The sequence below is a fragment of the Ovis canadensis genome, chromosome 3 (assembly GCF_042477335.2).
Source record: "Ovis canadensis isolate MfBH-ARS-UI-01 breed Bighorn chromosome 3, ARS-UI_OviCan_v2, whole genome shotgun sequence".
Classification (NCBI taxonomy): Eukaryota; Metazoa; Chordata; class Mammalia; order Artiodactyla; family Bovidae; genus Ovis; species Ovis canadensis.
The window spans coordinates 186821216-186891228 of record NC_091247.1 but is presented as its reverse complement, the minus strand read 5'-3'; the positions used below and the strand labels follow the sequence as shown (position 1 = coordinate 186891228).

At 50.5% G+C, this 70013-nt stretch overlaps 2 protein-coding genes across 4 annotated transcripts in view; both read left to right on the top strand.

The window, feature by feature from the left end:
* C1QTNF6 (C1q and TNF related 6) overlaps window positions 1-1710 on the top strand; it is a 7320-nt gene extending 5610 nt beyond the window's left edge. Inside the window, exon 3 of the mRNA XM_069581187.1 lies at window positions 1-1710. This exon is cut by the window's left edge and continues 569 nt beyond it. The gene's annotated coding sequence lies outside the window, so the exon portion shown is untranslated.
* A 50289-nt stretch (window positions 1711-51999) lies between these two features.
* Window positions 52000-69198, top strand: IL2RB (interleukin 2 receptor subunit beta). 3 transcript variants are annotated; one of them, XM_069585352.1, is made up of 10 exons: window positions 52000-52163; window positions 55529-55649; window positions 55982-56198; window positions 57000-57102; window positions 57659-57764; window positions 59426-59574; window positions 60709-60874; window positions 61418-61538; window positions 62863-62947; window positions 66351-69198. In XM_069585352.1, the coding sequence occupies exons 2-10, from the start codon at window positions 55562-55564 to the stop codon at window positions 67104-67106; spliced, it is 1791 nt and encodes a 596-aa protein (XP_069441453.1). In that variant the 5' UTR covers window positions 52000-52163; window positions 55529-55561; the 3' UTR covers window positions 67107-69198. The 3 variants fall into 3 exon arrangements, with proteins under 3 accessions (XP_069441453.1, XP_069441452.1, XP_069441454.1); XM_069585351.1 differs by having other exon boundaries at window positions 60709-60943; XM_069585353.1 differs by having other exon boundaries at window positions 52034-52163; window positions 57598-57764; window positions 60709-60943.
* The last annotated feature ends 815 nt before the right edge of the window (window positions 69199-70013 follow it).

The following is a 70013-nucleotide window of genomic DNA, read 5'->3' as shown; positions in this document are numbered from 1 at the left end:
GCCCTGGGGTGGCTGTGGGCAGGTCTGTCTCCTGTGGGGGCCCCAGTTTGCCCATCTGTAAAATGGGCCCCTGACCTGGCATTCTGGGCAGCCTTCCTCCTCCTTTTTTCCCCTCCATCACCCCTCCTAGTCTGTTCCTGCCTCTCTCCTCTTGAACATTTTAAGAAATCTCCTAACCTACATCTTCTAGAACTTTCCCAACCTTGTAGACCAGCCATTTTCAAACTTGAATGTGATACAAATCACCGGGGCATTGTGCTGAAATGCAGAGTCTGATTCAGCAGGTGTGGAGTGGGCCCAGGATTCAGCATTTCTAGTACATTCCTGAGTGATGCCGGTGCTGCTGATCTCTGGGACCCCACTTGAGTAACCAGGTCCTACAGCTTTCACAACATTTTGGTACTTTCCAAACATTTTGAAATCTTCCAAACATTCTGGAATCTTCCCAACATCCTTAAATTTCATCCTTCTAGGATACTTCCTCCTCTTGTCTCTTGCAACCTCTTCCTTCTCTCTGAACTCCTTTCTGCCCCCCACATGCACACCCATAGTGCATTTATTCAGTCGCTGAACATTCACTGAGCACCCTCTCTGTGCCCGGCTCTGGGAAGGCTGAGGCGAAGCAGACACAGGCTCTGCTTTCGGTAAGCACCCAGTCCAGCCGGGGAGGGGAGACACAGAGGATCCTGAAAACAGCCCCAGAGAACTTCTTGGGGCTCTGATCATGTACATCTGTGTTCTGGGTGTTCAGGCACTGTGGCCCTTCATTACCCACCACTCCCCAAGGCTGACAGGTTAGGATACCAAGGTGAAATGGGTACCCTCTGCCTGTCCTTTCTTTTCTGCCCCATGCCCATCTTTAAAACAAACCTTGGTCAGGGACAGGTGCTATCAGGAGAGGACTCAGGGGTTTGGAGGCATTTTGGGGTAAGGCATCCCCTGAAGAAGGAAGCCCAGACAAGCTGCCTACACAGCTGGGAGGGCTCCTACCCCTCACCACCCTCAGGGCGTGCCCTCCCTGCCCTGCTCCCTGGTGCTGTCAGGGCCGTGCACAGCCCTCTCTGCCAACGCTGCTTGGGCCTCCGTCCTCCCAGGCTCCCAGCCACTGTCAGACACTGATGTTTCTCTCCAGGTGCTCTGACCTCCTTGGCGCCCCCCACCAGCCCATGCCCCTGGCCCTCCACACTCTGCCTCTGGCTGCTGCTGCAGTTACAAATGCCACTCCCGGCAATGAGCCAGGAAGGAGGTCACCGGGCTTTGGACCCCTCAGCAGGTCTGGGGAACTGAAGCCAGTCATGTTCCAGGTCAGTCCGGGGACGCTCCTCTGAGCCATGATGCTGAGGGAGGCACTGGGAGAGGCTGAGGCCAATTGAGGGACATCAGGACTTCTGTCCTTTCCCTCCTCCCAGGGTGGGTCAGCCTGGAGGCCCCCAGCCTTCCCCTTCCCCAGCCCCAGGTGGCCAGACTCTCTTCCTGGAGGGAGACCCATTGGTGCTTGTGCGGACTTGGGGGCAGAGGTGACCCCGGTGCTGGTCTCTGGTGCTTACTCCTAGCAAAGGGAGCCATGGCCACATGGCTGGGGCGTGGCAGCAGGGCCTGACCTGGTGCCGTGAAGGCCAGTCCCGTGCAGCCCCAACCTCCCCAACCTGACTTCACTCCTGCCCTGCTTGACCAGTGTGATTAAAGGTTTTATGTTTTCTTGGCAACTCAGGTTGGTTGTTTCTGCTCTGTTTTGTTGCCCACTTTGGGAGGCCAGTGCGTTCCATTCTGCTACGCCCAGGTTCAGAGCTCCAGAGGGACCAAGGCAGTCCAGGGATCTGCTACACGTGCTCCCCAGCCACAGAGAAGCCAGCGCCCCCGGTCACTCACCCAGCCTGTGAGCCTTGGAGGCAGTGGATCCAGCTGAGTCTGCTGTGCCACTCCCTGGCTGTGGCCTTGGGAAAGTCCCCATGTCTCTGAGCCTCAGTTTCCTTGTCTGGTAAAATGGGAATGCTGATTGTCCCTCTTATGGAGGTGGCCATAAGAATTAGAAGAAAGGTTGCCTAGTGAGAGCAAAGTTCATCCTTGGAGCCACAACTACTGAGCACCTACTATGGGCTGGGTACCCCATTAAGCTTGGAGGCTTCAGTGGAGGGAAGCACAATCCATCACCTCCCAGTGGAGAACACCCATGGAGTTTATGTTCTAGTGAGGCCCTTGGACGTGCAGAACAAACCACAGATCCTCACTTGGGACTTCGGTCTCACATTCTCTGTGTAACGTTTACTGCAGAATCACTGGATATTCTCAGGAGGAAAGTGCTTCACATTGTACAGAGGGCAGTCTTTGTGGGTTCTGACTTCTGAGTTAGCACAGCAGCCACACACATAAAGACGCTTAAAGCTGTCTGTGTTGACTCCCCTTATTGGCTTGATGGCAGTGTCCTGTGCTGCCTGCGTGCCTATTGCTGTGTTCAGTGGTTCTCTCGGTATCACGTGGAAGAGGATGCTATAAAGACAAGCCCACTATAACTGTGCCAGGATTCCCAGGATTCACCTGAGCCTGTGGCCACCCAGGCAGAGGGAGACACAAACCTTTGCTTTCCTGGAGCCCATCTGGCCTCTTAAGGCAGTTTCCCATCACAGCTGAAGTGCTCACAGTTCTCACACAAAAGGTCCTAACAGAGCTGCTCAGGGGAGCAAGGCCACTGCTTGCTCTTTTTTATTTTTTGGTCATGCCCCATGGCCTATGGGATTTTAGTTCTCCAACCAGGAATTGAACACATGCCCCCTGAACTTGAAGCACGGAATCTTAACCACTGGACAACCAGGGAAGTTCCCCCACTCCATCCTTTTAGCTAAGGCTCTGTTGAAGCAGCATCAGCCTCACCAGCACCCCCACTTCAACCCTGGTGGTAAAGGTCACCCCCAGTGCCAGGCAGGAGCCTTCCGTCATGGACATCATGAGGACCTGGTTTGTTGATTGTTGTTGCTTAGTTGCTAAGTTGTGTCTGATTCTGTGATCTCATGGACTGTAGCTCACCAAGCTCCTCTGGCCACGGAATTTCCCAGGCAAGAATACTGGAGTGGGTTGCCATTTCCTTATCCAGGGGATCTTCTAGACCCAGGGATCAAACCCTTGTCTCTTCTTGGCAGGCAGATTCTTTACCTCTGAACTACCTGGGAAGTGGTTTGCTGATTACTGAGACAGAAAAGCTTTTGTCATTGCTTGCCAAGTACCTGCAGGACTGAAATTTGTCCTTTGCAAACAGAAGCCAAAGGTCACAGACATTTCCAGGCCACATGAGTTCAAAGCTCCAAGACCAGCATTACCTCCATTGCATCATCAGAGTCACTGCAAACGTGTCCATGTGTGCTTCAGAGGTGGCCTCTGGTCTGTCTGTGCCAGTTGTTCCCGTGGGATCCCAGTTCTTGACTTGCAGGCATCAGTGGTGGTTAAAAGCCACTCTATCTTTGTTATGGAGACTCTCCCAACAGATAAGGTTTTGGTGGGGATTGGGCAAGGGCCCTGGAAAAGTGGAGGCCTCCCCAGCCTGCTGACAGGTCTGTGGTGACATCTCCAGGGCATCAGCAATGCGTAGTCCCAGTGACCCCAGGGAGCTGGTGAAATGCCTGTCACCCCACCCTGGGGGCCATCCCCTTCCCATCCTGAGTGAGGACCAGATGTGATGGTGTTTGTGTGTTAGCAGTGGCAGCCACATGGGTCCTTGAAAAGCGGAGAATGTTTGTTAGATGAATGATTTTTACCTAGCAAAAGGCAAGAGGAGCTGCGGGAAGCAAGAACCGGAGTCCTGGGCCAGGGAATAAAATCATGCGACTCCCTGCTCCCTCCCCTCCTGCCAGCTCCGAGGGCCTGTCCCAGTAGCCTCATGCTGCCACGTGTGCGTCTGGAGGCAGGGAAAAACACAGGCAGAAACTCAGCAAGACCAGAGACAGATGTCAAGAACATTATGGGTGGGGCCAAACTGGGGAGAGCTGCTGCCAGCGGGCAGCTGCGGGAGCCAAAAGGGAAGGAGAGGGATTTCCATGACATGAGTCAAGAGTGCACGGAGCTAAGCCAGCGTGGCTGGGAGCAGCTGGTCTGTGGACCCAGGAGGACAGCAGGCTGGGGAGGCCAGGAACCAGGCTCAGTGCTGCAGCACCGAGTCAGGATAAGGTGTGAGGTCGCCTGCAGGCAGTGGCGTGGGCGGGAGGAAGTAGTAATTGGGGTGGAGGCACGATGGAGGAAACAGGCGCCCCACTGTAGGGCAGCAGCAGGGCGGGTGGGCGGTCGGTGGTGGCTGACCTTCCTCTGGCTGACTGCTCTTCACCACTGTGGGCAGTGAATTGATGCCACGAACTCAGATGTACACAGAATAGATCTTGCTTCATTTCTTCACGACTAAGCTTAATTTCCATTCTGCTGAAGTTGAAGAAATGTGATTTTGGCCAGCTGGGGTTCTTCTCTTACCACACTTCCTAGGGAGCTGCATTGAGAGCTGCATCCTGGCAGTGGGAGGGTCACCTGGAAGGGCACACCCACAGGACATCTATTAAGTGTGTCAGTACCCCTCTCATCCCCACACCTGCTAAACCACACCTGTTACTGCAAAGCCTCCTGTGTCCTCATTCCTCTTGGGACAGCCAGGTCCTCTCTGCATGCATGCTTATCTCACAAATTCTGTATCCCTCAGAGGTCTGAGCCTAGCTAGCCCTATCTGGCTAGATGCACCATCTGACCGTTTCTTCCCTGGTGTCTCAGCCACCTCCCCAGGGTTCTGCTCAGTGAGAGGGGAATGGCTCCTCTGAGTCTCAGATGCCCCAGACCTGCTGGAAGTCTTCCCTGTAGCCCTCGCCACCAGGCTCAGCTGGGAAAGAGGGGCCAGGATCTAGGTTCACCAGGAGCCTCAACCTTGACACTCCTTGCCTCCCCTCGGCCTGCCTCTCCCCCCCACCCCGGGGCACCTTGGGCATTGCAATAGAGGGGACTGTGTGTCCAGTTAGAGTATCTTCTCCCAAAGCTCTTAAGTGGGAACACAGGCTCTTTCCTTCTTATTTTGAACCATCAATATCAGTTAAGTTGCTCAGTCATGTCCGACTCTTTGTGACCCCATAGACTGCAGCACACCAGGCCTCTCTGTCTATCACCAACTCAGAGTTTACTCAAACTCATGTCCATCGAGTCAGTGATGCTATCCAACCATCTCGTTCTCCGTCGTCCCCTTCTCCTCTTGCCTTCAGTTTTTCCCAGCATCAGGATCTTTTCAAATGAGTCAGTTCTTCACATCAGGTGGCCAAAGTATTGGAGTTTCAGCTTCAACATCAGTCCTTCCAATGAACACTCAGGACTGATCTCCTTTGGGATGGACTGGTTGGATCTCCTTGCAGTCCAAGGGACTCTCAAGAGTCTTCTCCAACACCACAGTTCAAAAGCATCAGTTCTTCAGTGCTCAGCTTTCTTTATAGTCCAACTCTCAGATGCATACAAGACTACTGGAAAAACCATAGCCTTGATTAGACGGACCTTTGTTGGCAAAGTAATGTCTCTGCTTTTTAATAAACTGTCGAGGTTTGTCATAACTTTTCTTCCAAGGAGTAAGCGTCTTTTTATTTCATGGGTGCAGTCACCATCTGCAGTGATTTTGGAGCCCCCCCAAATAAAGTCTGACACTGTTTCCACTGTTTCCCCATCTATTTGCCATGAAGTGATGGGACCAGATACCATGATCTGAGTTTTCTGAATGTTGAGCTTTAAACCAACTTTTTCACTCTCCTCTCTCACTTTCATCAAGAGGCTCTTTAGTTCCTCTTCACTTTCTGCCATAAGGGTGGTGTCATTTGCATATCTGAGGTGACTGATATTTCTCCCAGCAATCTTGATTCCAGCTTGTCCTTCATTTTGAAACAAGACTCTGGAAAAGCCTCCTTTCCTCTCTGCTTTTTGTTACATACCCTTTCTGTATTTGTTAGGATGATCTTGGGTGCAAGAAACACATATTGAACATAGAGCTTTGAAAAAGGAAAAAAATGACCCTAAATCCCGAGGTGAGGTAGCTCTGGAGCTGGTTAGTTCATCAGCTCAGCAGCATCACTAAGGACCCTGACCTGTTCCATATTTCCACTTAGGCCATTCAGTGCAACAGATTTGTTCTCAAGCCAGCTTCCCTCAGGGCCACAACTAACCCAGCCTCTGGGAAGGAGACAGGATGATGGGAAGCAAAATTTACCAGTGAACCCTAAGGGTCTAGGGTGAACCACAAGGGTCTAGGCTAAACCCCCAAGTAAGATCAGAAAGGTTGTGGCAGGTGAGAAGTGGTCAAGAGCACAGCTGGTTCATTTCTCATCAAAGGTCTCCGGCCACATCATTGTCTTGCTGAAAGTTTCACTTTTATTTAGGTTTGAAGGATTCGTTAACAAGAGAAACCACTTATTACCACTTATGTGTGTAATACACACATAAACAATTTCTATGTTTCATAGATTATTTTACTTAATTTCAACATACAGGCATTAAAAGAAAAGAAACAATAGAGAAAAGTAACAGCATATATATCACCAAACTGGGCCAGCCTACATCCAGACTTGAACAACGCTGTGAGGTCCCTCCTTAACAGCAATTTGGAGTCCACATTGGGAAAGGGGCCCTGGTGGTGCATCCACCCATAGGTGAGATTTCAAATTGCAGTTTCTGGGGCTCCTGCTTATAATCCCAGGCCACAAGCTGATATCATCATCAGTTTTGCATGTAAAAAATGAAGCTCTGGTTCTACTTTAACCTTTTTACAATGCTGCTTGTTTCACCTTGTGAGTTACAGGATTTGCTTAGACCCCGAGGGGTTGGCCAGACTTCCAGGGACTCAAGAATTCCAAGTTCCATTCCCTTTTTTGTGATATCTAAAGTGTCACTTGACTTGCTATGCGGAATCCAGGCAGTGTTTGGGCAGGTGAGAAGGAGGTCAGAGGCCTGCTCTCCTGCTTCTGAAGACTTTCTCCATTTTAATTTCCCTTCCAATCATTAGACATGAGTATCTTCCTCAGCCAGAGTATCTTGGTTCTAGGGAGGCTGCTCAGACTTGGAGACAGCTTTGGCCCTGAGTGATCCCCGATCATAGCACTCATTAGTTATCAGCCCTGACCACTGAGCTACAAGGTCCTGGGGCACTGGGGCTATAGCAGCAGTGAAATAGCATCAGCTCCAGGAGTCCTCCCCAACCCTACCTCAAAAGAGTTGAGCTTCCCTGAGTTTAACTGAGCCTGCTGGAGACACTGCCTGGGTTTGATTCTAACCAGGTAAAGGAGAGCAGGTTATCTGACATATTAGATCTTCAGTTTCCTCATCTGGAAAATGGGGGTAATAATAACAGCTTTAGAACTTCCTTGGTGATCCAGTGGTTGAGACTCCATGCTTCCAATGCTGGGGGCCCAGGTTCAATCTCTAGTCAGGGAACTAGATCCCACATGCTGCAACTAAAGATCCTGCATGCTGCAACAAAGATCGAAGATCCCGTGTGCTACAACTAAGACCCAGTACAGCCAAAGAAATATTTAAAAAATAATAATAATAACAGCATCCACCCCAGAAGGCTGTTGTGAGGGTTTAAAGGTGTAAGTGTATGTAAAATCCTGACACACCATTGGCTCTCCATTAGTGTTAAATGTTATTTGAAGGGAGACATTTTATCATATTCATTTTACAGAAGAAACTGTGGCTGGATAATTTCCTCAATGTGTCTGTTCATTCATTCAACACTTAGGGCTTCACTGCCTATGATGGGCCCTGTGCTGTGCTGGGTAGAGGGCCAAAGCAATGAGCAAAAGCCCACATGGACTCAGCTCTCATGGGGCTTCTGGTCTAGCTGGGAGGGTAGACATCATACAGATGTCGACTTTAAAATAATTCACAACCTAAAAGTTGAGTTATTGTTGTTCAGTCACTATGTCGTGTCTGACTCTGTGACCCCGCTGACTGCAGCACGCCGGGTTCCTCTGTTCTCCACTATCTCCCAGAGTTTGTTCAAATTCGTGTGCATTGAATCAGTGATTGTAGGGGAAGAGCAAATTAGGCAAGATGGTATGGTCAGGCTCTCTCACCCCATAGCCTCTTGCTTTGGCTTTATGTTTTGTAAACAATGACTGTGTAACCGCTGAGATCACTTATGGCACTGTGCATGTGCCTCGCGAGGTACTCACTTGGTCACGACCTGCTTGGTGTCACACACCTGTAAGAGCTTCACCAGGAAAGCCCTGGCTGCTAAGTTGCTTCAGTCGTGTCCGACTCTGTGCAACCCCATAGACGGCAGCTCACCGTCTACACTGGGGTGGCATCACGGTTGTGTTATTTGAGGTTACGTCATGGCTATGTTTGGAGAAGGCAATGGCACCCCACTCCAGCATTCTTGCCTGGAAAATCCCATGGACAGAGGAGCCTGTAGGCTACAGTTCATGAGGTCACTAAGGGTCAGACACGACTGAGCGACTTCACTTTCACTTTTCACTTTCATGCGTTGGAGAAGGCAATGGCAACCTACTCCAGTGTTCTTGCCTGGAGAATCCCAGGGGCGGGGGAGCCTGGTGAGCTGCCGTCTATGGGGTTGCACAGAGTCGGACACGACTGAAGAGACTTAGCAGCAGCAGCAGCATGGCTATGTTATTGCTACACAAATGTGGCTGCTGCTACAGCTGCAGCATCAGCCAAGAGAGAGGCTGTGTTATGGCTGCTGAGCCAGCCAGGACTGAGTAAACGTGTCTGCAGTTCCTATGGCTCCTCGAGTCTCCTTCCAGCCTCTTAGCTTGCGCCTTGCCTACCCTGGGTCAGTGAACAGCGCACACAGCGTGAACAGTGAGATAATGGCATCCTGAACAGGATTAGCAACACAGTGACACTATCTAACCATCTCATCTTCTGCTGCCTGCTTCTCCTTTTGCCTTTAGTCTTTCCCAGCATCAGGGTCTTTTCCAAATGAGTCAGCTCTTCACATTAGTTGGTCAAAGTTGAGAGTTATGTTTTATTTGGTGGGAATTTTTCAAATTCCTGCCGAATAAAACACAACTGGAAGCCTGGAAGATTGCATCTCATGCGACCCTGAGAGAACTGCCCTAAGGACATGGGGGAGGAGCCAGGTTATATAGAAGCTTTGCAAGAGGGGGCAAGCAGTCTGAACATCAAAAGATTATTGATAATTAAAACCAGATATTCCAAGTTAAGGAAGTTAGTGCCTTTCTGTGTACAGGAAGATGCAAGAGTCTGGACTCACTGAAATCACTCCTTCAGTATGTTCCTCAGCCATCCGGGGCCCGGAAGTATGGCAAAACCAATACAATGTTGTAAAGCAAAAAGCAAACAAACAAACAAACTGAGCTTTCTTTCTTTGGGGCTCACCATTGGGAGTGGCAACAGTTGATAGACAGCAGGTATTCTTCTCCTCCTGAGTCCCTCCTGACTCCCTCCCTTGGAGTCCACCTGCTCACATGGGAGGGCTGCAGTAACTGATGACTGTGACATCCTTGTTTACTGATATTGCAGAAAATATCCCATTTCTTATAGATCATCACACTAGGATCTCTAATTAGGGTCAGTGCTCTCAAAGTAATAATGGAAGAAGCCAATTTGGAAGGTTTGGGGGGGGGGTGGTGATCAGAGATGGTCTCTCTGAGGAAGAGGTGGTTCAGCCAAGCCTCAGATGGGGAGAGGGGGAACCAGCACTACAGGCAGAGGAACCCCCATGGGCAAAAGCCTGGAGGTGGGAAACTGCTCAGCATGTCCTGGAAACTGAACAAAGGCTAGGAGGCAAGAAGGAGCAGGTTGGCATTGTCGTGGCAGACTGAGCACAGGTTGGAAAGGAATTTCCAGACACAGAGCATTTCAGAAGGGAGTGAGTTTAATAAGAGCAGGGAACAGAGATAATGAAGGTTCTGCAGATGCAGCAGGCCAGGGAGCACTTATAAGACACTGTTAGAACAGCGGGCTGGCTCAGCGGGCTGTGTTTTTGCGGGCTAGTGGCCAATTTTTATAGCCTCAAGGCAAAGAAAATTCCTGCTAGAAGGGTGACATTAGGTGACTGATTAGGGTGGGACTTCCCAGGTGGCTCAGTGTTAAAGACTCTGTCTGCCAATGCAGGAGACACAGGAGATATGGGCTCTATCTCTGGGTCAGGAAGATCCTCTGGAGTAGGAAATGGCAACCCACTGCAGTACTCTTACCTGGAGAATCCCATGGACAGAGGAGCCTGGAAGGCTCTAGTTCATGGAGCTCCAAAGAGTTGGACATGACAGAGCATGCACACCCAATTTTAGGGTGCTATAGGGTAGGTACTGGGCTGGGCATTTTTGCCTAATATGGGGTCAGGAAGCTTGCTGATTCTGATCAGTTCAGTTCAGTTCAGTCGTTCAGTCATGTCTGACTCTTTGCAACCCCATGAATCACAGCACGCCAGGCCTCCCTGTCCATCACCAACTCCTGGAGTTCACTCAGGCTCATGTCCATCGAGTCAGTGATGCCACCCAGGCATCTTATTCTGTGTTATCCCCTTCTCCTCCTGCCCCCAATTCCTCCCAGCATCAGGGTCTTTTCCAATGAGTCAACTCTTTGCATGAGGTGGCCAAACTATTGGAGTTTCAGCTTTAGCATCAGTCCTTCCAATGAACACCCAAGACTGATCTCCCTTAGAATGGACTGGTTGGATCTCTTTGCAGTCCAAGGGACTCTCAAGAGTCTTCTCCAACACCACAGTTCAAAAGCATCAATTCTTTGATGCTCAGCTTTCTTCACCGTCCAACTCTCACATCCATACATGACTACTGGAAAAACCATAGCCTTGACTAGAAGGACCTTTGTTGGCAAAATAATGTCTCTGCTTTTTAATATGCTATCTAGGTTGGTCATAACTTTCCTTCCAAGGAGTAATCAGGGGGGCTTTTGGCAATGGTTACAAAGGGGCTCAGTCAGTTCCAGGTATGACCTTCATTCTGGGCTCCTCTTCTGTGGCCTTGGTACACTGTTTCACTGAAACAGTGACAGATTTTATTTTGGGGAGCTCCCAAATTACTGCAGATATTGACGGCAGCCATGAAATTAAAAGACATTTACTCCTTGGAAGAAAAGTTATTTCCAAGCTAGACAGCATATTAAAAAACAGAGACATTACTTTGCCAACAAAGGTCCATCTAGTCAAGACTATGGTTTTTCCAGTAGTCATGCATGGGTATGAGAGTTGAATTATAAAAAAAGCTGAGTGTGGAAGAACTGATGCTTTTGAACTGTGGTGTTGGAGAAGACTATTGAGAGTCCCTTGGACTGCAAGGAGATCCATCCAGTCCATTGTAAAGGAAATCAGCCCTGAATATTCATTGGAAGGACTGATATTGAAGCTGAAACTCCAATAATTTGGACACCTGATGTGAAGAGCTGACTCATCTGAAAAGAGCTTGATGCTGGGAAAGATTGAAGGCGGGAAGAGAAGGGGATGACAGAGGATGAGATGGTTGGATGGCATCACCAACTCAATAGACATGAGTTTGAGTAAACTCTGGGAGTTGGTGATAGATAGGGAGACCTGGCATGCTGCAGTCCATGGGGTCACAAAGAGTCAGACATGACTGAGTGACTTAACCGAGGCAGGACCTGGGCTTCTGGATCTATCTGGCAGGTGATCTTTGAAGGAGTTTAAGGTCATTGGATCAGAGGTGGACCCCGGATTCAAACCCACGTTCTGAGCTATTATTTCTCAGAGACTTCAACACCTTTCCAAGTTCTGTGTGTGTGGTGTGTGTGTGTGTGTGTGTGTGTGTGTGTGTGTGTGTGTGTGAAAGAGAGAGAGAAAGAGAGCGAGCCTTCAGTCATGTCCACCCTTTTGCTACCCCATGGACTGTAGCCCACCAGGCTCCTCTATCCATTGAATCCTCCAGGTACGTATACTGGAGTAAGTTGCTATTTCCTCCATGGGATCTTTCTGGCCCAGGGATCGAACCTGAGTCTCTGCATTGGCAGGTGGATTCTTTACCACTGAGCCACCAGGGAAGCCCACAGTGCATTTGGGGGCTTTAAAGAACTTTGTATGGGGTGCAAAGTTTGTATAAATGGGCATAGCTGAAAGGAGAGAGCAATCAACTCTGCCCATGTAAATTTGGGTGTTCAAGGATGAGTGGGAGTTTGCTAGGAAGAAGTGAAAAAGAAGCTTTCCATTCTGGACAATCTAGTTCACAAATCCTGCAAATACTCTTTGAGAGCAAGTCTGTTTCATCCCATCTGGAACTCACCAGCTGGTGCAGGCAAAGGCATGGACCGGGGGTCACGGGGCATGTTTCAGGCAGCTGTCAGTTGCTGTGCAGTTTTGTTTTGTTTTTTCGATCCCTCCTCCAGTTCTGCCTGACTCCAGATTTTGGCATTACCTTCTCATGAGGTCTCTGGCTGCCTTATTTAAACCTGTGCTTCTGATCCCCTGTGTCCTGCTTTCTTTTCTCACAGTGTTTGTCATCTTCTAACTCCCTATGGGATTTTAAAGATAATTTTATTTGTTTTTGGTTGCTTCCAGGGCTTTTCTCTAATTGTGGCGAGTGGGGGTTATTTTCTAGTTGCAGTACGTGAGCTTCTCATTGCAGTAGCTTCTCTTGTTGGGGAGTACGGGCTCTAGAGCACAGGCTCGGTAGCTGTGGTGCTTGGGCTTAGTTGCTCCGAGACATGTGGGACCTTCCTGGGTCAGGGACTGAACCTGCATTGGCAGACAGATTCTTTACCACTGAGCCACCCGGGAAGCCTTCCTTATGGAATTTACTTGGCTATTGTATTTATTGTTTCTATGCACTGGCTGCTGCTGTCTACCCCAACCTCTAGTCTCCCAAACCTAGTCCACAAACCTAGAAGAGAGCTTGCTACAAAGTAGGTACCCAAAAAAAATTCGTTGACTGAATGAATACGTCTAATTTTTTATTTTCATCATGGGATTAAACTTTTTTAAATTTTATTTTTTCAATACCAAAATCATTTTTATTGGGGTGTAGTCGATCAACAATGTTGTGATAGTTTCAGAAGAACAGCGAAGGGACTCAGCCATACATACCCATGTATCCATTCCCTGTCAAACCCTGTTCCCATCCAGGCTGGCATGTAACACTGAGCAGAGTTCCTTGTGCTTGCCATAAAATAGGTTTTTGTTGGTTATCCATTTTAAACATAGCAGTGTGTACATGACCTTCCCAGAGTCCTGAACTATCCCTTCCCCCTGGCAACCATGAGTTTGTTTTCTAAATCTGTGAGTCTCTTTCTGTTTTGTAAGTTCATTCGTATCACTTCTTTTTAGATTCCGCATGTAAGGGATGTCGTATGATATTCCTCCTTCCCTGTCTGACTTACTTCAGTCAGTATGACAGTCTCCGGGTCCGTCCATGCTGCTGCAGATGGCATTATTCCATTCTTTGTAATGACTGAGTGATAGTCCTTTGCATTTATGTAGCGCATCTTCTTTATCCACTCTCTGTTGGTGGACATTTAGCTTGTTTCCATGGCTTGGCTGTTGTAAACAGTGCTGCAATAAGCAAGCATTGGGGTGAACGCTGGGATGCATATATCTTTTCAGGCCATGTTCCTCTCTGGATATATGCCCAGGAGTGGGATCGCAAGGTCATATGGTAGCTCTAGTTTTAGTGTTTTGAGGAACCTCCGTATTGTTCTTTGTAGTGGGTGTACTAATTTACATTCCCACCAACAGTGCAAGAAGGGTCCCTTCTCTCCACCCTCTCTCCATCACTTGTTTGTGAACTTTTTGAGGATGGCCATTCGGACTGGTGTGAGGTGATATCTTGTTGTAGTTTTGATTTATGTCTCTAATAACTAGTGATGTTGAACATCTTTTCATGTGTTCATCGGCCATCTGTATGTCCTTTTTAGGGAAATGTCTATTCAGGTCTTCTGCCCATTTTTTTGAGTGGATTATTTGTTTCGACGCTATTATGCGTCATGAGGTGTTTGTAAATTTTGGAGACTAATCCCTTATCAGTCACATTATTTGCAAATATTTTCTCCCAATCTGTGGGTTGTTTTCTTATTTAGTTTATTGTTTTCTTTGCTTTGCAAAAGCTTTAGAGTTTAAGTAGGTTCCACTTGTTTATTTTTGCTCTCATTTCCATTATCCTGGGAGATGGATTAAAAAGATATTGCTGTGATTTATGTCAGAGAGTGTTCTGCTTATGTTTTCCTCTTAGAGTTTTAGAGTGTCTGGTTTGGCATTTCGGTCTTTAATCCATGTTGAGCTTATTTTTGTGTATGGAGTTAAGGAATGATCTAATTTCATTTTTTTACATATGGCTGTCCAGTTTTCCCAGCAGCATTTGTTGAAGAGACTGTCTTTCCAGCATTGTGTAGTCTTGCCTCCTTTGTCATAGATTAATTGACAGTGGGTGCATGGGCTTATTTCTGGGTTTTCTATTCTGTTCCATTGTTCTATATTTCTATTTTTTGTGCCAGTACCATACTGTTTTGATGACTGTAGCATGGTAATACAGTCCAAAGTCAGGGCGCTTGATTCCTCCAGGTCTCTTGTGTCCATCGGTATGTTTATTCTGAGGTATTTTATCTTTTTGATGCAGTGGTAAAGGGAATTACTTCTTGAATTTCTCTTTTTAATCTTTCATTGTTAGTGTATAGAAATATAGTAGATTTCTATGTAATAATTGTGTAAGCTGCAACTCTACTAAATTCATTGATGAGTTCTGGCAGTTTTCTGGTGGCATCTTTAGGATCTTCTACGATTAGTGTCATGTCATCTGCAAACAAGTGACAGTTTCAATTCCTTTCCAATTTGGATGCTCTTTACTTATTTTTCTTCTCTGATTGTTGTAGCTAGGACTTCCAAAACTATGTCGAATAAAAGTTGTGAGAGTGGGCCTTTTGTCTTATTCCTGATCTTAGAGGGAATTCTTTCAGCTTTTCACCATTGAGTATGATGTTAATTGTCAGTTTGTCGTACATAGCCTTTATTATATTGAGGTATGTACCCTCTTTGCCCACTTTCTGGAGAGTTTTTATCATAAATGGATGCTGGATTCTGTTAAAATCCTTTTTCTGCATCTGTTGAGATGATCATATGGCTTTTATTCTTCAATTTTTTAATATGGTGTATCATGTTAATTGGCTTGTGGGTGTTGAAAAATTCTCACATCCCTGGGATGAATCCCACTTGATCATGGTATATGATCTTTTTAATGTATTGTTAGAATATGGACTGCTAGTATTTTCTTGAGGATTGTTGCATCTATGTTCATCAGTGATACGACCTGTAATTTGTGTGTGTGTGTGTGGTAGCTTTGTCTAGTTTTGGTATCAGGGTGATGGCGGCCAAATGAGTTGGGAAGTTTTCCTTCCTCTGTGAATTTTTGGAACAGTTTCAGAACGACAGGTGTTAACGCTTCTCTAAATGTTTAATAAAATTTGCCTGTGAAGCTGTCAGGTCCCGGACTTTTGTCTGTTGGGAGGTTTTTAATCACGGAGGTTTTAATTCAATTTCAATGCTTGTGATTGGTCTGTTCATATTTTCTACTTCTTCCTGGTTCAGTTTATGGAGGCTGTACCTTTCTAAGAATTTGTCCATTTCTTCCAGATCGTCCATTATATTGGCATACAATTGTTCATAGTAATCATTTACGATCCTTGGTATTTCTGTGGAGTCAGTTGTAACTTTTCCTTTTTACTTCTAATTTTACTGATTTGAGCCCTGTCCCAATTTTTCTTGAGTCTGGCTAAAGTTTATCAATCTTGTTTATCCTTTCAGAGAACCAGCTTTAAGTTTCGTCGATCTGTGCAGGTTTTTTTTTTTTTTGGTCTCTATTTCATTTATTTCTGCTCTGATCTTTATGATCTCCTTTCTTCTACTAGCTCTGGGTTTTGTTTGTTCTTCTTTCTCTAGTTGTTTTAGGTGTAAAGTTAGGTTGTTTATTCGAGATTTTTCTGTTTCTTAAGGTAAGATTGTATTCTGTAAGCTTCCCCTATTAGAACTGCTTTTGCTGCATCCCATAAGTTTTGGACCATTGTGCTTTCATTTTCATTTGTCTCTGGGTATTTTTAATTTCCTCTTTGATTTCTTCAGTGATCCAATTGTTGTTTAGTAACATATTGTTTAGCTGCCACATGTTTGTGTTTCTTAGAGTTTTTTTTCTTGTAGTTTATTTCTAATCTCATACCATTGTGATCAGAAAAGATGCTTGATATGATTTTGATTTTCTTAAATTTATAAGGTTTGCCTTGTGGCCCAGCATGTGGTCAACCCTTGGGAATGTCGTGTGCAGTTGAGAAAAATGTGTAGTCAGCTGCTTTTGGATGGAATGCTCTATAAATATCAATTAAGTTCAACTTGTCTAAAGTATCATTTAAGGCCTGTGTTTCCTTACTGATTTTCTGTCTGGATGATCTGTCCATTGATGAAAGTGGGGGTATTAAAGTCCCCCACTATTACTGTGTTACTGTCAATTTTCCCCTTTACCTTTGTTAGTATTTGCCTTACATATTGAAGTGCTCTTATGTTCAGTTCAGTTCAGTTCAGTCGCTCAGTCATGTCCGACTCTTTGCAACCCCATGAATCGCAGCACGCCAGGCCTCCCTGTCCATCACCAACTCCCGGAGTTCACCCAGACTCATGTCCATCGAGTCAGTGATGCCATCTAGCCAGCTCATCCTCTGTCGTCCCCTTCTCCTCCTGCCCCCAATCCCTCCCAGCATCAGAGTCTTTTCCAATGAGTCAACTCTTCACATGAGGTGGCCAAAGTACTGGAGTTTCAGCTTTAGCATCATTCCTTCCAAAGAAATCCCAGGGCTGATCTCCTTCAGAATGGACTGGTTGGATCTCCTTGCAGTCCAAGGGACTCTCAAGAGTCTTCTCCAACACCACAGTTCAAAAGCAGCAATTCTTCGGTGCTCACCCATCTTCACAGTCCAACTCTCGCATCCATACATGACCAGAGAAAAAACCATAGCCTTGACTAGATGGACCTTAGTAGGCAAAGTAATGTCTCTGCTTTTGAATATGCTATCTAGGTTGGTCATAACTTTTCTTCCAAGGAGAAAGCGTCTTTTAATTTCATGGCTGCAATCACCATCTGCAGTGATTTTGGAGCCCCAAAAACTAAAGTCTGGCACTGTTTCCACTGTTTCCCGATCTATTTCCCATGAAGTGATGGGACCGGATGCCATGATCTTCGTTTTCTGAATGTTGAGCTTTAAGCCAACTTTTTCACTCTCTTCTTTCACTTTCATCAAGAGGCTTTTTAGTTCATCTTCACTTTCTGCCATAAGGGTGGTGTCATCTGCATATCTGCTCCTATGTTGGGTGCATATATATATTTATAATTATATCTTATTTTTGGATCAAACCCTTGATCATTATGTAGTGTCTTTCTTTGTCTCTTATAACAGTCTTTATTTTAAGGTCTATTTTGTCTGATACAAGTATTGCTACTCCAGCTTTCTTATTACTTCTATTTGCATGAAATACCTTTTGCTATCCCCTTATTTTCAGTCTGTAAGTGTCTGTAGGTATGAAGTGGGTCTCTTGTAGACAATATATATATATATATATATGTATATATATATATGGGTGTTCTTTTTGTATCCACCCAGCCAGTCTATGTCTTTTGGTTGGTGCATTTAATCCATTTACATTTAAGGTAATTATTGATATATGTGATCCTATTACCATTTTGTTAATTGCTTTTGGCTTATTTTTTATAGATCTTTTCCTTCTCTTGTGTTTCCTGCCTAGAGACGTTCCTTTAGCATTTGTTGTAAGACTGGTTTAGCGGTGCTGAATTATCCTAACTTTTGCTTGTCTGAAAAGCTTTTGATTTCTCCATCAAACTTGAATGAGAGTTTTGTAGGGTAGAGGAGTCTTGGTTGTCATCACTTGGAATATATCATGCCATTCCCTTCTGGTTTGTACAGTCCCTGCTGAGAAATCAGCTGATTTATATGTTACTTGTCTTTTTTCCCTCGTTGCTTTTAATAATTTTTCTCTGTCTTTAATTTTTGTCATTTTCATTACCATGTGACTTGGTGTGTTCCTCCTTGGGTTTATCCTGCCTGGGACTCTCTGTGCTTCCTGGACATGGTTGACTATTTTCTTTACCATGTTGGGGAAGTTTCAGCTATTATCTCTTCAGATATTTTCTTGGGTCCTTTCTCTCTCTCTCTCTTTTCCTTCTTGGACCCCTATAATGTGAATATTGGTGTGTTTAATGTTGTCCTGGAGGTCTGTTAGGCTGTCTTCATTTCTTTTCATTCTTTTTTCTATATTCTGTTTTCTGTATTGATTTCCACCTTTCTGTCTTCCGGGTCACTTATCTACTTTTCTGCCTCAGCTATTCTGCTATTATTCCTTCTAGTGTATGGTTCATCTCTGTTTGTTTGTTCTTTAGTATTTTTAGGTCCTTGGTAAACATTTCTTACATATTTTCAATCTTTGCCTCCATTGTTTGTCAAAGATCCCGAATCATCTTCTCTATCATTATTCCACATTCTTTTTCTGGAAGGTTGCCTATCTCCACTTGCTTTAATTGTTTTTCTGAGGATTTGTTTTGTTCCTTCATGTGGGACATAATCTATTTCTTTTCTTTTTGAGTAGCTTTCTGATTGTGGTGTTAGTTCAGGAGGCTGTTGGGATTGTAGTTCTTATTTCTTCTGTCTGCCCTCGGGTGGATGAGGAAAAGAGGCTTGTGCAAGCTTCCTGATGAGAGGGACTGGCTGTGGGGAAAACTGGGTCTTGCTCTGGTGGGCAGGGGCCTGCTCAGTCAACTTTAATCCAGTTGTCTGCTGATGGGTGGGGCTGGGCTTCCTCCCTGTTAGTTGTTCAGCCTGAAGCAGTTCAGTCCTGGGGTCTGTAGACTTCTATAGTAGGACTATTGATAAACTTCAAAAGGACTTACGCAAAGATGCATCTCCTAGGACTGCTGCTGCCAGTGGCCCCATCCCCATGGCAGGCCACTGCTGACCCATGCCTCTGACCCATGCCTCAAACACTCCCAAGTAGGTCTGGCTCACTCTCCTCTAGGGTCACTGCTCCATTCCCCTGGGCCCTGGTGTGCACAAGATTTTGTTGCCCTCCAAGAGTTTCTGTTTCCCCCCGTTCTATGGAAACTCTGTAATCAAATCCCATGGCCTTCAAAATTAGATTCCCTGGGGAGTCCCAATCCCTTGGCTGGATCCTCAGGCTGGGCAGCCTGATGTGGGGGTCTAGAACCTTCACAGCACTGTGAGAACTGCTTTGGTATTGTTCTCTGGTTTGTGACTTGCCCACCCAGTGGGTAATAGGATTTTATTTTATTATAACTGTGCTCCTCCTACCATTTTGTTGTGGCTTCTCCTTTGTCCTTGGATGTGGAGTATCTTCCTGCCAATGGTTGTTCAACAGCTAGTTGCCTGAATAAAGTCTTAGATTTGGGGAGGTTCAGGGCATAGGTGGGGAGGTATTCCCTGCTTAACCCTATCAAGCAAGAATCTGCTTTCTTTTTTTCTCTCTGCATGTGTTTTATCTGAACTGACCTACTCTACATCTTTTAGATTCATTATGACCACATTTTCTAAAGACAAAATGTGTCTGAAAAATGACTTATTCTGTCTTATTACTTTATTTAGATAAAAACTTGAAAGGTTTAAAATCAAATCATATATATTTACTCTTATCATTTGATACATGTCCTGAAAATTCAACCCAAAGGAGATGGCACTGGCATACTTCCTTACTAGTTATTTACATATGTGCCCTACTCCCATGGGCTTCCCTGGTGGCTCAGATGGTAAAGAATCTGCCTGAAATGTGGGAGATCTTCCTGGGTCAGGAAGATCCCCTGGAGAAGCGAATGGCTATCCACTATGGTATTCCTGCCTGGAGAATCCCATGGACAGGGGAGCCTGGTAGGATACAGTCCATGGGGCTGCAAGAGTCAGACACTCCTGAGAGAATAACACTTTCACTTTTCCTACTCCCATACTAACAGATGCTTCCTTGCTTTAGACAGACTTCAAGTCCCACCCATCCTGTAACTCCCACAGTGCCCAGCAGGGTGCTGGCAGTAGGTATTCTGTAAATCCCTATTATACTGATGAGAGCATGAAGAGACACTGTCTCAATCGAATACTGAGACCTTCCCTCTTTCCACCCTCCGTCCTTCTCTCCATCCATCCATCCCTCCCTCCATCCATCCATCCATTCTTTCAACAGCTACAATTTGAGCACCTACCATGAGCCACATATAGCTCCACTTGCCAGAGAATCCATGGGACTCCATGGACTTGACCTGTGATCTTGAGGAGCCACAGTCCAGCCAGGAGGATAGATCCCAAGCAAATCCTTCCCCAATGTCCAACCAATTACAAATGAGAGTGAGTGCTCTGGAGAGACAGGTGGGTGCCAGGACTTAACAGGCTCATGTCGACGTTAGATGGGGTGAGGCTGCTCTGGGAAGACTGTAGTAGGAGCTCAGAGGGAGCATGGTGAGGGTCCGACAGGTTTGAGCTTAGAGCCCTCCAGGGGCTAACAGGGAGGCAGGGGCAGGGGTGACAAGGCTGAGACTTGCAGGGTGAGCAGGTGAGGTTGTATCATAAGGGCTGCGAGAAGCCTTGTTGGGCGGTGGGCAGTTCAAGCAAGGACAGGATGTTATCCGATTTTCATTTATTTGCAACCCCATGGACTGTAGCCTACAGACTCCTCTGTCAATGGAATTTTCCAGCAAAAGTACTGGAGTGGGTTGCCATTTCCTTCTCCAAGGGATCTTCCCAACCCAGGGATCGAACCCGGGTCTCCTGCACTGCAGGCAGACTCTTTACCATCTGAGCCACCAGGGAAGCCCAAGAGGACAGCAGCTGAGGCTTGGCAGTGGTCCTTGGGGGACAGAATGATGGCCAGATGAGCAGAACAAGGGAGATGGACGGCTGAGGAGGTGGGTCACAGCAAGAGCTGCAGGACTGTGAATCCTTGGGTAGTTAGGGTTGGGAGATGGAGGGCTGAGGAGGTGGGTCACAGCAAGAGCTGCAGGACTGTGAATCCTTGGGTAGTTAGGGTTGGAGGTGAGGGTGTTTGGGAAGGAGATGCAGGAGGAGCAGAGGGCTGGGGCCTGGGGCTGTCTCAGGAACCCATTTCTGATCTGTACCAACTAGAGGAAGATGAGGGATCCGTTGAGTTAAGCTTCCTTCTCTGTATCTGGGGGTTAAGTGGGACGAAGTGTTCTGGGAGGCTGGAGGGCAGGGTTTAAACCTCCACCCTGCTGTGTGACCTAAGGCTGACATCTGCCCCTATCCGGGCCCAGGCTCACCATCTCTACAGGGAGAGGATAGATCTGAGAGTCTCCAAGATCCCTTGTGGGTCATTCTCTTGGCTGTCTCTTTCCTTGGGTTCCCCTCATGCCTCCTGCCTGGAATTGACGGGCCCTGCTTGCTTCCCCATCTTGTCCTGTGGGCACCTGGAGCTCCCAAGGAGGAAGAGGCCATTGTCCACTTTGGGCCACTCTCCTTGCTTACACCTCACTTTCCTGCTCCAGTGTGGAGGCTGGGAAGAGGCACACATCGCCCTCTAGTGGTAACTTCTGGGCTTATAATTGGTGGTTTGGTTTTTTTATTTTTTATTTTTTTATTTATTATTTGCAGAATGCCAGGTCTTAGTTGAGGCAGGAGGGGTCTTCCTTGTGTCATGCCAGATCTTTCCTTGTGACACATGGACTCTCTAGTTGCAGCATGCAGGCTTAGTTTTACTGCAGCCTTATTCAGTTGCTAAGTCATGTTCAACTGTTTGTAATCCCATGGACTACAGCATGCCAGGCTTCCCTGTCCGTCACCATCTCCCGGAGCTTGCTCAAACTCATGTCCATTGCGTTGGTAATGTCATTCAACCATCTCATCCTTTGTCATCCCCTTCTCCTCCTGCCTTCAATCTTTCCCAGTATCAAGGTCTTTTCTAATGAGTCAGCTCTTCACATCAGTACTGGAGCTTCAGCTTCAGCATCAGTTCTTCCAATGAATATTCAGGGTTGATTTCCTTTAGGAATGACTGGTTGGATCTCTTTGTAGTCCAAAGGGACTCCCAAGAGTCTTCTCCAACCAGGGAAGCCCTTAAAGCAATTATTGAGCACCCTTTGTGTGCAAAGTACTGAGGCTATGCTCTGTACTATAGGGGATTGGAGGATCCAAAGAGACAAACAGCCTGGTCAGGGAGCATTGCTCTAGGGAGACACTGGGCTGGGCAAGGAGGAGCAACTAGGTAACTTTCTGGGCCCTGCTCCACACTCAGGCCAGATGCCCTCTGGTGGGCCAGTGAGGCTCAGGAGGGGAAGCTGTGGGCCTTACTTCTGGGACAGGGTCTGGATGGGACAGAATGATGGGAGGGAATGGGCCTCTTGGTGCAGCCCTGGGGTGGAATCCCAGCTCTGCTTCTTCTGCAATGTGACATTGGGTGGGTCCATGGCTTAGAGCCTTGGCCTGAGTAATGAGACAGTGCACGCTCCCAGCCCCTGCTGCGGGCAGATTAGATGAGCTGGTGCATGTGAAACACTGGCACAGCGTGGGGCTTAGTCCCCATTCCCCCACCCCATCCCTTACTCAAGAACTGCTATGAGGTTTTGTTACAAGATGATCAGCACAGTTTACTGGGCTCCAGGCAGTGTGCCTTGGCTCCGATTCCACAGCTGCCTCTTATCAGCTGTGTGATCTTGGGTAATTTGCTTCACCTCTTTGCACCTCAATTTCTCTTCTGAAAACGGGAATAATGAGTGTATCTCCTGTAGAGACCCTGATCGCCATGGTTAAAGGTTTGAAATAGAGCCTGGCATAGAGGAACTGTAACAGGAGGGAAAGGGCAGGGCACAATTTTTGAAAGAATGACATAGCCCAAGGACATAACATAAGCACATTTGATTCAGAATCAAATGGGCCCAAGATGGCAGACAAGTGGACTTTGATTAGACCTTGATCCTCAATCAGCAAGCTAAATGACATATCGAGAGACCCCTGACAGTTTCAAGGCACTGTCAAAAGAGCAAGGTGGTGGCCCAATTCCTGAAAATCCTCACCCTTTCCCCAAAATAGTTGGAATAATCCTCCCACTCATCAGCATATGAAATTACCCAGTCTATAGAAACTAACCAGGCCACATGTCACTGCCACTTTACAGTGGTGCATACCCTGTCTGTGGAGTGTGCTTCTTTCTGATTCTGAATAAATCCACTTCATACCTATCACTTTGTCTCTCACTGAATTCTTTCTGTGATGACACAAAGAACCTGAGTCTCAGTAAGTCCAGACATCAGGTAAGTGATTCTAATTAAAAGATCCAAGGGTTTTTTATTCTAATTAAAAGATCCAGGTGGGTTCAAGTTCCAACCTGGGTTTTGGCTGGGTTCCAGTCCTGGCCATGTGGGTTCAAGTCCTAACCTGAGGTTAATGGTTTCAAAACATCTAGACAAATGGTTTTGGTATGGGTGAGTGAGCAGCCAGGTAAAGAGGATGTGTTCAGTCACTCAGTCGTGGCCAACTATTTGTGACCCAACGGACTGTAACCTGCCAGGCTCCTCTGTCTGTGGAATTTTCCAGGCAAAAATACTGATTTGGGTTGCCATTTCCTTCTCCAGGGGATCTTCCTGACCCAGAGATCTAACCTGAGTCTGTGAGCTCTAATTCCAGCTCTGTGCTGGCCTCTCTATGTGGATGTAAGCAGATCTTCCCTCCTTCTGGGCCTTATTTCCCCCAACTTTTCGATAAGGGTTGGGCCCACTCAGAGAGTCCTTTCAGCAATGACAACACGGGGCCCTGAATCTCCAAAGGAAAGAAAGAGCATGTGTGGGGCAGAGGGGTGCGCAGGTACAAAGGCCTGAGGCTGGCATGCGGGGAGCCGACAGGCGCACCTCGGGAGGGCAGTGCCCAGCCTGTCTCTTGGGTGGGGGAGGAGGTGGCTGGCTGCTCACTCGCGCCCTCTCCCCTTCTTCCTCCATCCAGGGCTCCCTTCCCCAGCCCCCGCCCGTGGATGTGATGGCGGCTCCGGCTCTGTCCTGCTGTCTGTCCCTCCTTGTCCTCCTCTTGTCCCTGGCCATCCCTCAGGCATCTACAGCAGAGAACGGTAAGGACCCTGGCTTCTGCAGAGCTGGGCTTTCCCTCAGGAGGGAGGCCAAGGCCCTTCTAGAACTTGTTCTGAGACCCCTGATTCTTGGCAGAAGCCCCATCAGCAGGGGTAGGAGGTGGGGGACGGGGCCAATGGGACCAGAGACCGGGTATCTACCTTCTCCCTCGACCATCCTGTCTACACTGTACCCACGGGCCTCTCCGAATCCCAGGAAGACAATGTCTTCTTGTCTCTGCCCTGCCTCGACCAGTCTGGGGGTCCTTGCGGGCTGTGGGACTCAGTTTTGTCCTCTCTGAAGCGGACCCATGAACCCTTTCTCTGCCCACCAGGACTGAGCATCTCCTCACCTGGTAGGGACAGGTGTGGCAGGAGAACCCTTGAAGGCCATGCGTGGCCTACAGCCAGCCCCACACGAAGCATCTTCAAGGCAAATGCTTCCAACATCACATGCTTCTATAACTCGAGAGCCAACGTCTCCTGCACCTGGAACCATGATGAGGGCCTGCGGGCCACCGCCTGCTACTTGCACAGCCGTCAGCCTCCAAGGTGCGTGTGGGGTTGACGGGCAAATGTACGGAACCACAGGGCATGGAGGTCGTATCATCCTGAACTTTACACTCTTGAAATCAAACTCCAAGAACTCTACACTTTGAGAATTTTGGACTAATAAGACCCACAGACTGCTGATGTCACAGGAGTCTGGAAGAACTGGGGGGTCAGATATTTAGACTCCTGGAGCCTGAGTTGCAGTGGGTGTGCGATCCGAGCTGCAGTAGCAAGGCTGGGCATGAGCCAGACTAGGTAGTTTGGGGACACTGGGCTGCTCGCCTGATACGCCGAGGATGGACTCGATGTTAGAGGCAAGGAGGACCTAATGGGTTTCCCCAAAGTTTTTGAATAACCTGGGATTTTGTGAGATGCCTAGGGCAGCTGTGGGGACAGGGGACTGGGGAGAGGCTTGGGGAACGAACCTGCCGGCTGGGAAGGAACTGGTGAAGGGTCGCTGATCCAAACATCCAGCTGGTAGCAGCCAGCAGGGCGGCTTTGACCTTGGCTCCCAGGTAGGTGGTGATTCTAAGGGGCTCTGGAGGGCCTGTCAAGGATCGTCTGCACCCTCAGCCCTATGGGGAGAATTTGGAGGGCTTTACGTGGAAAGGGTCATGTGCCCTGAACAGAATTGTTTCTGGACACTTTCACTGCCTTGGGGCTTGACTGGGAGGGAGAGATGCTCACAAAGGGAAGTGGGGCAGGTTGGGTTGATGTAAAACCCAGGCTTAGAACAGTAATGCTGCACGGGGACCCTCCTGAGGCCAGCTCTGAGGGGGTCCCTCTTTTTCTTCAAAGAGAGGTGCTTTTTCCTACAAAACAGTGAAACCACACCTTTGAGCTGCAACCAGTGAAGCCAGGATCCTGGGGATGCAACCTGGTCCTGGGACATTCTCCAGAAGTGAGTAACCAGAGCTAAGAAGGGTGGCCAGGGGGGCAGTGAGTGCAGAGGAGCATCTTTCTGGTGGAGGCGCCAGCACACCCAGTGGTCAGGGGCTGCGGCAGAGTGGGCTTCCTGGGCTGGGGAGGCAGGAGGAAGGAGGTAGCATCCAGGGAGAGCAGATGACTGACCCAGGGGCGGAGGGATCTGAGGTTATTGAGGTATCGGCTGCTCAGCTCTACTCCTATAAATTAAAAATAAATTAAAAGCTCTGTTCCTCTGCTTTTATAAATCAAGTTTTATTGGCACACAGCCACACCCATTTGCTCTCCTGTTTTTTTATGGCTGCTTTTGCAGGACAGCACCAATGGCAACACTGAATAGTTGTGACAGAGATCATATGACCTGCAGCATCAAAAATATTAACTATCTGACCCTTTTCATAAAGAGTCAGAGCCATGCCTTAGATGGAGGATCTCAGGGAGGGGTCCAGCTTATTACAGCCATGGTTTCCCCTGCCATCCACATCCCAGCATCTTCTCCATCCCCATACCAGCTACTGGCAGTTATATCCCCAGCCTCCTTCCCTTGCAAGCTCAGAAACTGACCGTAGTGGACGTCAGGAAATTGATGGTGGTGTGCTCTGAAGGCGGGAAGCGGAGGAGGAGGATGACCCAGGATATCAAGCCCTTTGATTACAGTGAGTAAGGACTCCAGGGTGGAGCCTGCGTGGGGTGGAAAGGGTGGGCACTTCCTTCCCTGTCTTCCCCTCTGGCATCACCCAACACTAGTCTGTCCCCGTCAGCTTCCACACCCCTATCAGCTTCCAACTCACTGCCTCCTGAACTTGGGATGAAGTCTCGGACCCTTACCCTAGTGTTCAAGGCCACTTGGCCTGGCTTCCTTTTCCAGCATGCCTCCTCTTGTGGCTTATATTCCTGCCACACCAAGGACCAGCTCTCCAGGCTCAACTTGCCCTTCCATGCCTCTAAACACTTGCACGCCAAGCAGCCTCAGCCTGCTTGGAAGGCTCTTGTCACCCCCAAAATTGCCACTCACCCATCAAGTTCAGTGAGGAGTCACCTCCTCCAGGAGGCTTTCCCAGACTCCTGGAGCCCTTGGTACCTCCTCTTTCAGGGTGTTTATGTCCTGGGTCTTTGCTGCCTGATAATGGGTCTGTCTCCCTCATTGGGCTGTGAGTTTCCTGAGGGCATAGCTTCTGTCATCCTTACATCTCTGTTCGGAATACTCAGCATCAGGGCTGATCTGGGTGGTGCTAGGCAAAAGTTTGTTGAAGGACTGAGTGCCCTCCCCCACCTCCAGCCTATCCCCCTCCCTCTCCAACCTTGGAGGTCATCTCTTGGGAAGAGATGGGAGCATAGAGTGAGATCCAGGGTTCTAAATGCAATCCTGCATTAACTGAGTGTAATCTGACTGGCAGGTCATTTAACATGTCTGAGCCTCAGGTTCCTCATCTGTAAAGTGGGGATAACCGGTTACCTGCTGCCTGTGGTTGCTGTAGGGCTTCTGTGGTGTTCTGTGGTGGCTCAGAGATAAAGAATCCACCTGCAGTGGAGGAGTAGAAGGTTCAACCCTTGGGTCATGAAAATTCCCGGAGAAGGAAATGGCAATCCACTTTAGTTTTCTTGCCTGGGACATTCCACTGACAGAGGAGCCTGGTGGGCTACAGTCCATGTGGTCGAAAACAGTCAGACACAACTTAGTGACTGCTGCTGCTGCTGCTGCTGCTAAGTCACTTCAGTCATGTCCGACTCTGTGCGACCCCATAGACGGCAGCCCACCAGGCTCCCCCGTCCATGGGATTCTCCAGGCAAGAACACTGGGGTGGGTTGCCATTTCCTTCTTCAATACATGAAAGTGAAAAGTGAAAGGGAAGTTGCTTAGCCGTGTCCGACTCTTAGCGACCCCATGGACTGTAGCCCACCAGGCTCCTCCATCCATGGGATTTTCCAGGCAAGAGTATTGGAGTAGGGTGCCATCGCCTTCTCCAACTTAGCAGCTAAACAACACCAAAAGCATGGTTGCTATAGGAGTCTATAAGCCAAGATACAGAAATTGTTTAGCACTTGCTCAATAAACATTTGCCAATTATTATTTGTGGAGTTCTACAGAGTCTCAGAAGTATAAAAATTTAGATCAATTGAACTTCAGAATCATACAGTCTTATAATCATATAAGAGTGATGAAGTAGAATTAAAATTAAATGAGATGATCGAGGAAAATCTCTTTGATCAAATCTGATTGCAGAGAAAGTGTGCCTCCATTCATCCATTCCACAGTGCCCACCATGTGCTGGGTAACGTTCCAGGCACCAAGGATACTCGAGAAAATCAAGTCCTTGCCCTCAGAGAGCTCAGTCTGGTGGGGCAGACAGAAAATGAATAAAGAATCAGAAGTAGATATTTAATATATCAGATGATGATAAGTACTAGGTAGAAAAATGAAACAAGCGACGGGGACAGAGAGTGGTGGGTGGGCGGGGTAGGCTTCTCTGAATGGGTGATGTTTGAGCAGGGACCTGCCGATCCCTGGGAAAAGAGAATGCCAGCAGGGAAGAACAGCAGGTACAAAGGTGGAGGTGGGAGCTTGGCTCGGCTTTCTCATCTCAGCATCAGCATGTGGCACCCCCCAAGCTTGTTCTGTCTGCCTTTGTCTCTCTCCTGTCTCCAGTTCGTCTGGTTCCACCCCACTCACTCCAAGTCGCCCACATAGAGACCCGTAGGTGCAACATAACCTGGACCATCTCCCAGGTATCCCACTACATCCAAGACGTCATGGAATTTGAGGTCCGGACTAGGTCTGCAGGCCGCAGCTGGGAGGTGAGTACCTGGCTCCATCCCACCTGCCCTGACTCCTCCCTGTCCTGGGCACCCTGTCCATCCTTCATCTCAGCAAAGCCACAGAAGCCCCTAATCAACCCCTGCTGCTCCTTGGAACTGCCCCCCACCACCTCCCTCTGGGGTCCCCTGACACCCCAAGGGTCCAGCTGGTATCGTATTCCAGGCAAGATTTACAAAGTCAAGAGGCAGGTGACTTCCCCTCTGAAGATTCCAGAGGCATTGGGCAGCCACTCTTCCCTCTTCAAATCCAGTGTGGTCCACGTCCATGGGGGTTGATCTCTTACTCATTCACTGTGTGTTAGTCACTCAGACGTGTCTGATGCTTTGTGACCCCAGGGACTGTAGACTGCTAGGCTCCTCTGTTCATGGGATTCTCAAGGTAGTAATACTGGAAAGGGTTGCCATTCCCTTCTCCAGCGACCTTCCTGACCCAAGGATTCGACCCAGGTCTCTGCATGCGGCAGATTATTTACTGCAGAACCACCACTCGTTCACGTACCCACTCCTTGACTCGCTCTCTCACTCAACAAACATTCCGTGAGTACCTGCTCCATGCTGGGTGCTGGGGCGAGAATGGAGGGAGACCTGACAAGCTGCCTCGGAGGAAACTCGCATGGGGCATAGGAACAGACTCTGCGATGTTTTTTTCTGAGTTCTGGGGCTTAGGCAGGAATTGAGCCTTTGAGGATCTGGGGAGGGTCTTCCAGGCAGAGGAAAGAACCATCGCAAAGGCAAGAGACGGCCTGTGTGTCTGGCGCGCTGGAAAAAAAGCAAAAAAGGTGACGCTGAGCAGGGAGAGGTCTATGGGAAACCCCTCCTTATGGCTGAGTGGAGAAGAGACTGCAGCGGGGCACAGGGGTGCGGGGCACAGGGAAGGAGGGAGACCTTGGACGGGGCTCAGAGGTCATGGGGGCTCAGACCTGCAGGAGGAAGGAGTGCAGAGAAGAGGGAAGGGTCCAGAATAGGTTCTGGAGGTGGAACCAGCTGATTGACAGATGGCTTTGGATACTGGAGTTGAGAGAGGGGGAGGAGTTCAGGAAGACCCTGATTCCTGGGGCCCCTGCAAGTGGCTAGTTGGGGAGCCTTCCTGTAGGAGTGGGGGACAGTGCAGGGTGGAGGGCTGGAAGGGATAAAGGAAGGCACTGCTCTGCTCATACTCTCAGCCAGCCCTGCCACAGGAAGTGAGGGGGCAGTGCAGACCCCTTTGGTCTGACAGCCCCATCTCTGCCCAAGGACGTCCCGCTACTGATCCTCAAGCAGAACCAGCGATGGATCTTCCTGGAGAATCTCACTCCAGGCACGGAATATGAGCTTCAGGTGCGGGCCAAGCCCCACCTAGGCAGCCATGAGGTTTGGAGCCACTGGAGCCAGCCCCTGGCCTTCAGGACAGTCCCTGCAGGTGCTGATGGGGAGCTGAGGTGGTGATACAGCCTGAGCAGGAGGCAGGGACTGGGGGCAGCTGCTGGGGCAGCATTGGAGTGTGGGTAGGGTGCCCTTTGACCATCATTAACTCACTGGATGTTACCTGCAGGGTGGTAACGTGGGCATGCTTTACAGACGGGAACAGGGGTTCAGAGAGGGAGTGGGCCTTGCCAGTGGGCTTGTGAGTTAGTGTGAGGCCAGTGAGATTGTTTCTACTCTCTCTACCCTGAAATCTCAAACTTTTGATTTCTTTTAGTTGCTCTGAGACATATGGGATCTTATAGGGCCAAAGACTGAACCTGTTTCTCCTGAGTTTTTAGGTGGATTCTTTACCTCTGAGCCACCAGGGAAGCCCCTCCTTATGAAATTTACTTGGCTATTACATTTACTGTCTCTGCCCACCCGTTGCTATTGTCTCCCCTGACCCCGACTCCCACCAGACTGTGAGCTCTATACTGTTATAGTCCAGGAACCTAGAAGAGAGCTGCTACATAGTAGGTACTCAATAAAAATTTGTTGACTGAATGAGTACAAGCCTAGAATTTTAGAAGGTTAAGGGCGTATATAGAAGGTTTAGAAGGTAGCTAAAAGGTCTTCCCTTCTTGGCTCAGTCATGCAAGGATCTGGTTTTTTTTTTTCTCTCTGTATATGTTTTATTTGAACTGGCCTACTCTATGCATTTTATACTTATTATGACCACATTTTCTAAAGACAAAATTGCCTATACAGTCTGAAAAATGATTTTTTTCCTGCATTGTTACTTTATTTAGATAAAACCTTGAAATATTTAGAATCAAGCATAGTATTTACTGTTATCATTTGATATTAGGACAGTTGTGAAAATTTAACCCAATGGTTATTATACTGACACCCTCCCTTTGTTGTTATTATTTGCATATTTGCCCTACTCCCATACTAAGAGACATTTCCTTGAGTTAGACAGATTTCAAGTCCCATGCATTCTGTAACACCTAGAGTGCCCAGCATGTGCTGGCAGTAGGTACTCAGTAAATCACTGTTAGATTAATGAATGGGTGAATAGATCCTTTCTCAACCCAATGCCAAGACCTTCCTTCATTTCATCCTTCATCTTTGTCTCAATCCATCCATCTATCCCTCCATCCTCCAGTGAAAAGGCTCACTTTAAATTCAATGTTCAAAAAATTTAAGATCATGGCATCCAGTCCCCTCACTTCATGGTAAATAGAAGGGGAAAAAATGGAAGCAGTGACAGATTTTATTTTCTTGGGCTCCAAAATCACTGTGGGTGGTGACTGCAGCAATGAAATTAAGACACTTGGTCCTTGGAAGAAAAGATATGGCAAACCTAGACAGTGTATGAAAAACATAGACATCACTTTCCCAACAAAAGTTCGTATGGTCACAACCATGGTTTTACCAGTGGTCATGTACGGATGTGAGAGTTGGACCATAAAGAAGGCTTAGTGCCAAAGAATTGATGCTTTGAGACTGTGTGGTTCAGGAGAAGACTCTTCAGAGTTCCTTGGAATGCAAGGAGATCAAAACCAGCCATCCTAAAGGAAATCAACCCTCAGTATTCATTGGAAGGACTGATGCTGAAGCTCCAATACTTTGGCTACCTGATGCAAAGAGCTAGCTCATTGGTAAGGACCCTGATGCTGGGAAAGATTGAGGGCAGGAGGAGAAGTGGCCAGCAGAGGATGAGAAGGTTGGATAGCATCATCAACTCAATTGACATGAATTTGAGCAAACTCCAGGAGACAGTGAAGGACAGGGAAGCTTGGTGTGTTGCAGTCCATGGGGTTGCAAAGAGTTGGATATGACTTAGAGACTGAACAACATCCCTCATCCATCCATCCCTCTGAGAGAGCTATTCTTAGGTAGGTTGATAAGGAGTCCAGGGCCCTCAAGGAGGAGAAAGGGACAAATGTTTTTTTCTACATTCCTTCATCTTAGTTATATGTCTTTTTTTTCTTAAGCTCTGGGTTGTTATGGAAACGATCATAACAACTAAATTAAAACCAATTAAAAAGATTGCCTAATACTAACTTTCTTTATGCCCAGAGCTAAAGTGAAAGTGGAGAGTGAAAAAGCTGGCTTAAAGCTCAACATTCAGAAAACGAAGATCATGGCATCTGGTCCCATCACTTCATGGGAAATAGATGGAGAAACAGTGGAAACAGTGTCAGACTTCATTTCTTTGGGCTCCAAAATCACTGCAGATGGTGACTGCCCCCATGAAATTAAAAGACGCTTACTCCTTGGAAGAAAAGTTATGACCAACCTAGATAGCATATTCAAAAGCAGAGACATTACTTTGCCAACAAAGGACCATCTAGTCAAGGCTATGGTTTTTCCTGCGGTCACGTATGGATGTGAGAGCTGGACTGTGAAGGAAGCTGAGCGCCGAAGAATCGATGCTTTTGAAGTGTGGTGTTGGAGAAGACTCTTGAGAGTCCCTTGGACTGCAAGGAGATCCAACCAGTCCATTCTGAAGGAGATCAGCCCTGGGATTTCTTTGGAAGGAATGATGCTAAAGCTGAAACTCCAGTACTTTGGCCACCTCAGGCAAAGAGTTGACTCATTGGAAAAGACTTTGATGCTGGGAGGGATTGGGGGCAGGAGGAGAAGGGGACGACAGTGGATGAGATGGCTGGATGGCATCACTGACTCGATGGACGTGAGTCTGAGTGAACTCCGGGAGTTGGTGATGGACAGGGAGGCCTGGCGTGCTGCGATTCATGGGGTCGCAAAGAGTCGGACACGACTGAGCGACTGAACTGAACGGAATGATTACACAACAAAATAACTCATCTTGCTGAAGTGAAGTGAAGTCACTCAGTCGTGTCCGACTCTGTGCAACCCCGTAGACTGCAGCCCGCCAGGCTCCTCTGTCCATGGGATTTTCCAGGCAATAGTACTGGAGTGGATTGCCATTTCCTCCTCCAAGGGATCTTCCCAACCCAGGGCTCAAACCCGGGTCTCCTGCATTGTAGACAGACGCTTTACCATCTGAGCCAGAAGGGTATGTTTTTCCTTAAGTTCTATACTAATTATTATATAACAACAATGTATCTTGCTCGAGGATATGTTTCTCCTTTTTAACAAGAACCTTCAGGCTAATCCTGTTATCCTAAAATGTATGTTACGGGGGTGGGTCTAGTAAGACTTTAAAAACCTTGAAACATTCTTTTAATCTATTGTTACTAACCAATTGATAAAGTATATAAGGCCCCATCCCAACTAGTGAGTGAGGTGCTCCCTGCCTCCTTTTGATGTCTATGTCAGAAGCTTTCTCCATCTCTTTTTCACTGTAATGAAACTTTTGCAAAGCTCTGAGTGACTGGAGCCATGTCTTTGGTCCTGAAGCGAAATCCTCTCCTCTCCTTCGGAGATCACGAATTCGAGACTGCTCACCGTAAGGTGTCACCTCCATCCATCAGTTCTTTCAACAATTATAATCTGAGCGCCTTCCCTGAATCACAAAGGGCTTTAGTTGCCAGAGAAGCCGTGGGACTCCATGGAGTTGGCCTGTGATCTTGAGGAGCCACGGTCCAGCCAGGAGGACAGATCCCAAGCAAATCCTTCCCCAATGTCCAACCAATTAAAAATGAGAGTGAGTGCTCTGGGGAGACAGGTGGGTGCCAGGACTTAATAGGCACATATCGGCTTTAGATGGGGTGAGGCTGGTCTGGGAAGACTGCAGTAGGAGGTCAGAGGGAGCACGGTGAGGGTCCGGCAGGTTTGAACTTAGAGCCTTCCAGGGGGAGGGGCAGTAGGGCTGAGACTTGCAGGGTGAGCAGGTGCGGCTGTATCATAAGGGCAGCGGGAAGCCTTTGTTGGGCGGGGTTCAAGCAAGGACAGGATATTATCTGACTTTCATTCTAAGAGGTCAGCAGCTGAGCCCAAAGGCTTGGCAGTGGTCCTTGGGGGACAGAATGATGGCCAGATGAGCAGAACAAGGGAGATGGACGGCTGAGGAGGTGGGTCACAGCAAGAGCCGCAGGACTGTGAATCCTTGGGTAGTTAGGGTTGGGAGATGGACGGCTGAGGAGGTGGGTCACAGCAAGAGCTGCAGGACTGTGAATCCTTGGGTAGTTAAGGTCAGAGGTGAGGGTGTTTGGGAAAGAGATGCAGGAGCAGAGGGCTGGGGCCTGGGGCTGTCTCAAGAACCCATTTCTGATCTGTTTCAACTAGAGGAAGATGAGGGATCCGTTGAGATAAACTTCCTTCTCTGTATCTGGGGGTTAAGTGGGACGAAGGGTTCTGGGAGGCTGGAGAGCAGGGTTTAAACCTCCGCCCTGCTGTGTGACCTAAGGCTGACATCTGCCCCTATCCGGGCCCAGGCTCACCATCTCTACAGGGAGAGGATAGATCTGAGAGTCTCCAAGATCCCCTGCAGGTCATTCTCTTGGCTTTCTCTTTCCTTGGGTTCCCCTCATGCCGCCTGCCTGGAATTGACGGGCCCTGCTTGCTTCCCTGTCTTGTCCTGTGGGCACCTGCCCTCTTCAGGGCAGAAATAGCCAGTGTCCACATTGGGCCACTCTCCTTGCCTTCATCTCACCTCCCTCCAAGGTGGAGGCTGGGGAGCAGCACGCATCGCCCCCTGGTGGCAACTTCTGGGCCTATAACTCCGTGTTCGTTTTTGTTTTGTTTTGTTTTGTTTTTTTAATATTTATTTATTGCATGTAAGAATTAAAGATTTTAAAATTTAAAAAATAAAAAACTAAAAAAAATAATAAAATAAAATAAGATTACTAACTCAAAAAAAAATATTTATTTATTATTTCACTTCTGTAGGGTCTTAGTTACAGCATGCAGGATCTTTTCTGCCTCACGTGGGATCTTTCCTTGCGGCCTGTGCCGTATGCGGGCTTCTGTCATGTGGGATGGCATGTGGCCATCTCCTGCATGGCCGGGCAGATTCTTAACCACTGAGCCATCAGGGAAGTCCCTAAACTCAAATGTTCTAAAGCAATTACTTACTGAGTGCCCTTTGTGTGCAAAGTACTGAGGCAAGTGCAGGGGAGGTGGGCAACGAGGGGAAGGAGGGAAGGAATCTTGTGCAGGTGCTCAGAACTCGTCGCTAGGGTCACCGATCTGAGCTCAGATCCCAGTTACAAGGGAGCCCTGGGTGTCCTCATGTCTAGTGGTAGTCATGGTGGAGGGAGGTCCTGCGGCTGCAGTGGGTGTTAAACGGCATTGTAGGGGGACCTCACGTCAGCGTCACTCCAGCCCAGGACAAGCAGGCTGTGTTTATTACCTGCACATGCTCAGCGCCTTCAGCAAGGAGCACCATCCAGAGGGCTCCCTACTGTGTGTGCGGCCATGCCAGCCTCAGGGTTCTTCCAAGCAGGGTGGAGTCAAGACGCTAAGGCCCACGGAGCCAGGACTTCAAGGCTCTAGGGGTGGGGGCCTGTCTAGTACAGCAGATGTCTTGGGTGTTTAGGCATCTGTTACTTCCTAGGTAGCAGCAGGACCGGCTGGATCTGCACGGCTCAGGTGTGCTTGAAGGACATCTACCTGTACACAGGTGTGCCGGCTAGAATGAACATATCTGTGGGCACACCAGAGATGGCCTGGGCTTCCTGCTATAGGAAGCAGTGATCTCCTCATCATAGCGGGGCATTCAAGGGAGTCTGGGCGCTCTGGGTGAGAGGCTGTGGAGGGGAGCTGGGCATCAGTTGAGGGTTGGAGCGGGGGATGCTTTAAGCTAAGCTCCATGCACCCACTTCAGCCACACAGGCCACTGGACACCTGTATCTACACCCTCCTCTGCCCCTTCACTCAAGCTGGTCTCTGACCCTTGCCCTGTGTTAGGTATTTCAGCCTTCAAGGTCTGGCTCAAAACTTCCTCCTCCCTGCGGTCTGCCTTAAAGAGGCAGCCACACAGGGAGTGTCTGAACACCTCCAGATAAGTCTTATTCACCCATGTGACCATTCCTGTCTTCTGTCTCTTCTATTAGGCCCTGGACTCTCGGAGGCAGACTTGAATCCTGAGCATCTTTTGTAAGGGTCGTAACTCCCAGTAGGACACATGCTTGACGAATGGTCCATGCAATTGGTGGGTGTTCTTGCCTTCTATGCCTGAGAAAACCATGATTCAGACTCTCCCTAGACAGGCGGAGGGCAGAAAAATAGCAGGAAGGCTGGAGTGGGTTCTGGAAGGTAAGCCAGCACAGATAGAACAGGCGCCGAACGGCCAGCAGTGACAGGAATCCCCAAGGTCCCCTCATTCCGAAGGCAGTGGCCTCCCAGCAGTGAGGAGTATGTCCTCTGGAGCCAGATGGTCTGGGTTCAAGTCCCAGCCCTGGCACTAACCCCGCTGTGCGGCCGTGGGCAAGCTATTTAACCTGTGCCTTAGTTTCCTCATCTGTAAAAGAGGATTGTAAGAATACCTACCTGAAAGTGTTAGTCGCTCAGTCATGTCTGACTTTTTGTGACCCCATGGACTGTAGCCCACCAGACTCCTCTGTCCGTGGAATTTTCCAGCCAAGAATACTGGAGTGGGTAGCCATTCCCTTCTCCAGAGGATTTTTCCAGCCCAGGGATTGAACCCGGTTCTCCTGCATTGCAGGCACTTTCTTTACTGTCTGAGGTACCAAGTGCTGTTATCAGGATTAAATGAATTAATATGATGCTTCTCAAACTTTCATGTGTGCAGAAATCACCTGGGAACCTGGTTAAGATGCAGATTCAGATTCAGTCTGGGGTGGGACCTGAGATACCACGTTTCTGACAAGCACCTGGGGATGCTGGTGCTGTTGGATCTGACCACACTTGGCCTATTCGGGAATTAACACCCATAAACTAGGAACAGGGCCTGAAGCATGGCAGGGACCGGGGCAGTATCGTCAGCACTGGTGCCTGGTGCCTCAGAGAAGGCTCTGAGGACTTTCTGGCCTCTTTCAGTGTACCTTCGCAGTGCTCTGCCCTCTGGAGCCTTGGTGATGCTGGTGCCTCTTCTGTCTGAGGTGGGCTGTTCTGAACCTTCTTGGTGGTCTGTGCTGAAGGCGCTGAGGAGGAACAGGTGTTAGTGGGCAGGTTTCAGGACAGAGCTGAGAAGAGAGACACAGGAAGAGGGCCTGGTGGCAGAAGCAGCTCACCAGGCCCACCCACTTGAGTGTCCGGGCTCACCCCAGTGTGCGCTTCACAGTCTAAACCACACACCTCACAGCTTCCCCTGCCCCCTCCGCTCCTGCCACCCCCTGCTTCCTGCGGGAAGGGCACAGGTGACTTCAGCCAGGGGCCAGCAGCGCTCTGCCTGGAACCGCAGGCCCGAAGCCCTCGGCCACATCCTCTCGATGGACGTGCCCCTTGGTCCCCTCCTTGCTCTGCCCAGGCCCCCCTACCCCGCCCGGACTCTGGTGCACTGGCCAGGCCTGGTTGGTCCTTGAGTCCTGGCTTGGACAGTGGTGGTGAGGCTGGGGTTCCTGGGTGCTTCTGAAGAGGTGGAGGTTGGGGGATGGGTCAGCCAAGAGGTTGTAGACAGAGAGCTCTGTGTTGGGGGCCTGGATGGCTGAGCATCTGACTCAGCTCTGCCTTCGAGACCTGCCCCTCCCTTGGCTCCTTCATCCCAAGGCCTTTGTTTTCTACCTAATAGGGTTGTTTCCAGGGGGTGCCATCTGGTGACCCATGAAAAGTGGGTATACAAATCATCTTCCTCAGTCTGGAGCAGGCGAGGGCCTCCTGGCAAGTACAGCCGGTTGCTGACCAAGTCCCAGTTTAGGTTATTTCCCAACTCCAGGCCCTGAGGAACGAGCTAGTTACAGCGTTCCTCCGGCCTTGCCCTGAGATGGGGTAATGCAGCCTGGGGCCCTTCATCCTTTGCTGCTTTCAAGTTAGCTCATGAGCTCCCCGGGGCCCATGAGATCAAGGTCACTGGTTTAAGCCCCATGTAGGGGAGGAGGTAAGCGTCCCTCCTTCCCACTCAGGCAGCTGCCCTGACCCTGCCTGGTTCTCTCTTAAATAGGGAGGCTTCAGGGTGGGTGTGCAATGCACCCTCATGCCAGAAGCCCCCTCTGAGGACTGAAAAGAGCCTCTCCCACCACCCTGTGTCTCCTCCTTCACCCTCCTGCACCCCACCCCTGCAGGAAAGCAAGGTGCCCGGTTTGGATTCCTCCAATCAGAGGATGCCTTTCCTGGAAGATTCTGTCTGACCTGATCCTGTCCTTGTAGGGCTGGGAGGCTGGGCCCAGAGAGGAGTGGTCTGACCGTTTTGGTTCTTGCTTACTCAGCATCATCTGGCCCCCTGTTTCTGGTAACATCACTCATTTCTCTTTGGAGATTAACCTGCATTAGATGACATCTTGGTCAAGCTGTCAATCAAAGTACCCCATCCAACCTCTCCAGCCAAGGGGTGGCCATTTGACCTCATCATAGCCAATGGTACTCTTTGAAGAGGAGTGGAATGGGGCCAGGAAACAGCTGGAGTTTGGTGCCTTGAAGGCATCTTCGCAGCCAGGTCCCTGCAGCTGGTCTGGAATCTGCTCCGCTGAGGTCTTGGTCTTGGGAACCACTCCAGATCCTTTCATTTCTGTATTGCCCGAGTTAGCCATAGCCTGTTCCCATGGTCTGCAGCCCCAGAATGGTGATTACCGCAGGGGAGGACGTGTGACTCGGGGGTTGGGGCCGCTGCTGGAACTCAAACCCAGGTCCCTAGATTCCCAGCCTGTGTCCCCTCGAAGGTGCCCTGGCCTGGGAGGAGGGACAGGACTGAAATGAAGCAGAATTATAGCGAAGATACATGTGTTCTCAGCTCCAGCCTGGTGTTGGGTGGGGATGTTGGTGGTTTGACTGTTGGGCAGAGTGTGAGGAGGCGCGTGAATGTGGGAGGGGGTCAGCCAGTGCTCGAGGCTCCCTGCCACCCTCACACATGCCCTGGCCCTGCCCAGAACCCCTGGCACGTGGTAGAAACTCCCTCCGGGTAGGGATGAGGGGGTGCAGGCCTTCCCTAGGGAAGGAGGAATTGGTAAACAGAGCATGCGCTGATCTGGTTCACACAAGTCAGGGTGGGTTTGTGACTCTGTGCAGTGGGAGGATTCACAACGGGTTGAGTCTAACTCATCCTGAAAGTGAAACCAGCCACCCACCAAACATGGGGGCCTCCGGCAGGCTGTCTCTTTATTAACCAGCACCCAAAGTGGAAACCAGTCAGTGAGAGAGATTCAATGTCAGCCAGCTCACTGAGTGTGCATGGGCCTCCCAGGCATTCAATCATGGAATCGGCTAGGAGGACATCAGCTGTGACTGCCTTTCTAGAGTCACCTACAACTGGAGAACACAAGGCAGGTTTTTGTCTTAAACCCCCCTGTTTTGCCCTCAAGAGCTAGTGCTCACGCCTGGCCATCAGATCTGCATGACAACACAGATTTTATTCCAAGGGCCCCAGCAGAGAGAAAACCCCAACAGACACACTCCTCTTGTGCCCTCTCACTTGGTTCCCACTTTGCCATCACCCTAGCTAGTCAGCTCTACATGAAGAGTGGGATGGTGTGTGTGTGTGTGTGTGTGTGTGTGTGTGTGTTAGTCCCTCAGTCGTGTCCAACTCTTTGCAACCCCATGGACTGCAGCCCACCAGGTTCCTCTGTCCATGAAATTTCCCAGGTGAAAATACTGGAGTGGGTTGCCATTCCTTTCTCCAGGGGATCTTCCCAACCCAGGGATGAAACCTGGGTCTCCTGCATTGCAGGTGGGTTCTTGACTGTCTGAGCCACCAAGTCCCGGGATGGGGTGGGGGGCTAGTAATTAAAGATGATTTTGAGTCTTAATCTGCATGCTAAGTGACTGTCCACCCTGCCTGGCTTCAAAGCACCTGTGTCAGTCAGGAATATCAAATGCAAACCAAAGACCCCACCTGGCCGCTTTCGTTAGGAAAGCATTTGGTTCAGGATCTTCTGCAGCTCAAGAATCTCTATAAACCAGGCTTGGAGGGGTACAGTTTCTGAAATGCTCTGTGTCACCCTCACCAGCCTCCTGGAGTTCTCTGCCTCCTAACCCGCATCCCTGGCTCCCAACCCGAGGGAGGTCTGCAGCAGACACTCCTGAATGGGTGAGCCCGATCACGTGCTCACTGCCCCCGTTGCAAGGGAGACTGGGAAAGTAAAGCTTGAGCTTGTTGCTTGGGACCCAGGGCTCCTAAAGAGGTAAACACCACAAACACAGGAAAGGTTTGCAAAGCTGCAGTGTGACCACAATGAAAAATAAATATCCGGCCAGTACCTAAGAAGAAACATCCCCAACAGAGGGTCCTTGTCAGCCCTCAGCCCCACTCCTCCCTCCTAAAGTCGGCTTCCTCACACCTCGTGGCCGGCAGTGTGTTCTCTCTGGGGCAGGCCTGGTGGTTGGTGTCTTGCTGTGGGTTGAAGTTAAAATAAATGACCATTATTTTAAGTAAGAGAATTTCACGTTTAAAAAAACAATTCTCAGTTTTCTGCTTTTTATGAAAATTGAGAATTTCCTGGCAGTATCGAGCCGTCGTTCCCATCTGCCATCCCACAGCAATGGAGACCCCAGTTTACCATGGTTTCCTCCTGCCAGCCTCAAGCATGGGTTCCTGTCTGGCCCCTGTTTCATCTGAGTTGGGGTCCCCAACCCAAACCCACAGTGAGGGGGAGACAAGGCCACCTCCCTCACCCAAAGAAAAGTCTTTAATGTTGGGAGGCCAAGGGAGTCGGATGTATTTCAGTGAATTGCCGATTGTCCGAAAACTACTTGATCCCTGATATCTCTACAATACAGCTGGGGTGGCCCTCGAGTGGGCCTGCGAACCTGAGTGAGTAAAAATGATGTCAAGAGAAGCCTGTATTAAACTTGGTAGAGCCCCTGTAGGAGCACACAGCTGGGGAAGCTTCGAGCTGCAGGTGTGGGGGAGTAAGGACAGGGCCTCCTCCCACCAGCATGCTTCCCAGAGTGCCACCCAGAGGGGCCCTTCTCCATGAATCCTCGATGCCGGCCCAACACCTTCCGTGGCTTTGCACTTGCCCAGAGCGCCCCCTCATCTGGCTCAGTTCAGCCCCTTTGTTCTGAAGGAGACTCATGGTCTTTTCTATACCCTCATTGTGGTTGTTTCAGAATCTGCCAAAATATGGTTGCCTCTCTTCTCTCAGTCCCACCTTATTTAGATCCTTGAGGTGGCAATGAGACGCACATACCAGGATGCCAAGAATCAAGGGCCAGGGGAAGGTTTCACAGTCTGTCTGTATGATCCTGGGCCAGGTGGTAGCCAGATCTGCCTCACCTTGCCCCTGCCTACAGCCTGAAGCAGGCATCTTCGCTGCTCAGAGGAGTTCAGAGTTCCCGTTCTCAGGGTGCAGGCGGCCATCTAGGATTCCCACCCCTGTGGCCAGGCTTGACTGGGGCCATCATTCCAGAGCTGGGTGAGCTTCTGACCCTGTTTACTGCTCACCTCCAAGCAGACACTGTAGACAGTACTGACAGCTGGGGACAATCTAAGCGAAGGGACATTTAAATGTTTTGCCATTCCTTAATAAAAACACCCCAGAAAAGAAAAGCAAGCAAGCATAACCTCTAGAGAGAGAGGAACTTCTCACAGACACTTTGCAAACATCACACGTCCTCTTTCCTCGCTGCAACACCTAGATTGTCTTCTGAGAAAGATCACAGATCTTGGTGAAACCTACTTAAGAATAAGAACAAGTGAAAAGATCTTTTTTCTACCTGTTTCTCACGGGAAAGGGGGGGAAACCGCTGTGGGAGCTGTCAAAGGGGCCTCAGAGCTTCCCTGACTGTCCCCGTAGCAGGACTCTGGCCTGGCAGGCAGGAGACGGGGCTGAGGAGTGGCGTGACTGTGGACAAAACGCTTCCCTTCCTAGGCACCATCGGCACAGGGAGGTGACCCCAGCGTTCCTCTGTAGAGCTTGGAATTAAACAGGAGTAGTAGGAGGTCTCGGAGAAGGCAATGGCACCCCACCCCAGTACTCTTGCCTGGAAAACCCCATGGATGGAGGAGCCTGGTGGGCTGTAGTCCATGGGGTCGCTAAGAGTCGGACATTACTGAGTGACTTCATTTTCACTTTCCACTTTCCACTTTCCTGCACTGGAGAAAGAAATGGCAACCCACTCCAGTGTTCTTGCCTGGAGAATCCCAGGGATGACAGAGCCTGGTGGGCTGCCGTCTATGGGGTCGCACAGAATCGGACACGACTGAAGCAACTTAGCAGCAGCAGCAGAAGGAGGTCTGGTGTCTGGTGACCCTTGAGGAGAACCTCAGCCTCCACCAAGGGTCCCAGGCTTTTACAGTTTAATTCTGATTCCTATTTTACTCATTTTCTTAAATAGGTATTATGTTCCCATGAAACAAATTTCAAAAGTTACCAAAGGTGATTCAGGAAATATTCCCCACCCTCCACTGCCTCTTGGGTCTCCCAGCTCCCTCCCTGAGGTAAATTCAGTCCCTAAGAATTAGTTCCAGAACAACCCGGTGCCTGTACCTGCCAGGTCACAGACACACGCACACAACACACACTCACTTGCACACACATTCTCACAAATGCACAACAAGCACACCCCCACTCCCCCCTCACACACGCATACCCTCTCACACACAGACAGACTCACCCTACAGCCATCAGGCACTCACACCTACCCACCCCTACACACACACCCCCTCACAAACACATACCCACACCCTGGCACATGTCCTCTCACAGTCACACGCTCATGCAGTTACACCCTTCCACTGCACACTTTGAGCTGGACTTGCCTTGTTTTCACCCACTGGCACATCCTGGGGATTGTTCCACATCAGTTCAGTTCAGTTCATTTCAGTCGCTCAGTCGTGTCCGGCTCTTTGCGACCCCATGAATCACAGCACGCCAGGCCTCCCTGTCCATCACCAATTCCCGGAGTTCACTCAGACTCATGTCCACTGAGTCAGTGATGCCATCTGGCCATCTCATCCTCTGTCGTCCCCTTCTCCTCCTGCCCCCAATCCCTCCCAGCATCAAAGTCTTTTCCAATGAGTCAACTCTTCACATGAGGTGGCCAAAGTACTGGAGCTTCAGCTTTAGCATCATTCCTTCCAAAGAAATCCCAGGGCTGATCTCCTTCAGAATGGACTGGTTGGATTTCCTTGCAGTCCAAGGGACTCTCAAGAGTCTTCTCCAACACCACACTTCAAAAGCAGCAATTCCTCGGCACTCAGCCTTCTTCACAGTCCAACTCTCACATCCATACATGACCACAGGAAAAACCATAGCCTTGACTAGATGGACCTTTGTTGGCAAAGTAATGTCTCTGCTTTTGAATATGCTATCTAGGTTGGTCATAACTTTTCTTCCAAGGAGTAAGCGTCTTTTAATTTAATGGCTGCAGTCACCTTCTGCAGTGATTCTGGAGCCCCCCAAAATAAAGTCTGACACTGTTTCCACTGTTTCCCCATCTATTTCCCATGAAGTGTTGGGACCGGATGCCATGATCTTCATTTTCTGAATGTTGAGATTTAAGCCAACTTTTCCTCTCTCCTCTTTCACTTTCATCAAGAGGCTTTTTAGCTCCTCTTCACTTTCTGCCATAAGGGTGGTGTTATCTGCATATCTGAGGTTATTGATATTTCTCCCGGCAATCTTGATTCCAGCTTGTGTTGCTTCCAGCCCAGTGTTTCTCATGATGTACTCTGCATACAAGTTAAATAAGCAGGGTGACAATATACAGCCTTGACGTACTCCTTTTCCTATTTGGAACCAGTCTGTTGTTCCACGTCCAGTTCTAACTGTTGCTTCCTGACCTGCATACGGATTTCTCAAGAGGCAGGTTAGGTGGTCTGGTATTCCCATCTCTTTCAGAATTTTCCACAGTTTATTGTGATCCACAGAGTCAAAGGCTTTGGCATAGTCAATAAAGCAGAAATAGATGTTTTTCTGGAACTCTCTTGCTTTTTCCATGATCCAGCGGATGTTGGCAATTTGATCTCTGGTTCCTCTGCCTTTTCTAAAACCAGCTTGAACGTCGGGGAGTTCACAGTTCACGTATTGCTGAAGCCTGGCTTGGAGAATTTTGAGCATTACTTTACTAGCATGTGAGATGAGTGCAATTGTGCGGTAGTTTGAGCATTGTTTGGCAATGCCTTTCTTTGGGATTGGAATGAAAACTGACCTTTTCCAGTCCTGTGGCCGCTGCTGAGTTTTCCAAATGTGCTGGCATATTGAGTGCAGCACTTTCACAGCATCATCTTTCAGGATTTGAAACAGCTCAGTTGGAATTCCATCACCTCCACTAGCTTTGTTCGTAGTGATGCTTTCTAAGGCCCACTTGACTTCACATTCCAAGATCTCTGGCTCTAGATTAGTGATCACATCATCATGAATATCTGGGTCGTGAAGATCTTTTTTGTGCAGTTCTTCCGTGTATTCTTGCCACCTCTTCTTAATCTCTTCTGCTTCTGTTAGGTCCATACCATTTCTGTCCTTTATCGAGCCCATCTTTGCATGAAATGTTCCCTTGGTATCTCTATTTTTCTTGAAGAGATCTCTAGTCTTTCCCAATCTGTTGTTTTCCTCTATTTCTTTGCCTTGATCGCTGAAGAAGGCTTTCTTATCTCTTCTTGCTATTCTTTGGAACTCTGCATTGAGATGCCTATATCTTTCCTTTTCTCCTTTGCTTTTCACCTCTCTTCTTTTCACAGCTATTTGTAAGGCCTCCCCAGACAGCCATTTTGCTTTTTTGCATTTCTTTTCCATGGGGATGGTCTTGATCCCTGTCTCCTGCACAATGTCACGAACTTCATTCCTTAGTTCATCAGACACTCTATCAGATCTAGGCCCTTAAATCTATTTCTCACGTCCACTGTATAATCGTAAGGGATTTGATTTAGGTCATACCTGAATGGTCTAGCGGTTTTCCCTACTTTCTTCAATTTAAGTCTGAATTTGGTAATAAGGAGTTCATGATCTGAGCCACAGTCAGCTCCTGGTCTTGTTTTTGTTGACTGTATAGAGCTTCTCTATCTTTGGCTGCAAAAAATATAATCAATCTGATTTCGGTGTTGACCATCTGGTGATGTCCATGTGTAGAGTCTTCTCTTGTGTTGTTGGAAGAGGGTGTTTGCTATGACCAGTGCATTTTCTTGGCAAAACTCTATTAGCCTTTGCCCTGCTTCATTCCACATTCCAAGGCCAAATTTGCCTGTTACTCCAGGTGTTTCTTGACTTCCTACTTTTGCATTCCAGTTCCCTACAATAAAAAGGACATCTTTTTTGGGTGTTAGTTCTAAAAGGTCTTGTAGGTCTTCATAAAACCGTTCAACTTCAGCTTCTTCAGCGTTACTGGTTGGGGCATAGACTTGGATTACTGTGATATTGAATGGTTTGCTGCTGGGAGCCAGTGTGAGGAATCCCGCCCGTGACAAGGTCATGAGGAAGGAGCTGACATACGCAAGGCGTGCTCAGACTTCAGGGGCCCCTCTGGAAATTCCTAAGCTTGTACCCCAACAAAAATCTGCCGGCTTTTGTGCTCTGCTTTTCCACTCTTCTGACATTTTCTGGAAAAAGTCAATTCAGGGCTTTAGTCTTCTGCATTTAAAAGAGTGTTTCAATCCAAAAAACCCTCTGATGGCTTTCTAGCCTGCCTGCAGGACTCGTACAGCTGTGCGTGTGATTGTTTGAGGCCTCCTGACCGCAGGAGGCACAGGAAGCTTAAAACATCCTAGGAATGTAGGAGCTTCCGAGGAGTCAAAATCTTTAGAATAGGACTGATTAAAGGTTTCATTTGTTGAGTCAATATTTGCTGCCAAATTTTTACATCCTTTAGTTGTAGATATGGTTAGAAAAACAAGTAGTAGACCTTGTGTTAGCAACATTAGATCTTTGAGTTAAGTGCCTTCTTTGTTATATCCCACTGCACCTTTGTTCTATAGAGATGTAACTTTAATGTTAATGCTTTAAGGAGATGTAGATTAAAGAAAAACACTTCAGGGGAAACAAGATTAACATTCATTAAGGAAGAGAGCCAAAAAGTTTAACAAGCCTCTTGGCCAAAAGATAATGTAAATCACCTGAGACCTTTTGTATACCAAATGATGTATAGAAAGAGCCTGAGCTGCGAACGCTACATAATCTTGTGTTACCCATTGATCTCTGTGTTTTATCAAAAGTATAAAAGGCCTTCTGAACAATTAAGGAGGGGGCCAGCTTCTGGGGCCAGGGGCCGCGGGCCAGCTTCTCTAACTAGTCTCCCGGCCTGGTTTCTTGGCACTCTGGCTCCCCCCGTGTCTCTCTCTCTTTCTTCTTCTCTCTCTTTCCCTCTCTCTGCTCTTTACTTTAATTTCGGGCTGAATTTCCACCTGGAGCGCGGAGGCTCTCCACGTCTACTTACTTGCCCCGGCTGTTAAGACCCGCGAGAAAGGGAGCTTAAGGCGAGGCACCCTTAGATATTCAAGCGGGCGCCGGTGGCCCAACGTAGATGGTGCAAATTCCTTGTCTGGAATTTTATTGGCCTTCCGCGTAAACCAAGCTATTCAGCCCTCTTCTTCCACTTAATCTTCTTACTACACTATAGTTTCTTAATCTAATCTTTCATTAATAAATAAACAAGTCTTTCCACGCCGACGCCGTCCACCCTTCGAATTCCCTGGATCCACCGGGGCTGGACCCCGGCAGTTTGCCTTGGAGACAAACAGAGATCATTCTGTCCTTTTTGAGACTGCATCCAAGTACTGCATTTCAGACTCTTTTGTTGACCATATGGCTACTCCATTTCTTCTGAGGGATTCCTGCCCACAGTAGTAGATATAATGGTCATCTGAGTTAAATTCACCCATTCCAGTCCATTTTAGTTCGCTGATTCCTAGAATGTCGATGTTCACCCTTGCCATCTCTTGTTTGACCACTTCCAATTTGTCTTGATTCATGGACCTGACATTCCAGGTTCCTATGCAATATTGCTCTTTACAGCATCAGACCTTGCTTCTATCACCAGTCACATCCACAGCTGGCTATTGTTTTTGCCTTGGCTCCATCCCTTCGTTCTTTCTGTATTTATTTCTCCTCTGATCCCCAGTAGCATATTGGGCACCTAATGACCTGGGGAGTTCCTCTTTTGGTATCCTATCATATTGCCTTTTCATACTGTTCATGGGGTTCTCAAGGCAAGAATACTGAAATGGCTTGCCATTCCCCTCTCCAGTGGACCACATTCTGTCAGACCTCTCCACCATGACCCGCCTGTCTTGGGTTGCCCCGCAGGCATGGCTTGGTTTCATTGAGTTAGACACGGCTGTGGTCCTAGTGTGATTAGATTGACTAGTTTTCTGTGAGCATGGTTTCAGTGTGTCTGCCCTCTGATGCCGTCTTCCAACACCTACCATCTTACTTGGGTTTCTCTTACCTTGGACGTGGGGGTATCTCTTCACGGCTGCTCCAGCAAAGCACAGCCACTGCTCCTTACCTTGGTTGAGGAGTATCTCCTTACCGCCACCGTTCCTGACCTTCAACCTGGGCTAGCTCCTCTAGGCCCTTCTGTGCCTGCAGCCACTGCTCCTCGGGTTGCTCCTCCCGGGCTGCGGGCCCTGGCCTCGGGCGTGGGTAGCTCCTTCCAGCTGCGGGCTTGGGGTGGCTCCTCAAGGTCACCACCCGTGGCCTCGGGCGTGAGGTGGCTCCTCCCAGCTGCCGCCCCTGGCCTCGGGCTCGGGGTGGCTCCTCAGGGTCACCGCCCTTGGCCTCGGGCCCGAGGTGGCTTATCCCGGCCGCCCCTGACCTCCGATGCGGGCTGTCTCCTCCCGGTCACCACTGGCCTCGGACGCGGGGTAGCTCCTTCCGGCCGCCGCCGTTACCTCGGACGCAGGATGTCTCCTCTCGGCCGCCGCCCCTGACCTCGGACGCGGGGTAGCTCTTCTCGGCGGTTCCTGCCCCGTCGCATCCTGGCACACTAGGCCCCTGCCCCTGACCTCGGACGTGGGTAGCTCCTCTGTAGACAACTGTCTCTTCCTTTTTTTAAAAAAGAATTTTGTTTGTTTCTTTTTGGCTTTGCTGGGTCCTTGTTGCTGCCTTTTCTCTAGTTGTGCTGCGTAGGTTTCTCACTGCAGTGATTTCTCTTGTTGAGGAGCACAGGCTTCAGTAGTTGTGGCTCCCGGGCTCTGGAGCACAGGCTGGACAGCGGTGGCAAGCGGGCTCAGTTGCTCTGCAGCAGGCGGGATCTGCCCAGTCCAGGGACTGACTCGGTGTTTCCTGGCAAGTGGACTCTTTACCACCAAGCCACCAGGGAAGCCCTGGAAAACCTCTTGAAGCTTCAAATACAGATATTCTCTGCGTTGTTTCTAATCTGCCACTTCTGGGTCCTTTTGGAAACCTCCATTCTTTTCCTTTTCCATTTTCTCCTTCCTTCCCTGCAGCTTGACACCTCTGTGTGTCAGGTCATTTTCGAGGCTCTGGGACAATCTGGGTAAATCAAACTCGGTCCCTGTTCTCAGGCAACTCCCAGTGCAGACACCTGAACAGAAAGTCACGACCTGAAATAAGCAAGTGATGTGTATCTTGGGTCCAATCCAGCTGCGGTGGGGGTTCCAGGAAGAATCAGTTTTAAGTCATCCCGTTGAGTTAGTCTGGAAGAGTGGGCTGGCAGTGGGTGACCAGCTCTGTCCTAGTTTTAGCATTGAAACGCCTGTGTTCTGGAAACTGCCTCAGGCAAAGCAGAAGAGCTGCTTCCCCTGGAGCCTTGCTGGTAAGGAACAGGAACAGGGAATCACTTTCTATGTGACTGTCATAATTTGCATGAGACATGAGTTGCTCAGGGCTGGTGCTGGAATGGCTGATGAACCAGGCGACTCATGGTGGAATGCGAACAAATGGTCATGTGACTCAGTTATAGCCAATGGGATGTAAGTTAGAAGTGTCTAGGGCAACTTTGGGGAAAGGTCCTTACTTGGCAGAGGATGTCCTTCTTTGCTTCTTCCTCCACTGTCCAACTGCAGGAATGCATGTGTGATGGATGGAGCTTGAACTGCTTTCTTGGTCCACGAGATAGAAGAAAGATATTGGGGATACCCCAGTAGCAAGACGAAGTGAACTGAGGATTCTGATGTCATCATAGGGCCCCTCCACCAGCCCTCAATAGCCTTCCTCTGACGACTTTTAAAAAAATGGTTTGTTGTTTTATTTGGGTTGGGTCTTAGTTGTGGCGTGTGGGCTCAGTAGTTGCAGCACATGGGCCTAGTTCCTCCGTGGCGTGTAGAATCTTTAGTTCCCTGACCGTGTCCCCCACATTGAATGGGAGACCCTTAACCACTGGACCACCTGGGAAGTCCCTGGATGGCTTTTATGTGAAAGAAAAGTAACTTGCTCTCTTACTTTAGCGTCCTGTTACGCTCTTCAATTCTCTTTTGACAGACACAGCTGGACTCAGTGCAAACTGGGACATTGTTGCAGAGTGGAAGGGGTGGTGGCCGCAAGGGGGGTCTGGCTGGCACAAGTCAGGGTGATGACGGGGTCTCAGGGTGGACCTGGGCTGCAATGTGGAGTCAGTGGAGGGTCCCTGGGGAGAAGATGGTGCAGGAGTCTGAAGGCTGCTATGAGGCCCTGAAGTTACCTGGGAGCTGGAGCACAGAGGAAGGGGGAGGGAGCATTTGGTAGAGGCCACGGCTGAGGTGGGCACAGGGTCTGGCATCTCCAGAAGAGGCAGCCCTGTGATGGGTGGAAATGTCATGGTCACAAAGGACACAGAAGCCAGAAGAGCCCAAATACACATGCCCCACGGCTCCTGTGAAAGTGGGGTCCCCGGGCAGGAGCCACGGCTCTGTCCATGAGAGCCAAGGGTGCAGGGAAGTTGGTTCACAGTGGGACCCTGAGGACACAGCAAGGAAGGCGCAGGACAGGGTTTAAGGGGCTTTGTATATTGGGTGCTGGGACAGAAGGGGGATGGCTGGAGGAGGCTGGATGTAACCCCCAAACTCCTGAGTCCAAGGTCTGGGCAGGCCTGAGAGGGCTCTGTCGGGCCCCTGCCACTGGAGAAGTTCCTGGATTCCTCTTCAGGTCGTCTCAGAGAGAATCTGATGTCTTCCGTCAGACAGACTGTGGTTCTAATCCCGGTCCTGCCGCATTCTGGTTGGGTGACCAGTGAGCCTCAGTTTACTTGCCTGTAAAATGGGAAGGAAGGCATTAGCTCTGCAGGGAGCATGGAAGCAAGCTAGGTGGGCATCAGTGTGTACACAGGGGATGGGGGTGGAGGTGGGGTGCTTGGCATGCTTGCTGACGGCAGCCATGCCTGAGCATGGACAAAGCTGGGTCCACAGTTTCTGCCTTCACTTGCAGATGGATTTTATCTTTCTTTTTTTAAACTGAAGTGTGGCTCAGACAGTGAAGAACCTGCCTGCAATGCAGGAGATCTGAGTTCGATCCCTGTGTTGGAAAGATCCACTGGAGAAGGGAGTGGCAACCCACTCCAGTATTCTTGCCTGGAGAATTCCATGGGCAGAGGGGCCTGGCGGGCTACAGTCCATGGAGTTGGAAAGAGTCAGACATGACTGAGACACTACCACTTTCACTTCCATAGTCAATTTGCAATGTTGTTGATTTCTGCTGTATGGCAAACTCAGTTATACACCCATATACAATCTTTTTTATACTCTTTTCCATTAGGTTTATTCCAGGGGATTGGATATAGCTCTCTGTAGAGTGCAGTACAGTAGGACCTGGTTATTTATCCATTCTACATGCAAGAGTTTGCAAGTTCTGTTAACCCCAAGCTCCCAATCCCTGCCTCCTCTTCCCACCTCCCCCTTGGCAACTTCGCGTCTCTTCTCTGTGTCTAGGAGTCTGTTTCTGTTTCATAGACAGGGTCATTTGTGTCGTATTTTAGAGTCCATATAAGTGATATCATGTGGCATTTGCCTTCCTTGGATTTATCTTTATATAGGGATTCGTGAGTTTGGGGACAGGAAATACATGCACGTGGTATAAAAGAGTCTACAGCAAAAAGCGGACTTCCCCTCCTTTCCTGAGCCAGCTTTCCTCCCTGGGAGAATCAGCATCCCCCGTTTCCTGAGAAGCTTCCAGAACTATTCTAGCCTTAGTAAATCTCGGCTGTCACTCTCGTCTTTGTGGTGCTCATGTTTGTCACTCTCTCCTACAGTCAGAAGACTTGCTCTAGGGGAGGGGGAGATGGGCTTCTGAGGGCCCACTCCAGGGGGTCACCAGGTGAGAGACTCACGCCCTCCTGCTGCTCGGTCCTCCTGACAGCCCCGCAGGAACAGCCACCCCTCATTCTACAGGCGTGGGCAGGGAAGCACAGGCGGGCGGGTCACCCAGCTTCCAGGAGCCTCGACTCAGCTCTTCTTCTCGGCCACACTGGCTCTTGCCTCCTGCTCAGAAGGGAGTTGGCCTGATTGTCTCTCAGGGTCTTCAACTCTGTTTTCTCACTTCTCTGCTGACAGAAACTTCTGCAGAGCTGCTCTTTTCACTCCCCGTCCTGTTCACCTGATTCCCGGTGGTGAAAGAGATGGCAGCTCACAGGAAAACCTTCCCCGAGGCAGATAGTTTAGAATAAAGAGAGAGCAGAGTTGCTTCTTCTGACACTGGATGGAACGTCACGGGGTCCCTAGGCCTGTGACACTGGATATAGGTGGACATGCACCCTCCCAAACAGGGGGTCTGTAACTGCTCGGTATTAAAAAAAAGAAAAAGCCTGGAACTGATTCTCTCTGCCAAGGAAAGGAGGAGAAAGCGGATTATAAACCATGACTTGAGAGGCAGAGGAAGGTTCTAGAATGTTCAATAAGTGGCCAATTTGATTGCAATTGTTTGCAAAGGCCCCCCAAATAGTCATCCCTGAATGCTAAACTGAGTCAGGGGCTTCTTGGAAGGCCGGGTGAGAAAGGGTGTCTGAGGGAGTTGGCATGTCTCATTCCATGGCTGGGGCACACCTAAAGGGACGGGTCTGAGCGAGGCCTGGGTGTTAGTGGACATGTGTGTGACTGGATGAAGGTGTCAGAGGCCTGAGGCGGCCTGTGAGATGGGGAGGGGGTGGCATGAGAGGGAGAAGAAGGGGTCTTGTCCCCGCAGGCTCTTGTGTGCAGCGTGGCGCCTATTTGAGAGTGACATGTGTGCGACCGTGCACGCGCGCGCCTGCTACCGCAACACCCACAGTGGCCCCCCGCCCCGACCCCCCCATACCCCAGCCGCCCCCAGCAGAGGAGGGAGATCTTTATCTGGCCCCTGGTGCTGCAGGAGTTTCAGGCTTTCTAACCAGTCAGATCTCCCCCGCCTTCCCACCCCCAGGCCTTACCCCCTCCATCCTCTGCACAGGAAGTGGGCTGGCCCTGGGGTTTTAGTCTCTGCCTGCTCGCCGTCAGCCGTCTACTACCTGGGCCGAGGGAGCTGGAGCCCGGCCCTGGGGAGATGGCTGCGGTCCCAGCAGCGGAGAGAAGCAGATACAGCGCATCGCAGCTCCATGTCCCAGCCAGGTAAGACCCACCCTGCCCTGGCCCTGCCTGGCCTGGTCCCCAGGTAGCCGAAGCTTCCCTCTTGACCCCTGCCACCAGCCAGGGGGCTGGAGATGAAGGTCACGGGGATTTCTTTCAGCTCTGACTCAGACCCACCAGAAGTTTCTGCCTGATCTGCCATCTCTCAGCCCTTGCCCCCAGGCTTATCTTAGAATCCCCCAGGGATGGGGCAGGCCCTGTTCCCATGTCTCTGGCTTCAGGTTCTAGTCTTTCCCTCCCTCCCAACTCTCCCTGTGGGAAGCCAGGAGCTACTCTGGGATGAGGGGCTTTCCCAGGCCCTGTGCAGGGTCCCCTAACCGAGAGGAGTGGAAAAGGAGGTTTGAGGCCTGAGAAGGGGAAGGCTGGCTGAGACTCAGATGTGCTGGGTGCCCAGAGAGGGTGTGGAGTGTGGGTGGGAGAGATGTGGCCTGCACTGGGGATGTGCCCCTGTGTAAAGGGTACCTCAGGAGGCTGTGGGGTGAGGGAAAAGGAGAGGGGCCCCTCTGAGACCTGGCTATGAAGTGGGTGTTCTGGGAGGTTTCTGGGAGCCCTGGGCTGCAGGCTAGGCTCCTGAGCTTGAGTTCATCTTTGTTGTCCCTTACTTGTATGTGTGACCCAGCAGGTCAGGAGGGTCTCCAGGTGCCCCCAAAGGGGGTAGAACTCCCTGAAGGTCAGAGTTTTACTCCACTCCTGGGGGCTGAGGCCTCCCACCCTGAACTGTATTTGGAACACCTAAGGGGTGGAGCCACCCCCAAGGGTCCCCTTTCTTCCCCCAAAGCCAGCATCCCACACACAGCTGGGGAGATGCTCCCAAACTTAAACAGCAAGAGAGAGTCCTAGAGTGGGAGATGAGGGGTTGGCCGGAGAAGCCGAGGGGAGATGGAGCCCCTGCTTCAAAGGTCAGGTGGGATGTGACTCAGACTACCGAGCCCCTGCTTCAAACCCTCCCCCAGCCTCTCGGTACCCCACATCCCACAATATTAGCCCTGGCAGAGCCTCAGGCTATACTGACTGGGTTCAAATCCCAACTCCAGCCCAAGAGGCTTACAAGGGCCTTAGTTTCCTCATCTGAGAAAAGGAGTCATAACAGTTATCTACTCACAGGGTTGCTGTGAACGTTGAGTGAGGTAATACCTGAAAGTGCTAAGGACAGTGCTGGGCAGAGTGGGGGCTGAGCATTAGCCATCAGGACCACCATCATCACGACCCCCTCCATCACCATCACCATCAGCTCCGTCACCATCGCTATCATCACTATCCTCCTCTAACTTGACATCAGATGACCTGCGTTAAAATCCGGTTCCTTGGGCAGCTCTGACAGTCCTGACACCTATCAAATGGGGATAACAACACACATTCCCAGGGCGAGGTGGGGACCTAACGAGTCCGTGAGTGTGCTCGGCTGTGCAGTCATGAAGGGCAGGGCACAGGTGTGTGTGAGAATCCAGGATGGAGCCAGCTGGGGATTCAGAGATCCCACTTGCCCTCCCTGAGGCTGGGCCTCATCATTCCTCTGAGAGCTTGAGCAGGTTTCTTAACTGACCTGAAACTCTCTCTCCTCCTCTGCAGAAGGGGGCAGCCTCAGAGACAGCTGGGAGCCCTCCTCATCCCATCCTCCTTGCTCTTTGCCCTCTCGGGGTTCCGCTGCACCCTTTTGGCTATGGGTGGCGGGAACTCATCCTAGATGATGCTTCTTCTGCCCGACTCATGTAGGCTGGGGCTGTGGTTTGGCCCTGACCTTCCTGTAATCTTGCACACCTTTGCCTCTACCCTTCTCTTCTCATACAGAGGCTCTGTGCCAGATCTTGTCCTGGGCCTAGGGTGACCCTGCTGGTGGAGGTCTGGCCCTAGGCAACTCCTTCTGGGGGGCCCCAGGGCCATGATCCACAAAGAGAGGGCACTAGGGGCTTGTTGGAGCTGCGTTCTTGGGCTCCCCAGCCTCTGGGGTCCCAGCCTCTGGGGTCCCAGCCTTGCGCTCTGTGCTATCGCGGGTTGGAGGATCCAAAGAAAGAGGCAAATAGCCCCATCCTGGGAGCGTTGCCCTGGGGAGACAGTAGGCCAGGCAAGGAGGTGCCCCCGGGTACCTGTTTGGGCCCTTCTCCACAACCAGGTCAGATACTCGCTGCCCCTGCCAGGGTTTGACTCCCCAGGGAGGGGAAGCTGTGGGCCCTACCTCTGGGACAGAGTCTGGGTGGGCCAGAATGATGAGAGGGAATGGGCCTCAGGGTGCAGTCCGGGGGTGGAAATCCAGCTCTGCTTCTTCTGCGATGTGACCTTGGGTGGGCTTATGGCTTAGAGCCTTGGCCTCCTCATCGGAGTAAGGAGACAATACATGCTCCCAGCCCCTGCTGCTGGCAGATTAGATGAGCTGCTGTTGCTGCAGCTGCTAAGTTGTTTCAGTCGTGTCCGACTCTGTGCGACCCCATAGATGGCAGCCCACCAGGTTTCCCTGTCCCTGGGATTCTCCAGGCAAGAACACTGGAGTGGGCTGCCATTTCCTTCTCCAATGCATGAAAGTGAAAAGTGAAAGTGAAGTCGCTCAGTCGTGTCCAACTCTTGGCGACCCCATGGACTGCAGCCCACCAGGCTCCTCCGTCCATGGGATTTTCCAGGCAAGAGCACTGGAGTGGGGTGCCATTGCCTTCTCCGTTAGATGAGCTGGTGCACACGAAACCCTAGCACAGTGTGAGGGCTTAGTCCCCATCCCCCACTGCACTCACCTCCTCTAGAATTACTATGAGGTATTGTTATGAGGTGATCAGCACAATTCACTGGGCTCCAGGCAGTGTTTCTTGGCTCCGATTCCACAGCTGCCTATTATGAGCTGTGCGACCTTGGGTAATTTGTTTCATCTCTCTGCACCTCAGTTTCTCATCTGAAAATGGGAATAATGAGTGTATCTCCAGTAGATACCCTGATTGCCATGGTTAAAGGTTTAATTAAAGTACAGCCTGGCATAGAGGAACCTCTCGACAAATGGTTTTGGTGTGGTTAAGCAGGCAGCTGGGTAGAGAGGAGGTACGTTCTAATTCCAGCTCTGTGCTGGCCTCTCTACGTGGATGTAAGCAGGTCTTTCCTCTTTCTGGGACTTATTTTCCCCAACATTTGAACAAGGTTAGACATGCTAGAGAGTCCTTTCAGCAATGACAACACGGGGCCCTGAATCTCCAAAGGAAAGGAAAGAGCATGTGTGGGGCAGAGGGGTGCGCAGGTGCAAAGGCCTGAGGCTGGCATGGCGGGGAGCCGACAGGCGCACCTCGGGAGGGCAGTGCCCAGCCTGTCTCTTGGGTGGGGGAGGAGGTGGCTGGCTGCTCACTCGCGCCCTCTCCCCTTCTTCCTCCATCCAGGGCTCCCTTCCCCAGCCCCCGCCCGTGGATGTGATGGCGGCTCCGGCTCTGTCCTGCTGTCTGTCCCTCCTTGTCCTCCTCTTGTCCCTGGCCATCCCTCAGGCATCTACAGCAGAGAACGGTAAGGACCCTGGCTTCTGCAGAGCTGGGCTTTCCCTCAGGAGGGAGGCCAAGGCCCTTCTAGAACTTGTTCTGAGACCCCTGATTCTTGGCAGAAGCCCCATCAGCAGGGGTAGGAGGTGGGGGACGGGGCCAATGGGACCAGAGACCGGGTATCTACCTTCTCCCTCGACCATCCTGTCTACACTGTACCCACGGGCCTCTCCGAATCCCAGGAAGACAATGTCTTCTTGTCTCTGCCCTGCCTCGACCAGTCTGGGGGTCCTTGCGGGCTGTGGGACTCAGTTTTGTCCTCTCTGAAGCGGACCCATGAACCCTTTCTCTGCCCACCAGGATTGAGCATCTCCTCACCTGGTAGGGACAGGCATGGCAGGAGAACCTTTGTAGGCCGTGTGTGGCCTACACCCAGCCCCACACGAAGCATCTTCAAGGCAAATGCTTCCAACATCACATGCTTCTATAACTCGAGAGCCAACGTCTCCTGCACCTGGAACCATGATGAGGGCCTGCGGGCCACCGCCTGCTACTTGCACAGCCGTCAGCCTCCAAGGTGCGTGTGGGGTTGACGGGCAAATGTACGGAACCACAGGGCATGGAGGTCGTATCATCCTGAACTTTACACTCTTGAAATCAAACTCCAAGAACTCTACACTTTGAGAATTTTGGACTAATAAGACCCACAGACTGCTGATGTCACAGGGGTCTGGAAGAACTGGGGGGTCAGATATTTAGACTCCTGGAGCCTGAGTTGCAGTGGGTGTGCGATCCGAGCTGCAGTAGCAAGGCTGGGCATGAGCCAGACTAGGTAGTTTGGAGACACTGGGCTGCTCGCCTGATACGCCGAGGATGGACTCGATGTTAGAGGCAAGGAGGACCTAATGGGTTTCCCCAAAGTTTTTGAATAACCTGGGAATTTGTGAGATGCCTAGGGCAGCTGTGGGGACAGGGGACTGGGGAGAGGCTTGGGGAACGAACCTGCCGGCTGGGAAGGAACTGGTGAAGGGTCGCTGATCCAAACATCCAGCTGGTAGCAGCCAGCAGGGCGGCTTTGACCTTGGCTCCCAGGTAGGTGGTGATTCTAAGGGGCTCTGGAGGGCCTGTTAAGGAACGCCTGCACCCTATGGGGAGAATTTGAAGGGCTTTACGTGGAAAGGGCCATGTGCCCTGAACGGATTTGTTTCTGGATCACTTTAGCTGCCCTGGGGCTTGACTGAGATGAGGAGTGAGGGAGAGATGCTCACAAAAGGAAGCGGGGCAGATGGGGTTGGCATAGAGCCGGGATCAGATCAGTAATGCTGCACGGGGACCCTCCTGAGGCCAGCTCTGAAGGGGTCCCTCTTTTTCTTCAAAGAGAGCTGGTTTTTCCTGCAAAAAATTGGAACCACACCTGTGAGCTGCAACGAGTGAAGCCGGGATCCTGGGCATGCAACCTGGTCCTGGGACCTTCTCCAGAAGTGAGTAACCAGAGCTAAGAGGGGTGGCCAGAGGGGCAGTGGGTGCAGAGGAGCATCTTTCTTATGGAGGCCCAAGCATACCCAGTGGTCAGGGGCTGCGGCAGAGTGGGCTTCCTGGGCTGGGGAGGTAGGAGAAAGGAGGAAGGAGGCAGCATCCAGGGAGAGCAGATGACTGACCCGGGCAGGAGGGATCCGAGGTTATTGAGGTGTCAGCCACTCAGCTCTGCTCCTGCCTACTGTCTGGTTTTATAAATTAAGTTTTATTGGCACACAGCCACACCCATTTGCTCTCCTGTTTTTTTATGGCTGCTTTTGCAGGACAGCACCAATGGCAACACTGAATAGTTGTGACAGAGATCATATGACCTGCAGCGTCAAAAATATTAACTATCTGATCCTTTCCATAAAGTTTGCTGAGCCGTGTCTTAGATGGAGGATCTCAGGGAGGGGTCCAGCTTATTACAGCCGTGGTTTCCCCTGCCATCCATATCCCAGCAGCCTCTCCGTCCCCATACCAGCTACTGGCAATTACATCCCCAGCCTCCTTCCCATGCAGTCTCAGAAACTGACCGTAGTGGACTTCATGAAATTGACGGTGATGTGCTCTGAAGGCGGGAAGTGGACGAGGATAATTACCCAGGATATCACGCCCTTTGATTACAGTGAGTAAGGACTCCAGGGTGGAGCTGGTATGGGGTGGGCAGCCACCTCCCTCCCTGTCTCCCTCTCTAGTTTCTACTATCTCCCCATCAACTTCCACATCCCCATCTGAGCAACTCACTGCCCACTGAACTTGGGATGAAGTCCCCGACACTTATCCTGGTGTTCAAGGCCACTTGGCCTGGCTTCCTTCTCCAGCATGCCTCCTCTTGTGGCTTATATTCCTGCCATACCAACGGCCAGCTCTCCAGGTTCAACTTGCCCTTCCATGCCTCTAAACACTTGCACACCATGGACCCACTGCTTGAAAGGCTCTTGTCACCCCAAAAATTGTCACTCACGCTTCAAGTTCAATGAGGAGTCACCTCCTCCAGGAGGCTTTCCCAGACTCCTGGAGCCCTTGGTACCTCCTCTTTCAGGGTGTTTATGTCCTGGGTCTTTGCTGCCTGATAATGGGTCTGTCTCCCTCATTGGGCTGTGAGTTTCCTGAGGGCAGAACTTCTGCCATCCTTACAACTCTGTTCGGAATACTCAGCATCAGGGCTGATCTGGGTGGTGCTGGGGGAAGGTTGGTGAATGACTAAGTGGCTTCCCCCACCTCTAGCCTATCCCCCTCTCCATCTCCAACCTTGGAGGTCATCTCCAGGAAAGAGATGGGAGCATAGAGTGAGATCCAAGGTTTCTAAATGCAACCCTACTTTAACTGAGTGTAATCTGACTGGCAGGTCATTTAACATGTCTGAGCCTCAGTTTCCTCACCTGTAAAGTGGGGATAACTAGTTACCTGCTGCCTAGAGTTGCTGTAGGGCTTCTGTGGTGGCTCCGAGGTAAGGAATCCACCTGCAATGCAGCAGATGTGGGTTTGATTCCTGGATCAGGAAGATTCCCTGGAAAAGGAAATGGTAATTCACTCCAGTATTCTTGCCTGGGACATTCCACTGACAGAGGAGCCTGGTGGGTTACAGTCCATAGGGTTGAAAAGAGTCAGACACGACTTAGCGACTAAGGAACAACCACAACAACATGGTTGCTTAAGAATCTATAAGCCAAGACACAGAAATATCACAATAAACATTTGTGGAGTTCTATAGAATCTCAGAAGTATAAAAATTTAGATCAATTGAACTTCAGAATCATACAATCTTATTATTATATAAGATTGCTGACGTAGAATTAAATTAAATGAATGAGATGATCCAGATAATTCTCTGATCAAATCTGAGTGCAGAGAAAGGCTGCCTCGATTCATTCATTCCGCAGATATCTAATCAAGTGCCCACCATGTGCTGGGTAACGTTCCAGGCACCAAGGATACTCCAGAGATCAAGTCCTTGCCCTCAGAGAGCTCAGTCTGGTGGGGCAGACAGAAAACGAATAAAGAATCAGAAGTAGATATTTAATATATCAGATGATGATAAGTACTAGGTAGAAAAATGAAACAAGCAACGGGGACAGAGAGTGGTGGGTGGGCGGGGTAAGCTTCTCTGAATGGGTGATGTTTGAGCAGGGACCTGCCGATCCCTGGGAAAAGAGAATGCCAGCAGGGAGGAACAGCAGGTACAAAGGTGGAGGTGGGAGCTCGGCTCGGCTTTCTCATCTCAGCATCAGCATGTGGCACCCCCCAAGCTTGTTCTGTCTGCCTTTGTCTCTCTCCTGTCTCCAGTTCGTCTGGTTCCACCCCACTCACTCCAAGTCGCCCACATAGAGACCCGTAGGTGCAACATAACCTGGACCATCTCCCAGGTATCCCACTACATCCAAGACGTCATGGAATTTGAGGTCCGGACTAGGTCTGCAGGCCGCAGCTGGGAGGTGAGTACCTGGCTCCGTCCCACCTGCCCTGACTCCTCCCTGTCCTGGGCACCCTGCCCATCCTTCATCTCAGCAAAGCCACAGAAGCCCCTAATCAACCCCTGCTGCTCCTTGGAACTGCCCCCCCAACACCGTCTCTCTGAGGCCCCCTGGCACCCTAGGGGTCCTGCCGGTGGCAGTTTCTAGGCAAGATTTACAAAGCTAAGAGGCAGCAGACTCCCCCTCTGAAGATTTCAGAGGGCCTGGGCAGCCACTGTGCCCTCTTCAAATCCAGTGTGGTCTAAGGCACAGAGGTTGATCACTTATTCGTTCACTTACCCTTTCCTTTACTCGCTCTCTCACTCAACAAACATTCCCTGAGTACCTGCTCCATGCTGGATGCTGGGGCGAGAATGGAGGGAGATCTGACAAGCTGCCTCTGAGGAAACTTGCATGGGGCATAGGAAGAGACTCTGTGATGTTTCTACATACTCTCATGAGATTTCATTGTGATAGCACAGTTGAGAAGGCCTGGGCCAGGCTCCTTCAGATTCATGCGACCAGGCCTTTCTGAGATCTGGGGCTTAGGCAGGAATTGAGCCTTTGAGGATCTGGGGAGGGTCTTCCAGGCAGAGGAAAGAACCATTGCAAAGACAAGAGACGGCCTGTGTGTCTGGCGCGCTGGAAAAAAAGCAAAAAAGGTGACGCCGAGCAGGAAGAGGTCTATGGGAAACCCCTCCTTATGGCTGAGTGGAGAAGAGACTGCAGCGGGGCACAGGGGTGCGGGGCACAGGGAAGGAGGGAGACCTTGGACGGGGCTCAGAGGTCATGGGGGCTCAGACCTGCAGGAGGAAGGAGTGCAGAGAAGAGGGAAGGGTCCAGAATAGGTTCTGGAGGTGGAACCAGCTGATTGACAGATGGCTTTGGATACTGGAGTTGAGAGATGGGGAGGAGTTCAGGAAGACCCTGATTCCTGGGGCCCCTGCAAGTGGCTAGTTGGGGAGCCTTCCTGTAGGAGTGGGGGACAGTGCAGGGTGGAGGGCTGGAAGGGATAAAGGAAGGCACTGCTCTGCTCATACGCTCAGCCAGCCCTGCCACAGGAAGTGAGGGGGCAGTGCAGACCCCTTTGGTCTGACAGCCCCGTCTCTGCCCAAGGACGTCCCGCTACTGATCCTCAAGCAGAACCAGCGATGGATCTTCCTGGAGAATCTCACTCCAGGCACGGAATATGAGCTTCAGGTGCGGGCCAAGCCCCACCTAGGCAGCCATGAGGTTTGGAGCCACTGGAGCCAGCCCCTGGCCTTCAGGACAGTCCCTGCAGGTACTGATGGGAAGCTGAGATGGGGATGCAGCCTGGAAAGGAGAAAGAGACTGGCGGGGCAGTCTTGGGGTATGTGTTCAGCACCCTTTGACTATCTTTAGCTCACTGGATGTGACCTGCAGGGTGGGAAATGTGGGCAAGTTTTGCAGATGGGAACAAGGATTTGGTGATGGGATGTGACTTCTCAGAGGCCTTGTGAGTTAGTGGAGAGGCTCTTTCCTTTTTCTCTACCATTTAACCTCAAGCTTTTGGTTTCTGCCAAGGTCTGGGGTGGGCTGTTTTCACCTGTTAGCCTATTTCTTCGTCTGTGAAGTGGGTAGCATGGTACCACGGCAGGGCTGCTGTGATGAAGGCATGCGATGCCCCCCATGTCAGCCAGGTACACAGCAGCTCTGCTGGACCAGCTGGGACCCTATAAAGGCCTTGGGTCAGTGGTCATCCTGTCCCTCAGCACCACGTTATGTGTGGGGGATGCTGGAGTGACTCAGGGCAGGGCACACTTCTTTAACGCCTCCCCTTCTCCTCTTCCTACCCCTTGGGCAGAAACCGAGAAGAAGATCCCACCTCTCCCTTGGTTGGTCCCCATCTTCTTGGGCGTTGGCAGTTTCTTTGGTCTTGTCCTCTTGGTTTACTTTCTGGGCAGCTTCCAGTGCATCAGGCTACGGTAAGGAGAATGCTCCCTTCCCCGTCTTTCGCGTCTCGGTATGACATCCCCCATGGCCAGGTCAGCTTCTGGGCTGAGCCCTGTGTTCTGACACTCCAATGCTCCCTCTGCCATCCCAAGGGCCCTCCCTTCCTAACATCTGGCCTTTCCTCCCAAAGAAGGAGGCCCAAGGGACCAGCCCAAGAGGAGAGGCACAGGGAGAACCCCATGGGAGCTCTACCCCGAGCATTAGGCTCAGGACTTGAGCATGTATATGTATATGAGCCTGTGGTGGGGGGTGGGGTGTCATTATGGGCCTGACCATTCACTTGTTCTTTCCTTTATTTGCCGAGTACCAGCTCAGAACCAGGTATGGTGCTGAGTGCTGGGAACGTAAGCACAGCCACAGGCATGTCATCACATTTTCATGGACTCACTGTCCCATCGGGGATGGCCGATATTTATCACGCAGGTTTATAATGACATGAGATTAGGGTGGTGAAGGAAAGAAGGTGCTAGAAGTACTGGAAGTAGACAACAGGAAGGGGAGCCTCAGCTAAGGGGTGACCAGCGTAAGCATCCCCGAGGAGGTGATGATGGCATTGAAATCTGGAGGAGGAGCAAACCAGGCAGGAAAGGGTCAGGAGCTCGCCCATCCCAGGCAGAGGACAAGCCTGTGCAAAGACCTTGGGTGGAAACAAGGGGGGAGCATTCCAGGAACGGAGAGTATAGGAAAGTGGGTGTGGTCAGAGACCAGAAGGAAGTTTGGGATCCGAGCCTGGACTTCTGGGCAGCAGCCAGGTTTCCTGGGGTCTTGAGGCATACATCTTGAAGTGGATGCACACAGACACTGGGGCACTCAGCTTGGCAAGCAGTGCATGGGCTGGTATTCAGCTTCCAGTCACCATCGGTCCTCCCCCTTAAAAAAAAAATCAAACCCAGGCACCCTTGGGCAATGCACAACTTGAGCCACTGTCCATGGCAGCCTTGACTAGGAGGCCCACAGTCTGGCCTCTCTCTTACCTCCCTCCTCGTGGCTCACTCTGCTCCAGTCTTCTCTGTGGCCACCCACCCCCACGTCCTTCTGCTCTCACACTTGGTTTATTGACTGGCTCCCCATTAGAATGTCAGCTCCTTAAGAGCAGGGACCTCCTCTGTTGACTCTTCTTGTGTTCTCAGTGCCCAGCACAATACCCTCCCTTACCGGGCATGCAATCAACATTGACAAAATAACGTGTGTGGTGAGGCACTGCGCCCTGTGCTCAGAGCTGCGGGACTCATGGCAGGACACTGTGGGCTCCTTTCTCTTCTCACCCTTGCTCCCTCCCTCCTCTCCCCTCTGCAGGCTGAAGAACGTTCTCAAGTGTCACATCCCAGACCCCTCGGAGTTTTTTCCCCAGCTGAGCTCTGAGCATGGAGGAGATTTCCAGGTAGGAGTCTGGAGGAGGAGGACAGAGCAGGCAGTTGACACAGGCTGGCCAGAGGCGGGGCTGGGGTGTGGACAGGGTGGGAAGGAGGTGCACAACAGTGGGTTTTGCACTTTGGGCGAAGAAATGTAAAGTCAGCTGCCTCGCGGGTATGTGTGTGCACAGTCGTGCTGGACTCTTTGCAACCCCATGGATTGTAGCCAGCCTGGCTCCTCCGTCCCTGGGATTCTCCAGGCAAGAATACTGGAGTGGGTGGCCATGAACTCCTCCAGGGGATCTTCCTGACCCAGGGATCGAACCCAAGTCTCTTGCATCTCCTGCACTGGCAGGCAGATTCTTTAACAACTTCGCTACCTGGGAAGCCCTGGACCCCTTTCCCCAGTTCTGGTACCAGCGTTCTCAGGCTGAATAGCAGCGCCCATCTGAGTGAGCCAGCCTATCTGGGCTCTAATTCTGGCTCCACCACTTCCTGGCTGTGTGGCCTGGGGCAAGTTAGAGAACCTCTCTGTGTCTCAGTTTCCTCACCTATAAAATGGGTGGGTGGGTAAGGTGAGATAATATTAATATGCTTATGATCCCAAGGAAATAGCCCAGCACACAGTTAATGCTCACAAAACCCTCACTGGAATTACCTGCACTGGGCTGCTGTTGGGGCAGGATTCACCGGGTCCAAGTTCTCACCCCTCTCTCTTGTGCAGATCTGCTCTTAGGGGCTAGTGCTTTCCCTGCTCTTGAAAAATCCTCCCGGCCAGCCTCCATGATTTATCACAAATGCTAGCAAGGCCTTTAGGCATTTCTAGTTACAAAACAGATTCATTTTAAAAGTGCACCCTGTATGTCGGAATGCTCTGAATGCCGTGCAGAGTTCAGTTGTCTCCCTCAGCCCACACGCGTGCTTCAGGAAGGAAGCTTACGGGGGGAGGGAGGTGTGGTGGGCCAATTCTGCCACCCCACCCCATACTCTAGGCTCCCTAGATTGGTGTTGGTGGAGGGGGGTGAGGCAGGAGTGGACAGAGGTCGAGAGAAATGCCCAGAGGCTGGGAAGCCATGCTGCAGCAGGCCTGTCACAAGCCGGCTTTGGCATTCTCTATCGGGGCTGATCAGGGCCCCTTCTGGAAGTCTCTGGAAAACTCCCAGGTCTGGGCACATCTTGCCTGCAGTGCTGTTTATGTGGGGTTATGTATCTCCTTATAACTTTTCCTTTAGCCTGAAAGGTAGTGATCTCCCCACCAACAAAGGTATTCAAGCCAGCCTTGGCTGACTATGTGTTGGTCACATAGCAGAAGGGATTCCTAGTGGGAAGCTGGACTAGATGCAGCCTCAGACCACTTCCAGCTTGAGGTCCTTCTGAGTCAATGGGCTTGGGACATTTTGAGGCAGGACTGCGGTCCTTTCTAGAGAGCTGCATCTTCCCATGAGATCAACCCCAGGTCAAAATGCCTGGCCCAGGCCTTCTGTGTGTGGTGGGGGGTATCCCAAAAAGGCCCTGGGGGTGCAGGTGTGACTGGGGGTGACAGATGGCCGAGAGGGACCCCCACCCTCTCCTCTGCATCTGGGTGATAGGCCAGCTCCTCTCTGCCTCTCTGCCCCAGACCCCCGAGCTCCAAGACCCCAGGGCCCACTGCCCTGTCCGTGGGACCCAGGAGCGCGTGTGCCATTGTGTGTGATAGGGATGAATTTCTTCCTGTGCCGCACCACAATCCCCCCTCCCTTGCCCACGTCCACTTCAAGGCATTGTGGATGGAGGCCCAGGCCCCGGAAGTGGCTAACCACACAGCTCAGAGGCCCAGCACACCAGCGCAGGCCACAGGGCTGCCCTTTCCTTCTGGCCGCTGCTCAGCACTGCTGCCTGGCCCTGCCCTCCGCTGCCTCTTGGAGTGTTGGAGCCCCACCCGGCCTGGCTCTTGCCCTCTCTCCCATGCCTCTGTCCTTTGCCACCCTTAGCTGGCCCTCACTGTCCTTCTCTCTTGGCCTTTTCTCCTGTAACATGAACACCTGGTTTGGGGAAGGGGGTAGATGCTGTCAAGTGGTCCAGCCATTAATTCACCTGCAATATATCGACCGGGCCTCTGGATCCCCACGCTGGACACAAGGGTGCAGGGAGACCCGTCACACTTGGCCCCTGTGCTCAGGGGACCACAGTCCAGCTGCAGAAGGCTCCCAGGACAGAAGGCTGTTGGGGTTCTCAAGTGCACCCTCCTGCCCCATCACCCTGTCCTCAGAGGGATATTGTCCCCTACACCTCTGCTGGCCATGTGCATGCTACCTGTGCTAAGTGTTTCCATCCTCATTTTCTTCTTTAACATCTCTTTGCTGGGCCATAGTGAGGCAGTCAGGAAAGAGGCAGCTAACTATTACTGAACTGAGGCTCAAGAGGTGCAGTCACCTGCCCAGGGTCACACAGCTCGTGAATGCCAGGGCCAGGGCTGGAACTGGGTCTCCCTGCTCCTTGCCAGGGCTCTCCACACTCCAGAGCAACTGAGAAGCGCTTGCTTCTGATGGGTGCTTGCCTCTCTCAGTGGGTGGAGTGTGTGGGAAGCAGGGGGCGGGACCATTAGCTCCCCGCTGGAGATGGTTCCATGGCAGTGTGAGTGGGGAACATGAAGACCAGCTTTTCTACCTGCTGGCTGTGTGATCAGGGCCAGGACACGGGCTCTCTCTGGGCATTCGTATGGTGGTCGTGATGTACTCTCAGGGCTCTTTCTGCTTTGGCAGTGGTTGGTTGGTTGGTTCAGACACTCACACTGGTCCCCACCAGTCAGTCTGAGGATTCCACCCGTCTCTATGTCCCTGGGACCTGGAGCAGCACTAGTTTCCTAATACTGCTGCTGCTAAGTCACTTCAGTTGTATCCGACTCCGTGATCCCTGAGATGGCAGCCCACCAGGCTCCCCCGTCCCTGGGATTCTCCAGGCAAGAACACTAGAGGGGGTTGACATTTCCTTCTCCAATGCATGAAAGTGAAAAGTGAAAGTGAAGTCGCTCAGTCGTGTCCGACTCTTAGCGACCCCATGGACTGCAGCCTACCAGGCACCTCTGTCCATGGGATTCTCCAGGCAAGAGCACATACTAGCTGCTCAATAAGCAGTCAGGTATTGACCCAACACATCCCCTGGGCCCCTAGTGAGCCAGAAAGATCTGTACTGAGGCTGGGAAGCAGGCACACCCACTGATGTGGAACATTCCCCAAACCAATGGGCAGAGTTTGTGTGTGTGTGCATGTGTGTGCGTTTGGGAGGTAGGGCAGCAGGGGTGGAGGTGGGGGTGGGGGTGAGGGGTTGCAGTCAAGGAGGGCTTCCCGGAGGCGGCAGCCCTGAATCTACTGCTAAAGAAGGAGGAGTTAGGGGTTATTGCTGAGTTTGGAAGAGACGGCCCCCTCATCCTCCCACTGTCCTTTCTCTTCACAGAAGTGGCTCTCTTCACCTTTCCCCTCGTCCTCCTTCAGCCGCAGTGGCCCAGACCCCGAGATCTCCCCACTGGAGGTGTTGGACAGGGACGCCAAGGCCACACAGCTGTTCCTGCTGCAGCAGGACAAGGGCTCATTGTCCTTAGCTGAGACCAGCGGCCACTCGGTGACCAGCTGCTTCACCAACCAAGGCTACTTCTTCTTCCACCTCCCAGATGCCCTAGAGATTGAGGCCTGCCAGGTGTACTTCGTTTACGACCCATGCACAGAGGAGCTTAATGAGGGTGGGCCCAGGGCCTCTGAAGGAGCTCTCCTTCCACCCCTGCCGACTCCACCAGGGGATGACGATGCCTACTGCACCTTCCCCCCCGGAGAAGACCTGCTGCTCTTCTCTCCGAGTCTCCTCAGTGGCCCAGGCCCCCTGAACACTTCCCAGCAGGGCACTGGGGCTGGTGAAGAGAGGCTGGCCTCCAGCCCACAGGAGGGAATCCCTGGAGATTCGATCCCCCAGCCACTGGGGCCTCCTGTTCTGGAAGCCCCTGACCTGGTGGATATTCAGTCACCCCCAGAGCATGAGCTGGGAGAAGCAAGAGAGAAGGAACCTGGCCCCAGTCCAAGGGAGGGGACCAGCTTCCCCTGGGCCAGCCCTCCCGGGCAAAGCCAAGTCAGGGCCCCCACTGCCTGCCTGACCCTGAACACTGATGCCTACCTATCCCTCCAAGAGCTCCAGGATCGGGACCCAGCTTACTTGGTGTAGACAGACAGCCAGAGCTGGGAGGCAGGTGGCCGTCCACTGCTGCGCCAGGCCTGCTTGAGGACTCCCTGTCCATGAGGCTTTTCCCCTGCTGAGACACGGTGTCCAGCAACCCCTGGACATCTCTGCCCAGAGGGCCTCACCCAGTCCTGCACACTCAGCTGTTGATTTCCAAACCTCAGTTGCTGCTCCCTGGTCCTATTGCCCAAGCCAAGAACTTTGGGGGTGGGGTCCTTTGATTCCCCCATTCCCTCATTCGTCGTGGAGTCCTGTGGTTTTACCTCTGAAGCATTTCTCCTCTCCAGCCCTATAGCTACTTTTCAGGGAGAGTTTGTGGTTCTCCAGTGGTCTTCACCCTGGCTTACTCACTGGGCTTCCTGCCTGGATCACACCCCTCCCACCCACCCCCCAGCACAGGACAATCAGCGGAATCTTTCCAAAACATAAATGGAGCTATGCTGCTCCTCCTGGAGAAGGAAATGGCAACCCACTCCAGTATTCTTGCCTGGAAAATCCCATGGACAGAGGAGCCTGGCAGGCTACAGTCCATGGGATTGCAAAGAGTTAGACATGACAGAGAGAATGGGCATACATGTGCTGCTCCTGATTTAAAATCCTGCCATGGCTCACCACTGCCCTCAGTACAACTTCTTGACCTGTTGGTCCTCCAGCATCATGTTGGGACATTCCCATCTAGAATCCTCCCAACAGTCCTACTCAGAGACCCTGATGCTGGGAAAGATTGAAGGCAGGAGGAGAAGGGGGCGACAGAGGATGAGATGGTGGGATGGCATCGCTGACTCAACGGACATGAGTTTGAGCAAACTCCTGGAGACAGTGAAGGACAGAAGAGCCTGGCATGCTGCAGTGCATGGGGTCTCAAGGAGTCGGACATGACTGAGCGACTGAACAACACAGTCCTACAGAGCCACTCGGAACTCCCTCACTTCCCCACTCCTTTGTACGTGTGATTTCCTGCTCCTGGGGGGCCCTCTCCTCCCTCATCTGGGTGACAAACTCCCCTCATCCTTCAGGTGGCAGTTCTGCTTCCCTTACAGGGAAACACTGCCTCCTCTCATGTGCCCAAACTCGAGATTCAGTGCTGGAGGGACAGGCCCTCAGGGACACAGGGTGGTGGGACAAAGTATGTCTATCACATCCCCTTTGGGGTCTCTCGTGACCTCGGAATGCTTGCCTACAGCTGTGGCCCGTCTGTGCACAAATGCCCAGCAAAGTGGATGCGGGCTGGATCTTTCCACTATGGCAAGCCGCTGGAAAGTAAACCCCTCCAAGTGGCGGGTCCTGATGCTGTCATAGGAGCCCTCCCTCAGGCCCCTCCTGCTCCAACTTCCACTGGAGGGGTCTTTTCTGCAGCTCAAAGGCTGGCACACTGCCTCCAGATGGCAGTTCCATTCCCTGCCCTGCACAGAGTCGACTACATCCTATCGTAGTCCCTGGGTGAATTAATAACCTATCTGGCGTCACCATGCCTGGTCTCCGTGTGCCCTTGCTGCCTTCATGCAGGGTGGCTATCATCGAGCTCTCAGGGGCACCCCTGGCACTTTGACGTTTCTGAGGTCAAGCCTTGGAGAGGCGAGCAGTCCATGTCCACTAGGTTCCGGCATGCCCGCCCCAGCAAGAGGCTCATCCCCTCACATGGCAGTCCTGCCCCACCACACATGGCGAGCCCCTTCCTTCTTGGTGCTCCCACCACCCGTCCACTTCTCGTCCTTCTATCCCTGGCATTGATCACACTTGTGATGACAAGAATTCTCCCAGAGGTGAAGACCGCGAGATGTTCCTGCTATCAGCTGAGGTGTGAAAGCGCGCAGTGCCTGCATTTATAGGCCCTGCTTTCAACTGATTGAGCACCTGACAGAAGCCCACTCATTAGTTCATCAGCAGCATGCTGATACATGTGCGTATCATGTTATTGTTTACTTGATATTTTTCTTTAAATCAGTTCAATTTTTGTTTTAATAGTTTTATTTAAGGAAAAATTTTATGTTGATTCTGTAAATGAAAAAACCAATGTTCAGTATAAATAAAAGGCAATAGCACAAAGCGAGTACAATAAAACAGAATGTTTAGTTTATTGCCTGCTGAAAATCTGCTCTCTTATTTTAAAGGGAAGATAAACAAGTGTTGGGAAGCTGATGAAGGTATATGGAAACCAAACAGAGACTTCTTTCTTGAGAAAATGCTGAAGGATTGTAAATGGAATGTCTTATTCACTAAAAGGAATCATATTTATCTTATTCTGTGTCCAGGCACCATTTGACATGGTCTTATGGGAAAATATTCTACTTGAATATGTAAGTGAAAATTGCTCAGTTGTGTCCAACTCTTTGCGACCCCATGGACTGTAGTCCATAGAATTCTCCAGGCCAGAATACTGGAGTGAGTAGCTGTCCCCTTCTCCAGGAGATCTTCCAACCCAGCAATTGAACCCAGATCTCCTGAAAACATAATTTTTTTTTTTTTCAGTGTCCTTGATTCTGAAAAATTGGCCCAGATCATGAATAGCAATGTTTGGCATTCATGAAGCTGCACTCAGGGCAGACATTGCTAATCAACCATATCAATAGTACTGGTGCTTGGCAGACACTGCTAGCTGACCACAGCACTCCTTTTTTGGTGCTTGGATGCAGTCTTAGACTCTGTAGGCAGGTCCCAATTGATCATAGCTGGCACCTGGTGGTAGCTCTAGACCAGATAACTCCTCAGGTTTCTTCCATAACAGAAGTTGTTGCTCCGACTCCAATTCTCTTGGCAGGTAAAACTGAGGCTGAGATGATGGAGAGAGGAAAGCTGAGAAGGGCTTATGAGCAGGCACATCCAGGGAACCCAGCTGTCCCTGCCCAGTCTGACAGGAGATCTGAGCTGGCAGTGAGCAGAGCGGGGAGTTAC

What these genes read in the sequence shown, in the direction of transcription:
- IL2RB (XM_069585351.1), top strand. Translation starts at nt 55,562, where the DNA reads ATGGCGGCTCCGGCTCTGTCCTGCTGTCTGTCCCTCCTTGTCCTCCTC. An exon ending in TCCTGGGACCTTCTCCAGAA is followed by an intron (nt 57,103 to 57,658) that starts GTGAGTAACCAG and finishes CTTCCCATGCAG; the next exon opens with TCTCAGAAACTGACCGTAGT. An exon ending in ACTGGCGGGGCAGTCTTGGG is followed by an intron (nt 60,944 to 61,417) that starts GTATGTGTTCAG and finishes CCCCTTGGGCAG; the next exon opens with AAACCGAGAAGAAGATCCCA.